General features: G+C 40.0%; 1 non-coding gene across 1 annotated transcript; it reads right to left on the bottom strand.

The window, feature by feature from the left end:
* Positions 1-18,437: 18,437 nt before the first annotated feature.
* On the bottom strand, positions 18,438-18,540 carry LOC115507929. The gene has a single exon (XR_003966849.1). It is a non-coding gene; the product is annotated as a U6 spliceosomal RNA (small nuclear RNA).
* Between the last annotated feature and the right edge of the window lie 32,870 nt (positions 18,541-51,410).

Here is a 51,410-nt window from a genome sequence, read left to right as displayed (position 1 = left end):
GCAATGTGCAGGCCTAGAAAGCTGAAGCAATGGTTTGAGTTCTAATAGTGCTTAAGAACCACTAGAGTGGTTAGGAGGACCATAAATAGAGTCAAGCATTTACCTACGCAAGCCTTTGGAATGGAAAGTAAAAGTTCTCTCTTTCTCTCTTTTTTTGAAATGGTATATACCCACATATGCATGTGTGTATACATACACAGTATATAAAATTATTTTTGGGTGATGATAGCTAACACTTACTGAGTGTGTACTTACTGTGTTCTAAGTACTTTGCATATATTAACTTATTTCATCTTTATCACAACACTGTGAGGTAGGTGTGATTATTATGGACATTTTTTTCAGATGAGGAAATTGAGGCACTGAGCAATTAAGTAACTTTCCCAAGTTCATACAGCTTATAACTGGTGGGTCTGGGCTTTGAAATTTGGTCTGGTTGACTTAATGTTTGCTGTTATTTGAGGTACTTGGCCATGTTTAACTCACTACTGTACTCACTAGGGCTAATGCCTTGCACTTAATAGGCATGTTATACTTTGAATAAATAAAGAACTGAAATGTTGGCTATAAAGTGCTTTCCAGTAAAGCCCGATTACTATTAAATATACAAATTGGGGAGCCTGGGTGGCTCAGTCCGTTAGACCTCCGACTTCAGCTCAGGTCATGATCTCATTGTTCTCGGGTTCCGAGCTCCACATCGGGCACCTGTACTGACAGTGTGGAGCCTGCTTGGGATCCTCTGTCTCCCACTCTCTGCCCCTCCACCGCTCTCTCTCTCACAAAATAAATAAACTTAAAAAAAAAAACATAAAAATTAAGTGTCATTTAATGTAGATGTACTTTGCTGTAAATCTTAATTCTATTCAAAACAATTTTGTGTGTGCATTCTTCAACGTTCTCTTACTCCTTTGGCTGGGCTCCTGACCTCTGTAAAAATTAGAGGAATCACTGAATGTAGTCCAGGAGCTGGCAAATGAATTAGTGGTATCTAGCTAGCCTCCTTCTGTATTTTGAAGTTGAAAAAACAATTCTTGTCCTGAGGTTTTAGGATTTAATAGCCCTGCGTGGATCCACTTCAGAAACCAGGTTTACCTTGTCATAAGAACTTAACACTTTTCTGAAGCAATATAAAATAGGGGAACGAATGCCTGAAAACCATAGGGCCCCTAATAGGGCCGACTTTTACGAAAGGTTGCGATTTGAAGAAACCACCCCGCCCTTCATCTCCCAGTTTTCCAACCCGTCATGGATCTGAGCCCGCAATTTTGGTTGAGTTAAATTGCAAGCACCCCAGAGGTGGGTAGCACACTGTTCACACTTATCCAGATCCACCAATGGGGCGAGAAGTGCAGACGGTGGGCGGGGTCGCTGGGAGGGGAGGAGAGGGGACCTAGGGCAGAAACCTTAGGGAGGGCAGGTGGGGGGCAACGGGGCGTTTAGTGATTTTGAGGAAGGTCTCTAGAGAAGTGCCCCGGCAAAGTAGACAGAAGGACCCCCCCCGAAACTGGCTTCCCAGGGCAGGGGCGGCTGCCCGGCGCCTGGGAGGAGCCCCGCGTCCCGTCGCGCACTGCCCCGGGCTGGCTGCGTGTGCGTCGGGAGTCGAGCCGCCCTGCGTACCAGGAAGTGACTCTCACTAGCGGCAGCCATTCAGGCCGTTGGCTGGCTTTTTCGTTCGCCGCCTCAGGTTCCTAAGAGGATTTATTGGTTACAAAGGTATGGGGGGGGGTACGTGGAGAGCTCAGAAAGCCCGATTGAACCCTCACTGTATAGAAAACTGCTTACTGAGCCAGTCTGCCCGCGGGACGGGGCATTGAGCAGGCAGGCATGGACACGGAAGGGACCTGCCTGTACGAGGTTGCGTGCAGCCCTGCGGCAGCCGGTGCTCTGACCTCAGCCCTCCCCTGGCCCTGCACCCCTCGCCCAAATTCAGTGACAGTCTTAATTACAGACAAGGTGGGTAGAACTTGCCCGAAGAAGAGGGGGAGGGAGGGGCTGGTGAAGCGGTTTGGTGGGGGAAGGACCTGATTGAATGTGGGTTGCCGTGAGGACTCAGCACTACACCCTTATGTCCATCTGGTTTATCCAAGAACCGTGTCTGGGACTAGGCCAACTGAAGGAAGAGTGAACAGAGAGTGTAAGCAGGACCCTTGTCTGTGGGTGAACATTTTGCTCCAAGAAGCTCCTTGACCCCACACGGATCAGACCTACCACAGATTGGAACCTCTCTGGGCATCTCAGGCAGGTTAGCTATCCTAGCCCTAGAAACGTAGTCTACCTTCCTATCTGGCAGCTCTGGACCCTGAGTTCCTTTCCGATTAATTCCTGAGGCAGAAACTGAGCAGTTTTCACATTTTTTTTTAAAACCCAAGCATTTATTTAAAACAAAAGGTATGAAAAGAAAAGTCTTTTGAGTGGACAAATGCCCCCTGTGACATCAAGAAACAAAGAAATATAATCCACTTTGGTATTATTCTGCCTTGAAAAATATATTTCACTAGAGGAATTACTAAATATGATGAAAGGCTCTTTACCAGGACAGATGACTGGTTGGCGATAGTAGGGTCCTATTTGAGACCATATCTGATGATTTGGAGGAAGAGACCTAGATGGACAAAGGCCCTCCTGCTGAGGGGTACAGGGCAAGTGGAGCACAGTCATGGTGGCATTCACCAGTGAGAGGACCTACACACTCAAAACAAATTCTGATTGTTGTGGGGTATGGATAGCTGTCTTCAATTCTCAGCTCTCCTATCCCTCCTCTGGCAATCCCTAAATGGGCCTGCAGCTTCCTTCATCCTTGTCTGTCATCTGGAGGGACCAGTACCACTCCCTTTTCCCTCTCAGTGCCCATTCTTTATTCTTTGTCTCTTACCTCTTCACTCATTTCCTCTCTCTGGCCTTTGTATTTCTTCATATCAAATACATACATTTGTGCCACTTTAGAAAAATGTTTATTGCAGGTTACACACTTTTGATAGTGTTAATAGGTGGTCCAAAGCAGGTCTTAAGCTCACCACACTCTAGCAGGCACTAATGCAGAATGTTATTAAAGTTCTTTTGTTTGTGTTTTGTTTTTTAAGTTTCCTACATAATTTTACTTATCCTAACAGCACTTGCATACTTTATTACATCCCACTAGTTTTGCAGGTCCAACACATGGAACCATGAAGAAGTCAAGTGATGTGCTTCATATCAGAGCCTAAGGAAGGGCAGTGACTCGTGTTGAATGCCTGCCATATTAGGCACAGCCCTGAGCACTTCATACATATGAGCTTGTTTGATTCTTAGCACAACCCTGAAAGATAGGTGTTACTAGTCCTGTTTTTATGAGTGGTGACACTGAGATTCCTAGTGCTTAAGTAACTTGCCCAAAGTCACATAGCTAGTGGGAGGCAGAGCTGAGGTTAGAATATGGCTCCAAAGCTCATGTTATTAATGACTTGCCTCTTCCTGGGAGTAAATTGGATGGAGGGTGCTATGCATTAACACCTGAACTTTGGTACAACTTAAATGTTTTTTTTAGAAATTTGAAATTCCCCCCAAATGCTTCCATGTTGTGACAGTTGCTTTCTTTAGTACTTTGTAAACACACAAAATGGTATATGGGCTAAATATTATAGCACCCATGTTGGCATCCTTTAAGTTACCTAGTGGTCATGGCATACTAACTTTACAGTAATAAGAGGAAGCCATGGAGGAATCTTTGTTAATAAATCTATTATTACATACATTGGAGATGTGTGTGGGTGTGTGTGTGTGTGTGTGTGTGTGTGTGTGTGTATTCCGAATTAGGTATGACTTACCATTGGGATGTAATCCAAGATAGAGGACAAGGGCAAAAAGGTAATTTCGCAGCTCATCATTGATGTGTCCAGCCAAGTCCATTCACATATTCTTGGTGCTCAAACAAGTTACACAGAAATGATCAGGCACCAAAAGGTAAATAGGCAAAACACTGAGTCATGTGTTAGAGGAAAATGGATTCCTTCTTCCTTCCAGAGTGAGGCTTTCACCTGTTCTAACTCTTACAGCTTATGCCTTATAGTTACCCCTACTTTAACTTCCCCGTACCCAGTCCCATACTGTCTTTAAACATCATGACACTTATAGTTAACACATACCGAGTTTTTGCCAGGTGCTAGATGCTGTGCTCAGAGTTTTACAAACATCATCTCTATTTAATCTTCTGCTGAGTACTTTTTATTAATTATCCCTTATTTAAATCTTATAACCATGATATGAGGTAGGAACAATTATTATCTCCATTTTACAGATAAAAAAAAGGAAGGTGATAGGGAATGATTAACTTGCCAAGTAACTAGTAAGTGGTGGAGCCAGGAGACCACCCAGGTCTGCCTCCCTCTAGGGTCTGCATGCCTAGGATCTGAAACCTTCATTTGTCCCTCCTGTCTGCCACTTACTATTGTCTTCTTTACCTTTCTTTGGCCTCAGACATACTGGGTATGTCAGTGCCTTACTTAAAGGCATCTCCCTTGGCCTCTAAGCCCTGTGTTGTCCTGGTTTTCCTGGGTCACCAGCATCTCTTCTTGTTCTCCAAATATTGCCTTTTTCCTAGGCGTAGTCATTGGACTTTTGCTCTTCTCTTCACTGAAAGCTATTTTTTTTAAAGAATCTTACAGCTTGTATTTTTTATAGACACTCACTCAAATCTCTAGCTCTGACTTCTCTCATGACTTGTAGTACTGCTTCTCTATTTACTTGTTAGATGTTTCCATTTGGACATTTTCCTTACAATTGCAAACACATGCCTCAAAAAGAACTTTTTTTAAAAAAAGTTTCTCTCTCTCAAAAAGAAATAAACATTAAAAAAAGTTTATTTATTTATTTTTGAGAGAGAGAAAGATAGAATCCCAAGCAGGATCCACACTGCCAGCACAGAGCCCTAAGTGGGCCTCAAACTGAGATCATGATCTGAGTCAAAATCAAGAGTCAGATGCTTTAACTGACTGAGCCACCCAGGTGCCCCATGAACTTGCTTTTTATTAACCTCCCCATTTCATCTTTATTTTTCTACATAAAGCCTCCCTCAACTCACTGTTGCCTTCACAATAAAGTCCATGTTTTATTCAGGCATTAAAGTTCTTCCAGATCTCACTTTGATGTAACTTTTCAGCTTCATTTCCTCTGTTCCCTAAAATGGACTATTGTTTTAGCCAGACTCATCTAGCTGTTGTCCTACAAACATCTGATTCACCTACCTGCCATCCTTTAAGACCTGATGCAAGGCTTATCTGCTCTGGGAAGTTTTTCTTGAGCATTTGTCAGGAACTAAGCATATTACATTATTTATTATCGTCGTTTCCTGCATCTGCACTTGATCTTCTCAATTAGGCTGTAACCTTTGTGACCCTTCTCATATCTTGTGTGGCACAGTGCCTTGCACATAGTCAGCACTTATTAAATATTAGTGGGATGATTGGTTTTTGGGTGGGAAGGTAGAAAATGGACAGGGATTAGCCATAGAAGTGTATCCAAGTATGTTGATCTCTTCCCTGGAGGACAAAGAATGTATTTTTCTCATCTTTTTATTTTGGGAACCTAAGCCAGTGCCCGGCATGCAGTAATTCAGTTCCTTTCAGCAGGCCTGTTTTTACCAAGTATTGACTCTGCCAGGCACTGTGCTGGGTGCTGAGTTTCCATAGGGTTTGTAAATGAATGAAGGGTTTTGGGAGTCGTGCTTCTGTTTCCCAACTTCTGTTTGTTCACCTTTCATGCAGGTGAATTTCAGTATTTTGGTGCTTGGCAGGGATTATGAGAAGAGTCCCAATGCATAGCCTAAGGTGTTTCTTCTCCAAGTTTGGTCTCATCTCCAAACGAGGACTGCTCCCTTGGTGTGCCATAAAACCTCCAGGTTGGTCACAGCTCTTTTGGGGCAGAGCATGTAAGGGAAACTTCATGCATATAATAGGCAAGAAGTGTCAAAGAGGACAGAAAAGGCACAAGAAACCAAGCCATCTTGGACCACTCGATGGTTCCTAGGAGGAAAGGTAAGGCCCAGGCTGATATCCTTTCCCTTTAGCAAGTGTGAATCTCTGGGCCTACTAAAATTCTGTATGCCTGATGTAACTAACATGGCATTGCAAGGATTCTAGGGGGCACCCAAGTTAGAATACCCAGGGCAGTCTTGAAGACATTGGAGGAACGTTGGTGGAAATGCTTTGTGATGGCAGAAAATATTCTCCTTGCCTCTAAGTGTGTTTTTCACAGAAATGAAATCTTAAACTGGGACCTTGTCCCTAAAAAGGTCCAGGGAAGGTATGCTGGAAATCAGGGATCCAGAGAAAGAATGTACAAATGAATAGTCCCATTGCAGCGATGAAAACACAAACATACCTCATTTTATACAACAAATATATTTTCTAAATCAAACTATATTTTAAAAGCATTAGGGAGGTGAGCTATTTAAAGGAACCCAACAGTGAAGCCTTTTGTAATATGATTAATTACCTCCTGATAAATCTGGATTTTTCTTATATTAACTTTGCCCATCTGTTCTGTTTTCTTAAGTAGACAGCACCAAAATGGGCTCTTCTCCCAGACTGTATCTCCCCAGGGACATGAGAGTTAGGTTTTCTGAATAAGTAAAATGCCAGAAAAAATGGTGGCAGAAAGTACTTATGCATAGTAGGAGCTCAGTACATATTTATATAATGAATGAAGTGCTTGAATCATTTTATTTAAGGCTGGCTGATGTTGTGACACCACTCTGGACGGCTGAGCTATGAGGAACAGCTCAAGGTTGGTACCCAGCTTAAGTCTTCACTTCTCCATTCCATCAGGATGAATGGTGCCAGACTTGTAGGAAACCTGACTGCACAGCTCTACCCAGATACCCAAGCAGGTGCTTAAAATCAATACCTGCACTTTCTAACACAGTAGCCACTAAGCTACATGTGGCTGTTTGATTTTAAATACAGTCAATTCTGCTATAATGCTTGTTTTAAAAATTGAAATTTGTTCAAGGGATTGATAGATCAGGGAACAATTTGAACATAATGCACATTTCACGTTGGCTTAGGAGTGATTTTGTCCACGAGAAATACCCGATGAAAGAAGGAAACTGCACCCGGCAGAACTGAGCTGCATAAGAATACCTAAAGTGAACATGCACACATACCTCAAACGTCTGCCGCGTACCATTGCGCACTGAGTGTGTTATGAACCACACTCAGCCACTTCTGCTGCTATATCTTTCTGTGTGTGACACATAACCCTCCTTTTACCACTTCATGATAACTCACAAGTGGACACTTCCACAAGCAAACTTCAGGTCTTTGTCGGGGTAAAGTGCCATCCTTATTGTGGTATGCATCTATACATTTCTCAACCATTTAAACGTGTAAAACTGTATTACTCTTTTTTGTTAGGCTCCTATCTTTTCTTTTTTTTAAGTTTATTTATTTTGAGAGAGAGAGAGAGAGTGCTGTGTGAGTGGGAGAGGGGCAGAGAGAGAGAGGGAGATGGAGAATCCCAAGCAGGCTCTGCACTGTTGACACAGAGCCCGATGCAGGGGTTCGAACTCATGAACTGTGAGATCATGACCTGAGCCAAAATCAAGAGTTGGATGATTAACCAATTGAGCCACCCAGGCACCCCAGTTCCTATCTTTTCTATATGCATTACTGATAAAGTTTTGGAATGTGTGTGCCTGACCCCATTTTTACCATGAGCCCTGTGTTTTTTTTTTTTTTTTTTTGAGTTTTAGTTCCAGTACAGTTAACATACATTATTAAATTAGTTTCAGGTGTACACTATAGTGATTCGACAATTCTGTATATTAGTGCTCATCAAGGCAAGGGTACTCTTTTGAAAATTTTTTACATTTGTTTATTTGTGTGAGAGAGAAACAGCATGCAGGCAGGGGAGGGGCAGAGAGAGAGGGAGACACAGAATCTGATGCAAGCTCCAGGCTCTGAGCTGTTGGCATGGAGCCCAATGCGGGGCTTGAACCCACGAATCCTGAGCTGAAGTCGGATGCTTAACCAGTTGAGCCACCCAGGTGCCCCAAGACAAGTGTACTTTTAATACCCTGTGATTTCTTTTGTGTAATTTGCATAGCATAGTGTAGAAATCCATATTATAGCAAAGGTAACTGTATAAGTTAATTAAAATTAAATAAGATTAAAAATTCAATTCTTCAGTCACATGAGCTTCACTTCACGTGCTCATTAGCCATGTGTGGCTTGGGGTTACCATATTATATAGAATATAATACCAATATAAAACATTTTCATTATCACAACAAGTTCTACTGGACAGCACCGACCTATAGCTTGAGTGTTCAGTCTGAAAGATCAGATAAAATGAAGAGCTTATACAAGAGCTCACTCTTGACCTTTCTCCCAATACCTTCTTAGGTCTGTTACTGTTCCATCATTATAGGTTCCTTATTTGCTCAGACCATGACACAAGAATCTGTGGGACAATCTTCTCTTATCCTGTTTGTTTTCCATTCTTTGAGGTGATATTGCATAAGACTTCTTGTTTCATTATATATATTCCTTTTAGATGAAATTTGAAGCTCAGAAGAAGATTTTACAGAGACTAGAGTCTTACCTCCAAATGCTCAATGGTGTCAATGTGACAACATCTATACCCAGACCTGAGGGGCTCTGTTGTCTTCTCCATCTATTATACCCTTTGTAAGCCACCACTTCCCTATCCTTTATCTACTAAGTCCCCTTATTAGCTATTAAGCTAATAATATCACCGGGCACTTATTGGGCATTTCCTGGGGACCAGGCCCTGTGCTAAGTGATTAGCACACATCACTGTCTAGTTTACTGTTTATAGTCACCCTGAGGGGTAGGCACTATTATTTTACAGACGAGAGATTAAATAATTTGCCCCAAGACACACATCTAGAAATTGCCAGAGCTGAAGTTCACACTCAGGTCTATTCAATGCAAAGCCTACTTTCTCAACCACTATAGTATTTTCTCCTTAGAAGGATTTCAGACTTTGGAAACCTAATGAGGCCTCAGAGAGGCAGAACTTAATTTATGGCAGAGGTTGGCAAACTATGGGCCTTAGGCCACATCTGTCCCACACCTGAGCTTTATTTTATAAATAAAGTTTTATTGGAACATAACTGAGCTCACTTGTTTATGAATTGTCTGTGGCTGCTTTTGCACTGCATGGCAGAGTTAAGTGATTGTGACAGGAACCACATGGCCTGCAAAACCTAAAATTATTATCTGGCTCTCTACTGAGAAAGCTTGCTGACCCATACGTCATGACAAGATTGAAACTCCTTTGCACTATGGAGTATCTGGAGTGTCTTGACCTCAGCTATGGACTTTCACATATGCCATACCTTCCAAGCAAGCATCATTTGTTTGCCCTCATGAGAGAACATTCTTACATCCCTTTTACTGCTGTGGTCTTCAGTTTCATTTGTCCTGTTGTGCCTCTCCTGCCCTGCCTTCTCCAGCCTGTCATCAATGGCTACTGAAACAAGTCCACCTTCTCTGTGAACTGAGGTCCAGATGGCAATCCAAAGACTGTGGGGCACTACTTGGGAATCTGGAGAGGTCAGTTGAAGACCATGACTAGTAGAAATAACAAACCAAGGGCTGAGAGGAGAGGGAAGGTTTAGGAACAGTGTCAGTGGGAGTGGAGAGGGGTGGAAAACATGGTGGCCTTAAAGGAGAAAGATGAATTTTTTGATGCAGAACGTGATCACAAAGTTAATTTTGGATTCCTTTTGGTGGGTAGTCATTGTAACATAGTGCTAGGAATCACAACCCTCACCCTTTTTTCCTTGAAAAGTCATATGCCTGAGCCCCATTTAGCACTTAGTAAATGTTAATGTTGCTGCTGCCCACACATTATCGTCATCATCATTTTATGCTACTTTCTGTACTGGGAGCAGTCTCCTTTTTATTAGAGTTGGCTTTTCTGTTTCATAGTCCTACATCCCTAAAAACTAGAGCTTTCTGTCATAAATCTGCCTTAAAATAATTGGTAGGGGTGAGTGGTAGTAAGGGAAATCACAATGGCATATTTCTGAGATTTAATCCCAGTACCCATTCCAAGATTCCATTCCTGAACTTTCCATTTACCCATTTTCAACAAATCCACTTGAAACACCATCATTTTATATTAGTCACACTGTTTAATACCCATATGCTTAAACTACAGTTCATTAGGGCAGGCACTTGGCTTTTCCCCCCTGTGTGTGCTGAATTAAATGAGTATATGACGTCAGTGTTCTATTATTCAGTAACAAAAACAAAACCCATTACCTTTTATTTCCCTGTTAAAATCTTAACACAAAGCAGACCTTGTCATACTGTGCATTTGTAGCATGTGAGAAAATATTGCAGACTAGCTCCATTAATAATAAGCTTCATAATGGCTAGACCAGGAAACAGGTTTTCTCTGAAAAATAGCCTTGAGCTTGAATAGGCACTTTGCTGCCTCAAATCTGTGTTTGCCTCTCTGAAGGAGGGAATTTAAATTGCCAGACATTTTCTTTTAAATAATCTTTTATCAAGAAAACAATGTAAATCAAATTATTTTTCTTTCTTTAGACAGAAACATCATCTGTGTGTGGTCTAACCATTTGAAAAACATCCCTGAGAAACACAATCAAGTGGCACATGTAATGAGGAACAAGGTCTGGTTGAAGATGACCTGAGGCATTGCAGTCTGTAATAGTAGTGTCCCTGACATTTTAATAATAGAGTGGCTACTGGTGCTACAGGGGAGGAGGGGCTCTGTTTTGTAAGCATACCTTGTAACACAGAAAGAGAACATTGCTAAGTGTTTCATTTCCAGAAGGGTGGAGAGCAAGACAGGGAACTGAATCCATTATTGCACATGTCAGGCATCCAAGGAATTTAATAGGAAGGAGGTATTAGGAGAGAGGTACTGATGAGAGCAGTATAACAAGTGGCGAGTGTCTGAAATATTTGGAAGACTAGTGTTTTTGGCAGAATAGAACTGAGAAATATCAAGAGAGATGTAAGTGATACGGCATCTACATCATAAGGTTGGCCTCTAAGACATTTTTATATCCTTTTCTTTCATGCACCTACTATTTATTGAGTGCCTCCTGTGTGTCCAGCACTGTGCTAGGTGCTGGGGATCCAATGATGACTCAAGCAGATATGGTACCTGCCCTTGTGGAACTTAAAAAAAAAAAAGTCAAAAGCCTTGCTCATAAGGACTGAATAGGACTCCCAGCTGACACTCTTGGTTCCCTTTTGCTTCTTACCAATGCCCACCCTCCTAATGATTCAGGTTTCTAACACTTGTGTGGTACCTTCTAATAGGACACATATTTTTTTCTAATTTATTCTAGAGGGAGAGAGCATGTGAATGGGAGAGAGGGGCAGAGGAGAGAAAGAGAGAATCTTTTTTTAAAAAAAATTTTTAACGTTCATTCACTTTTTGAGAGACAGAGACAGAGTGTGAACAGGGGAGGGGCAGAGAGAGAGGGAGAAACAGAATCTGAAAGCAGATTCCAGGCTCTGAGCTGTCAGCACAGAGCCTGACATGGGGCTCGAACTCAAGAACTGTTAGATCATGACCTGAGCCAAAGTCAGGCACTTAACCGTCTAAGCCCCAAGAAAGAGAGAATCTTAAGCAAGCTCCACGCTCGGTGTGGAACACAACATGGGGCTGGATCCCACGACCCTGGTGTCATGAGTCAAATAAAGGCCAGATGCCCATTGTAATAAAAGTAATATTGTATATATTATGGCACTAGGTTGTTCTCACTTTTTTTTATACCTTCATCTCTCTTTCTGTGTTAGTGGTAGTGACATTCCATTCCATTAAGACGATAGGATAACCCTAGTTTGTCCTGATTTGAGGTTTAAATATCTACTCTTGAATATTGAGTCAAAATATGGATTTTATGGGAGTGGACAGCCAGAGCACCAAGACCTAAGAAGCAGTCTTTAAATAAAATACTATCAAAGGGGCACCTGGGTGACTCAGGTGAACATCTGACTCCTGCTTTCAGTTCCAGTCATGATTGCACAGCTTTGTGGATTCAAGCCCCACCTTGGGCTCTGCACTGGCAGCATGGAGCCTGCTTGGGATTCTCTCTCTCCCTCTCTCTCTTTCTGCCCCTCCCCTACTTGTGCTGTCTCTCTCAAAATAAACACGCTTAAAATTTTTTTAAATCCTTTAAAGAAATAGAAGTACATAGTTTTCAAAGACAAATACTACTAACAGGTTAGTTAGGAAAAATGGTGCTCTTCTGCCCCACCCTTCCATGCTCTTGAATCTTGCTCCCCAGAAAGAACAGCAATTATTTTAGCTATTTCTTCTGGGGTTCGATATTTCCAAATAGTACATTATTCTCATGTATTTTGATTTATCGAAGTTACATATTATTTGTTGACTTCCAGTTATGGTGTATAAGAATTCTCTCTTATTTTGTCTTTCTTCCCAAATTACCCTTCTTCTTCTATGTTTATAGCACAATTCTTGGTTAAATAAATATTTAGTATTGACATTGTTATAGTTATGTAGATATTCACTCCTGAGCCAAGCACACATATATGATTGTATTTTCCTTTATTGTACAAATTTTCCTTTCATTTTATATTTTGAAGAACTGAAAACGTATAAAAGTAGAGAGTAGTATAATGAACCCTACATATCCATTACCCAGCTTCAACAATTATCAGTATGTGTACAATCTTATTTTATCTATACTCTCACCCACCTCACCTTCCACCAACATATTTGGATTAGTGTGAGGCAAATTCCAGATATTGTATCATATAAAATGTAAATACTTCAGTGTGAGTTCTAGAAGAAAGAACTCAGGGGTGTCTGGGTGGCTCAGTTGGTTAAGCATCTAATTTCGGCTCAGGTCATGACGACTTCGGATCTTGCGGTTCACGAGCTCAAGCCCCGCGTTGGGCTCTGTGCTGACAGCTCAAATCCTGGATTCTGCTTCCGATTCTGTGTCTCCTTCTCTCTATGCCCCTCCCCTGCTTATACTCTCTCTCTCTCAAAAATAAATATTAAAAAAAATAAAGAACTTAATTTTTTAAACATAACTTCATAACATTATTACACCTGGAAACAAATATTTAACCCATAATATAATCAAATATCCAATAAATGTTCAGATTTGACACCTATTTATCACATAAATGGTTTGAGTTTTACATTTGGTTTGTTCAAATCAGTATTCAAACAAGGTGTACACTTTGTATTTAATTAACATGTCTCTTTCTTCTCTTTTAATTTGTAAGTACCCTTCCTTCTTAATTTTTTTGTTCTTACAATTTATTTTTTGAAGAAACTGATTGGTTTTCCTGTGGAAATTCTCGTTCTGGATTTTGTAAGTTTATTTTGAGAGAGAGATAGAGACCAAGTAGGGGAGGGGCAGAGAGAGAGAGGGAGACAGAATCCCAAGCAGGCTCCATGCTGCCAGCACAGGGTCTGATACAGGGCTCGAACCTACTAATGTCAGATCATGACCTGAGCCAAAGTCAAGAGTCAGACGCTCAACCAACTGAACTGTACAATGCTCCTCTTGTGCTGGATTTTGCTTATTGAATTCTCATGATGTCATTTAATGTTCTTCCTCTATCGCCAGTATTTCCTGTAAACTGGTAGATCTAGAATGTTGATTCGATTCAGATTTAATTTGAGGTGAGAATATTTTTAATGCATATATGTCTGATAGGCCCTCTTGGTGATGTTAAGATTGAACAGTGGATTCAGTGTCATCAGCTCGATCCACTCATTGAAAAATTTCCTGTAGGGGCCTCTGAGTGGCTCAGTCAGTTAAACGTCCAACTCTGGATTTCGGCTCAGGTCATGATCTCAGGGTCATGGGATTGAACCCTGTGTTGGGCTCCACGCTGGTCGTGGAGCCTGCTTAAGATTCTCTCTCTTCCCTGACCCCACCTCTGCCTTTCCCCCACTCATGCTCTCTCGCTCTCTCGCTCTCTCTCTCTCTCTCCCCCTCAAAAAAAATTCTGTTAGCTTTTCACGTAATGGTTTTAGCAGCCATTGGTGATCATTGCCTAGTCTATCATGTTTTCTTCATTTATTAGTTGGAATTCTTCTAAAAATCACTTTTCCTTATTCCTTATCCTTATTTGGTTACCCTGATGTACTGATACAATCAATACAAGCTAAATCCTTGGTTCTTTCATCTTCTTCAAACGATGATTAGTTACATTTGTTTGTTTCAGTATCACTGTAAACTCATGGATATTTAACATACTTGATATGTTTTAGTCTACTGCATTTACTATTATTTTTTGATACTCAAGTTCCATTTTTAACCAATCAGAACCTCTCTACATTGTCTTAGATAAGAGCCTTAGGATGGCCCTGATAGTTGTGTATAGCTAAGATATTTCTAGCACATCTAATGTGTTTTCTGCTTGAGACTGGGAATCAGCCATTTCTTCAAGGAATCCTTGTCTCTTTTAGTGGGAAATGGTATTTGGAGGCTACAGTATGGGTGCTTAGGGGTGCTTATTTATACTGGATTGGTAATACTTCAAGGCCTTTCTACTGGGCAGAGCTAGGGAATATTTTTTAAAGAGAAAATATTAGTTCATAGTGATATATTCAAATCGAATTTGGAATGACAGAACTTTTACTTAAATCCTTTGATTTTTGTCTTTTGTCTTACAATGAAAATTTTAGTCCTGACAACATTAAAATAATTACTTATTTATTATCTTACTACATATATATATCTTATATGTATCCTAATGTATATATATATACACACACACACATATATGTATCCTACTATATATATATATATATATATAATAATTTCCAAACAAGAGTACCAATATTATTACCAACAAATGATAACTGAAAAGAGCTCAAGATGTATGTCCAGTTCTTTTTTTTTTAATTATCATGCCTCTTGAAATAGTACCTCTCTATGTTCTTTGTAGTTAAGCCACTAACTTGATACTTGATATATGGGTTCTTTTTAATTTTTTTTCATTTTGCTTGCTTTCAAATTTTAGGGCTTGTAGTTTTTTCATTTTGATTAAATTTTATTTTATATTTGTAAAATATTTACATGGTTGCAAAGTCAAATCTGCAAAATAAATGTATATTTAGAAAGGTCTAGCTTTCATCTCTACCCAGTTCCCCACCTCCTTCTATATGTAACAAATTTTGTTTTTGCTTATTTTTAAAAAATAAGCTTTTCTTGGCTCAAAGGTAGCTTAATATGGACTCTGTTCTGCACCTGTTTTTTTTTTCACATAATACTGCACTTCATCTTTTTTATTTTTTAGCAAGAGAGAGTGAGAGCACGTGGGGGAGAGGGGCAGAGAGAGACAGAGAATCTCAAGCAGGCTCTGCACTGAGGGAGGCTGATGCGGGGCTCCATCCCACAACCCTGGGATCGTGACCTGAGCCGAAACCAAGAGTCGGACACTCAGGTGACTGAGCGACCCAGGCATCCCTCTGTTTTGTGTGTGTGTGTGTGTGTGTGTGTGTGTGTGTGTGTGTATGTATATATGTGTGTATATATGTGTGTATATATAGTGTATGATGTGATGGATGTTTATAACTTTTTATTGACATGAATAATTACCTCATTTTTCCATTGGTTTAGTTTTTTATGAACCTGTTGCTAATTTTTTCTGCAAATGCTCTAAGAGCTCTGTCAAACATTCATCTATATTCTCCCTATGCTCAACAACTTGAGTTCAGTTTTTTCCCCGGAAGACATTTTTCTGAGAATCTTCCATCCTAGGCTCCTGAGGCCCTCTGCTGCTTTCCTGTCCTGTCTCCCAGAGCCCCTGTCTTCCTTTTTCTGGTTTATACCCCCTTTTGGATGGAATACGACCTCCATTAGCTTCCTGAGGAAGAGTGCCTAGGAGGTAAACTTCTAGAGCTTTTGCGTGTCTGTAAGTGTCTTTTCATTCCTGACACATGGCTTAAACTTTCTCTAGATTTCTGGATTTGTGTTTGAATAATTGGCCTTTATAAATTTGAAGACATGGTTTGATTGTCATCTGGCTGCCAGTGTTGTATGAGTCTAAATGCTACTTTAGGTCCTATAGGTAATTTCTCTTCTCTTTTTTTTTTCTAGAAACTTTTAGGGAATCTCTTTATCCCTGAAACTTCTTGACCATGTAGGCTTTTTTTTTTTCCCATTCATTGTGGTGGGTACATTTTAGGCCTTGTCAGTCAGGAAGCTAATACTTTCAGAAATTTTCCTGTATTATTTCCTCCTTCCCCTCATTTTCTATATTTTCTTTGTATCTCCTATTATTTGGATTTTGGACCTCGTGGATTGATTCCATAATGTGTTACTCATTCCTCTCCTATTTTCCATCGCTGCCTTTTTGTTTTCATTTATGTGAAATTTTCTTGATATAAATGACAACATCTTCATTGAAATTTTTTCTACCGTGCTACCTTTAATTTTCAAAAGGTTTTTCTTCTTCTCTGTTCCTTTAGTATAACATCTTGTTCTCTTTTTAGTAATATGATTAAGTGTGTGTGTGTATTTTTTCTGTTCTTTGAATTGTCTGTTTCCTTCAGGAATTTTTTTCCTGTTTTTGTCACTGTCTTTCACAATTGAGACTTCAATCAAACAGCTGGTGATACTTGGTTGACTATTCTGTTCATATTTAAGAGTGAGGCCTTGGGGCTCAGTCGGTTAAGCTTCTGATTCTTGATTTCAACTCAGGTCATGATCTCATGGTTCAGTTCCTGAGTTCGAGCCCCACATTGGCCTCTGTGCTGACAATGTGGAGCCTGCTTGGGATTCTGTCTTCCTCTCAAAATGTTCCTCCCCTGCTTGTGCTCTCTCTCTCTCTGAAAATAAATAAACTTTTTAAAAAATATTTATTTATTTTTGAGACAGAGAGAGACACTGTGAGTGGTGGAGGGGCAGAGAGAAAGGGAGACCCAGAATCCTGAGCAGCTCCACGCTCCAGGCTCCAGGCTCCAGGCTCTAGGCTCCAGGCTCCTAGCTGTGTGCACAGGACCCAATGCAGGGCTCAAACTCATGAAGCTCAGATCATGACCTGAGCCGAAGTGGGATGCTTAACCAACTGAGCCACCCAGGTGCCCCAATAAATAAACTTAAAAAAAATAGAGTGAGGCATTAAAAACCTGATTGGCAGTTCAGCTTGAGTGGGTTTGTTGATTCTTGGCTTTACTGCTAGTGATTGTGTTGGGGTGTCCCCCATATGTGTCTCAGGAGATCTTTACTTTGGGACTATTCAGTTTCTTGAGAGAATTATCTCCAAGTTTCTTGCCTGGCTGCTGGACTTTTAGAGTTGGAGCATCCCAGAGGAGTGGGATTCCCACCATGTAGAATGCATATCTGCATGGAATGTTCCTGGTTCCACCCCTCTACCACTACAACAGTGCCTGGTATCTCCAAACTAAGAGCTTTTGTGGGTTCATTTTCTTGGGGGAAAAAGATTTCCAGTCTCTTGCTACAGAAAAATGGATGTTCTTGGTAGGATGAAGATGTTTACCAGTTTTGTGTCTAGGCTTTCAATCAGACCCTCTTTTTAGCCTTGTGCCTTACTTGTATCTTCAGGTTTGAGTCTTGCCTGGGTTTTGTGGAGCAGATCAGCCTTGTATCTTATCAGGTCCCCCTTTATAGGCAATCCAGATGTAGTTTCTTTCATCTTGCTCTAGTTGTCACTTCAGCATGTTTTCCATCTTCTTGTCTTTTCTGTTTTGGTCTTGTCTTCTCTATCATTATCCTTGTTGTTCCTTTCATTTATTAATTCAACAAATACTATTGAGTACTTTCAAGTGCCAGACACTATTCTTGGTGCTTAGGATACAATAAGGAAGAAAATCTATCCCTTCCCTGTAGAACTTACATTTTAGAGAGATAGTTTTAAAAAAGCATAATAAAGTATATTGTACGTTATGTTATAAGGTGACAAGTGTGGCTATAATCTGAATGTTTGTGTCAACCCAAATTTTATATGTTGAAATCCTAACACCCAAGGTGATAGTATTAGGAGGTGAGGTCTTCAGGAGGTGATTAGGCCCTCATGATTAGGATTAGTGCCCTTGTGAAAGAGACCCCAGAGAGCTAGCTTGTCCCTTCTGCTATGTGAGGTTGCAGTGAAAAGATGGCTACCAGTGAGGAAACAGGTTCTCATAAGACACTGAATTTGCCAGCGTCTTGATCTTGGACTTCCCAACCGCCAGATCTGTGAGACATAAATTTCTCTTGTTTATAAGCCACTCAGTCTGTGGTATTTTTGTTCTAGCAGCTCAGCCAGAGTAAGATAAGTGCCACGGAAAAGTACAGCAGGATCAGGAGGATAAGAAATTCTCGGGTTGGGGGAAGCATAGGTTGTACTTTTTTTTTTGTTGTTCTAGAACTTAAAAATATTAACTAAGTTTATTTAGAGGTAAGGAGTTAAATCATGATTCTACAAGTAGCAAATTTTGTGTTTATCCTTTGAAATTATAAAAATATGGAGTGCTTCATGAATTTGTAGCATCCTTGCACAGGGGCCATGCTAAATCTCTGTATCGTTCCAATTTTGGTATATGTGCTGCTGAAGGGAGTACTGGCTGTAATTTTAAATAGGGTTAACCTAGGCTTCATGAAGAAGAAGGTATTTGAATAAAGCAGTGACTCTCAACGTGGGTGTGGGGGTTTGCCTTATGGAGGACATTTGGCAATGTCTAGAGACCTTTTCGGTTGTAATCACTAGGGGATGATTCAGCAGTGCTGCTGGCATCTACTGGGTGGAGGCCAGGGATGCTCTTAAGCACCCTACAATGCATGGGACAGCTCCCTACAACAAAGAATTATCTGGCCCAAAATATTAGTAGTGCTGAGGATGAGAAACCTTGCATTTAAAACTTAGAGGCAGTGAGGGTGTTGGATATGCAGAGGTCTGAGGGAGGAGCATTCTAGGAAAAGAGAAAAGTCATGGCAAAGTCCCTAAGATGGGAATGTGACAGGTTTTTTAGAGAAACTGAATGTAGGCCCAGAAGCACAATAGATCATGAGGTAAGATGAAGAGGGGCAACATTATGTAGTGACTTGGGGGTCATTGCAGGGACTTTGGCTTTTATTCTGAGCCAGTGGAGGTTTTGATGGCGAGGACATGTCATGATAGGATTTAACTTTCACAGACTCACTCTGGCTGTTGTGTATGGATTATTGGAGGGAAAGTGAGAGATGGTATGAGCAGTGGTAGGTAGCAGTGGAGATGAATGTATGTTGAAGCTAGAACAATAGGATTTCCTGAAGGGTCGAATGAAAAATGTAAGAGAAAGAGAGGAGTGAAAAATGGCTTCAGGTTGTTGGGGGGAGCAACTGGAATAAGGGAGTTACTGTCAACTGAGGTAGGAAAGACTGGTAGAGCAGATTGGGTGGGGAGAAGTTAGTAGTTCAGTTTTAGAATGGTGTGGTTGAAATCCGTATTAGACATCTGAGTGAATATGTTAAATAGTTGGTTGGATAGGTTAGAGGTTTAAGAGTAGGAATCCGGGTAATGTAAACATGTAGATGTTAATTTTTTTAATGTTTGTTTGTTTGTTTGTTTGTTTATTGAGGGAGAGAGAGAGAGAGAGCAAGCCAGGAGGGACATAGAGAGAGGGAGACAGAGAATCCTAAGCAGACTCTACATGCTGAGCACAGAGCCGAACATGGGGCTCAAACTCATGAACTGTGAGATAATGCCCTGAGTCAAAACCAGGAGTCGGATGGTTAACCGACTGAGCCACCTAAGTGCCCCCAACAGCCCCAGATTTTTAACCCATTCCAGCATCAACCGTAAATCCCTAATCTTATTTGAATACCATCTAAATCAAATGTGGATGAGAGTCAAGGTGTAATTCATCCTAAGGCAAAAATCTTATTCGGCTGTGAACCTGTGAAACCATACAAATTACCTGCTTCCAAAATACAATCTGTGGGACAGACAATAGGGTAGACATTCCTATTCCAGAAGGGAGAAATTGGAAAGAAAACAGATGTCCTAGATTCCAAGCACGTCTGAAACCTAGCAGGGCAAATTCCATTAGATTTTAAGGCTCAAGAATTATCCTCTTTGGGTTGATGCTCTGTTCTTTGGCCCACTGGTGTGTGTGGCAGGCTCACCCTTGAGGCCCCTGGACGTTGGCAGTCTGGCCCATTGAAACTGAGGATTCAGCCTTTTCCCCCTAGGGCCTCTTTCCTCTGGGCCTATAGTGGTGGCAGCAGCCCTGCTGACTCTGAATTGCCTTGAGGTAATTCTTCCCTCTTCTTGAAGGATAACACCTTTTGGCAGTCACATAGGTCTATTGTCCTGTCCTGTGGAATCCCAGAAGTATGAAAGCCTTCCTTCATTATGTCCTGTCTCTTTCCCCTTTAGTCTAAGCTGGCAGTGTTTCTGCTGATAGAACTCCATCTCTGTTCCTGGCTTCTGCTGAGTTGGTTGATTAGGATCCGTGAGTCACACCTGTGACCTCTTATTCAAAAGACTGTCCAGCCATAACCTTGGTGTTGCCTCCTGAACATGCTTTCACATTTTGTTATATGGATAGGCTGAGATTTTTCCAGATCTTCAAGTTATGGTTCCTTTTTGCCTAACAATTCCTTCTTCAATGTATCTTTCTCCTCTCACATTTTACTATGAGCAGCAAGCAGAAACCAGGCCCCACCTTCAACATCGCTTAGAAATCTCCTTAGCTAAATATGCATGTTCCGCACTTACAATTTTTACCTTCCACCCGACACTAGGACACAATTCATCCAAGTTCTTTTTTACTTTATATCAGTCAAATTCTGTCCAGTTTCCAATAGCATGCTCCTCATTTCTTTCTGAGATCTCACCACAATCATCTTTAATATCCGTATTCCTACCAAAAATCTCTGTAAGGCAATCTAGGCTTTATGTAGCATGCACCTCAAAACTCTCCCAGTCTTTGCCCATTCCCAGTTTTTTCCTTAAATTTTTAATATTTATTTATTTATTTGTCTTAAAATTTTTTTAACGTTTATTTATTTTTGAGACAGAGAGAGACAGAGCATGAATGGGGGAGGGTCAGAGAGAGAGGGAGACACAGAATCCAAAACAGGCTCCAGGCTCCAAGCTGTCAGCACAGAGCCTGACGCGGGGCTCACACTCATGGACCGCAAGATCATGACCCAAGCCGAAGTCGGATGCTCAACCGACTGAGCCACCCAGGTGCCCCTTTAATATTTATTTTTGAGAGAGAGAGAGAGAGACAGAGCATGAGCAGGTGAGGGGCAGAGAGAGAGGGAGACACAGAACCTGAAGTAGGCCCCAGGCTCTGAGGTGTCAGCACAGAGCCCCATACAGGACTCAAACTCACGAACCATGAGATCATGACCTGAGCCGAAGTTGGATGCTTAACCAATTGAGCCACCCAGGCACTCCTGCCCATTCCCAGTTTTAAAGCCACTTCTAGGGCCGCCTGCGTGGCTCAGTCAGTTGAGCATCTGACTCTCGTTTTCCGCTCAGTTTGTGATCCCAGGGTTGTGGGATTGAGCCCCGAATTGGGCTCCCCTGTTTAACATTCTGTCTTTCTCTCCCTCTGCCCCTTTCTCCTGCTAGCAATCTCTCTGTATATCTCTAAAATAAACAAAAAAATAAAGCCACTTCCATATTTTTATGTATCTGTTACAGCAACATCCCACTTCTTGGTAACCAAAATCTGTATCAGTGTGCTAGGGCTGCCATAACAAAATACCACAGACTGTGTGGCTTAAATAACAGAAATATATTTTCCCACAGTTCTGAAGGCTAGATATCCAAGTTCAAGATGTTGGCAAGTTTGGTTTCTTCCAAGGCCTCTCTCCTTGGCTTGTAGGTGGCCATCTCACTGTGTCTTCACATGATCTTTCCTCTGTGCATCCCTGATGTTTCTTTGTGTGTCCCAATATTCCCTTTCTTATGAGGACACATCAGTCAGGTTGTATTAGGGCCCACCCATCTGGTGGCTTCATTTTAATTTAATCACCTCTTTAAAGACCTTATCTCCAATATGGTGGCATTCTGAGGTACTACGGTAAGGTTTCAACATATGAATAGGGCTAGATGCAATTTAACCCATAGCAATCACTCAGCATGAATAATCAGCTGCAGAACTTGTTAGATTTGCCTGCATAATAATCCTGTTTTCTTCCTAGTACTATGAAGTATTCCTTCGACAGTCCCCAATTGAGCCCTGCTTTCTGTTTCATGAAGGTGGGTACTGGTGTGAGTTCATAGTTCACACCAGTAGCTGAGGACACAATGGCCATCATCACTTTCCATCCTCAGGAATTAAGACAGGTGGGACTCACAGAATTAATAAGGGGCAGCTTTTGTAGCAGCCCTTATTTTCACTATCCTCCAGTTGGTTTTGGAAGTTTCAGGGCAGATAGCAGAAACTACACATCCACTGAGTATTTGTGTGGGTTGGGAGGAGGGGTTGGAGGTGAGGATGAGGAGGTGGCAAGGATATTTTTAACCATGCTGCTCGCATAAGCAAACCACAGAGACTGAGGTGGGGTTACCAAGTTAATTATCATGTGAGGACTTCCAGGTATTTTCACAAGAACTTTGCCCATGGAAGTTGGTAGGTACTCTACTGACTCTAAAAGCCAATTCAATAGAGATGAGAATATAGTCAGAATTCCATAACTCAAATAATACTCTACACTTGTAATGCACTTAAGGCTTTCAAATGTTCCCACGTTAAAACATTCCTATACTTAACGTGATCATCTCAACCAATTTGTGAAGTAGGTAAGAGGAGAGGTATTGAAACCCTCATTTCAGATGAGCAAATGGAGGCATAGAGGTACCCAAGGTTAAAGAGCCAGTGAATAGCCAACCTAGGGCTTGAACCCATGTCATTGATTCCTGACCTTTTTGTAATTAAAAAAGTTTGAGTATAGTTGTCACACAGTTCCTAGCCTTTTATTTTTATGTATGTATGTATGCATTTTTTTTTATTTTTTTAATTTTTTTTTCAACGTTTATTTATTTTTTGGGACAGAGAGAGACAGAGCATGAACGGGGGAGGGGCAGAGAGAGAGGGAGACACAGAATCGGAAACAGGCTCCAGGCTCCGAGCCATCAGCCCAGAGCCTGATGCGGGGCTCGAACTCACGGACCGCGAGATCGTGACCTGGCTGAAGTCGGACGCTTAACCGACTGCGCCACCCAGGCGCCCCTGTATGCATTTATTTAAATAGATACAACTTTATTAATATCAAAGTAGATTGTGAAACAGGTATTACTAGAGTTAAAAAAGAAGACTTAATAAAGGTAGGAGGTTCAATGTAAAAGGAAAATAAAACAATTTAAAATTATGTCTATATAATAATATACATATTATATATTATAATTGTATTATGTTTAAAAAGCCTTTAATTCATTTATTTTAATTTTAATTCCAGTATAGTTAACATGCATTGTTAGATTAGTTTCAGGTGTACAATATAGTGAGTCAACACTTCCATACATCACCCTGTGCTTATCACAAGTGCACTCCTTAATCCCCATCACCTATTTAGTCCCCCACCCCCACCTAGCCTCTGGTAATCATCAGATTGTTCTCGATAGTTAAGAGTGTTTCTTGGTTTGTCTTTCTCTCTCTTTTTCCCCCTTTGCTTATTTGTTTCTTAAATGCCACATATGAGTGAAATCATTTGGTATTTGTCTTTCTCCAACTGACCTGTTTCACTTAGTGTTATACTCTCCAGCTCCATCCATGTTGTTGCAAATGGCAAGATTTTATTCTTTTTTATGGCTGAATAGTATTCCATTTTATATGTATATCATGTCTTCTTTATCCATTCAACTATCAGTGGATACTTGGGTTGCTTACAAAATTTGGCTCTTGTAAATGATGCTGCAATAAATATCAGGATGCATGTATCCCTCTGAATTAGTGTTCTTGTAATAAAAAACGGGCAGAAGACATGAACCAGACATTTCTCCAAAGACATACAGATGGCCTTCAGACACATGAAAAAATGCTCAACATCACTCATCGTCAGGGAAATGGAAATGAAAACCACAATGAGATATCACCTCACACCTATCAGAATGGCTAAAACAAATAATATAAGAAACAACACATGTTGGCAAGGATGCAGAGAAAGCAGAACCCTTTTGCACTGTTGGTGGGAATGCAAACTGGTGCAGCCACCGTGGGAAACAGTATGGAGGTACCTCAAAAAGTTAAAAATAGAACGACCCTGGGATCTAGTAATCACACTACTGGGTATTTACCCCCAAAATATAATTCTTGGCGTTTTAACTGTAGAGCTACAACATAGTTTATTGTGATTTATCCTTGTGAAGGGCTAAATTTTAAAAATTTTTTAATGCTTATTTATTTTTGACAGAGAGAGAGAGAGAGAGAGAGACAGAGCATGAACGGGGGAGGGTCAGAGAGAGAGAGGGAGACACAGAATCTGAAGCAGGCTCCAGGCTCTGAGCTGTCAGCACAGAGCCTGACACGGGGCTTGAACTCACAGACTGCGAGATCATGACCTGAGCCAAAGTCAGATGCTCAACTGACTGAACCACCCAGGCACCCCTGTGTCAAGCTAATGTTTAGGCTCTCTTCAGTGATGTAAGAATTTTAAAATGTTCTGAACTCAAAGGAGGAACTTAGTTACCATGATCATTCCCTTCCATGACCTCTTTCTTTTCTTTGAGGACTCACATCTTTGAGGTGGTGTTTCCGTGGGTGGTTGGGATATTTGCAGTGGAGATGTATGAAGAGAATTGAAAAATTATTGCTTCTTCATGATGGGGCAGAGGCTTAATTTAGTTCCTTATTTACAACAAGAATAACTCTCACACTTTCTTTAGAAAACTATGAAAAAGGCTCAAACTAGAGTAAGCACTGTGTCTATTATATAGGTTTTGTCAAAACCTGATAAGTAAAGCAGTGCTTCTCCTGAGATGTGAAAATAGTGTATTTTTTGTGATATAGAACATTGCTTTATGTTAAGTGTTATTTATAATAGGATTTGAGAAATGTGCCTTCTTGTCTGACTATTGCAGGGCTGATTACTGTAGGGCTTGGAGAGAAAATTTGTCAGAGAGGAGTCTTTGCTTGATTCCTGATTTTGTGGTCTGGACAGAAGGACCTTCTGTGTTCAGAAGGAGGCTGTAAAGAAGTTTTTCACCACCAGGCCAGGAGCAGTCTGTGACTTGACATCACCTTACTTCCAGGAAAGGTAAACCTGGGATAGCCAAACAGCAAGCAGGAGGCTGATGGCTTGCCATAGTCTGGGTTGTGGATTGCTGGGGCTGGGCTGCTCATTGTGGAGGAACTGAGCTAAGTAATACTAGCCCTTGTACACCAGCCAGGTGTACTGGCATGAGAACGCAGGCCAGATTCAGATGAGGGAGTGTCCGCATAGACCTCCTTCCCCTGAGAGGGAACTTCTACAGACTCCTCAGGGCCATGCCATGGGGCTGAGTCACTTGAGTGAGATGCTGTCCCCTGCCAACCACCAGAGATGGAATGGTCTGCCATCCCAAAATACGTTTTTCAAAAATTCTTTTCCAGCACCATGATGTGTTTCAGCCATCAGCAGTCCCCCTACCAGCTCCTGTTTGGGGATCCCCACCTCTTTGAAGATCTCTTGGGCTTAAAGATCCACATCTCTCCAGATGCCTTTTCCCAGATTAACACTGCTGGTGCTGAGGTGCTGTATCTGATAGTGGGGGAGCTGAGTGGAGTGAACTCTAACACCATCCTCCTTGATATCTGCTGTGGAACTGGCAAGTGACAGCCCAGGGCAGAATCTACATGCTTCTTAGTTTCCAAACCCTATCTGCCTGGCACCCAGGGCCCAGGTGGGGAGGTGGTGGTAGTGGTGCAGGCATAATGCCAGTGGTTCAAAATCCTAAAATACCCTCCACTTATCCTCTTACTTCCTCAGGTGTGATTGGTCTCTCTTTGGCTCAGTATACCTCCCAGGTCCTTGGGATGGAGTTGGTGGAGCAGGCAGTAGAGCATGCCAGGTGGACTGCAGCCTTCAGTGGTACACTGCTCACAGTCTGGAGAGAAATTAAGAGCTGCAGTGTTTCTGTGCTGTGTAAAGGGTTATGTGGGAAAAGGGCATCTGCTAGATCTGTGACCTGCGCAGAGTGAAAGGAGGGTGTCCTGGAGTGGTTGGAATTGGGTCCTGATGGTTTTTCTGAAAGAGGTCCCAATAGCTAATCTCCCCCTGCCTTTTTTTTCATCAAGGTGATGAACAAGCCTCGATGATAGGAAGAGAACTTGACAAAACTTTGGATAATATAGAAGAGCCTTCTTGACATTAAACTCATGAGGCATCATAATATGTGATAGGTTTCAAATAATTTTTGGCAACAGAACCTTTTAGTTGAACAAAATCGTATGCCAAACTACAGTATAGAACACAGATCCCTTTGTTCCCTGTACCCTACCTGCAAACGACTCCTGAGGCTCTGTGAATATCTCTAATAGAGAAGAAAGAGCACTTGAGTAAAAGTCAAGGTTTTCTTCTTGGTAGAAGTACTTATGTGCTATGTGTCACTAAGTTTTAAAATAACTTAAGATGAAAGGCCTACTGAGGAAAGGAAGGAAGGAAAAGTGCTTTGGCAAAAACAAGGCAAGTCCAAAAGCATTTCTTTCACTGTTATTCAGAGGTATATCAGATCCAAAGGGAAGATGGCAGAGCCCTGGCTCCTGTACATTTCTGTAAAGCTGAAGCCCCCCACTTCCTTTAATGCTGGGCTTGAGTTTTGAATTCTGTCACGTGGGCCTCTCTTCTGCAGGCATCACCAACTGTGAATTCCACACTGGTCAAGCAGAGAATATTTTGCCACAGTTACTAAAGTCAAAGGAAGATGGGCAGTTCATTGTTGCTGTGGTGAACTCAGCCCAAGTGGGACTGCGTAAGGATGGATAGCTTTCCTGTTACAGAACTAGTTGGGTATTCTCATGATGTCCACCATTTTTAGTCCCTTATTCCCATACTATGCTAAGGGTGCTCCCAGCGGGCTGGCTCTGATCCTATTTCTCTATTCCCAAGAAATCCTAGGTGCTGGCCAGTTGGTAGTTTCTGATAACCCAGACCATGATAGGTTAATCATATTAATAGCAATGTGTTTCTTCCTTCAGATTACTACGTGGTTCAAGGCATTCAAAACTGCAGGGCTATCTGCATACCGATTTTTGTTTCCTGTAAGCCCCATGGTGAAACCACAAGGAACATCATTGAGTGAGTCTTGACTTCCCTTTTTATTTTCTCCCGATGATAAAAGTAATTCATACTTGCTATACAGATTTAGAAAACATAGAGTAATATAATATGTAACATATATAAAGTAATATAATATATAAAGTAATTCATACTATACAGACTTACAAAACACAGAGTAATATAATATAAAGAAACAGAAAAAAGTCATTATACTATCATCAACAGTCAGTTATAGGGCCAGGTCTTGGGTAAGGCAAGTAAAGCAACTCGCTTAGGGCAAGTTTAGTAACACAAAATTTAGTAAGATGGTGCACAAAATCTCAGTCATTAAGGTACATTTTTAATGCAGTATTTTCAGAAATCAAAATTAGTCCAAGTAATCTATGATGAAAAACATATTAAGTTTTTTTTAAAAAAAAAAAAACAAGATCTACTCCTGTGCTTGCTAAACCCTGCCTCAGTGACCTTACTCTAATCCTAGTCCTGGTTCCAATGAAACCTTATTTATCAAAGCAGGCATCCAGGCTGAGGGTTGTTTCCAATTTGATTTTCCAAAATATTGCATTAACGTATTTTTGTCTTGATTACTGAGTTTTTTGGCACCCTCTTAAATTTTTCACCCAGAGTAAATGCCTCTTGCTTCACTCCAGTCCTGGTACTGGTCAATTATTTTGATTTTTCAAATGTTTTCTTCCTTCTCTCTCTCTCCCTCTCCCTCCCTCTCCTTTTTACATAAGGAAAACAATTTCTAATATTCAAACAACATAGGTGGGTATGAAGTATAGATGATATACCTGGATGGAACAAGTGAGAGTTAAAAATAAATGAATAGAGCTTTCAAGTCAATGAGCTGGAAAAAGAGTAATAAACCTAAAGGAAACTGAAGGGAAAAATCAATAATGCTGAATAGAATCCAGAAATTAATGAACCTATAGACATGACAAATAAACAAGAAAGTGTTATTGGAAGAAGAAAATAAAACAGATAAATCTAATCAAGAATATGAAAGAATAAAACATGAAAATATAAAGTCTTAAAAGAGAAAAAGAGCATAACTACAGATATGAAGAATTTTTTTAGGTTTATTCATTTATTTTGAGAGAGACAAAGTGCGAGTTGGGGGAGGGGCAAAGAGAGAGGGAGAATCCCAAAGAGGCTTCACGTGATCAGTGCATAGAGCCTAATGTGGGGCTCAAACTCACAAAACTGTGAGATCATGACCTGAGTCAAAATCAAGAGTCAGACCCTTAACTGACTGAGCCACCCAGGTGCCCCAAGTTTTTTAAAATTATAAGAAAATACTTTGTACAACTCACAATATATTTGAAAACCTAGATGGGCAATTTTCTGGGGAAATGCAAATGGATAATACTAATTTTAAGTAAACCTAAACAGACCAGTAACCATGGAAAAGAATCAAGAAAGTTGTCAAAGAGCTTCTTCTCCCCAAAATAAAAGCAGGAGACCGATAAATTTTCACAATCTTATTTCCTTGTCTATTCTTGCACATTTACCTCTTCCAATTGTCCTTTATTTTAATTTTATTATACTGTTTAAAAATGTTTTTGAGGGGCACTTGGGTGTCTCAGTGGGGAAAAGATGGGCTGTTCAGTAACTGATGGTGGACAACTGGGTAGCCAGGGTGAAAAACAGAGTTGGATCCATATCTCACACTTTATACCAGGATAAATTACAAAGCAGTCAGAGATTTAACTGTAAAAAGGGGAAACCATAAATGTACCCCAGGAAATCATAAAATTTCTTTATAATCTTGGAATGTAGAAACCCTTTCTAACTATGAAAATTTAGAAGCCATGTAATAAAAGGTTAAGTTTGCCTACATAAAAAGTAACTTCTCCCTTTGTTACACCATACACAGAAATAAATTCAAAATGGGTCATAGGAGTAAAACATAGGAGTAAATTTTTGTGACCTTCAGTTAGGCAAAACTTTCTTAGATATGACATTAAAAACCCAAGCAACAACAACAAAATATATACATATACATACACACACACACACACACACATATATATATATATCAAATATGTGTGTGTATATAACTGGACATCATCAAAGTTAAAAATCTTTTGTGCTGTAAATGATACCATCAAGAAAATGAAAAGACAACCCATAGAATGAGGGTAAATATTTGCAAATAATTTATCTGATAAGGGACTGATACCCAAACACCAGACACAAAAGGCCACATCTTGTATGATTCCATTTATAGGCAATGTCCAGAGTAGGCAGATCTCAAGAGACAGAAAGTAGATTTGTGGTTGCCTAGGGCTGAAGGTCAGAGGATTGTAGAGAAGTAGAGACTGAGGGCCAAAGAGTGTGTGGTACCTTCTTGGGTCAATGAAAATATTCCAAAATTGATTGTTGTGATAGATGCACAACTTTGTGAATATACTAAAAACCACTGAACCTGGGGCACCCAGTCGGTTAAGCATCCTATTCTTGATTTTGGCTCAGTTAATGATGTCATGTTGATGAGATTGAGGTCCATGTCAGGCTTTGTGCAGGGTGTGGAGCCTGCTTGAGATTCTTTCTCTTCCTCTTCCTCTTTTCCTCCCCTATTTGCACATGCACTCTCTCTCTCCTAAAAATAAAAATAAAATTAAAAACCCCTGAAAAAAGAAATAAAAAATCACTGAACTGTATAAATGGGTAAGCTTTATGGTATGTGAATTACATCTTGATAAAATAGTTAAAAATAAATAACTTGCATGATAAAAAGCACCAAAATCAAAGATGGGAGATGACATACAAACTGGAAAAAAATTTGTAGTTCATATCATAGACAAAGAGTTTTTTCCTTAAGTTATAACAAACTCCTAGATATTGATAAGAAAAAAAAATGAACAGCACTGAAGAAAAATGGACAGAAGACATGAAAAGAAAATTTAATGTGTTTATGAACCATGAAAGGATGCTCAGTCTCTTCTATTGTAATGGAAATACAAATTAAATGTACCTTGAGATACCACTTTTTACATCTCAGATTGGCAGAAGTTCAAAAGTTTGATACTACACTGTTAGCAATACTATGAACTCTAAAAAATTACTGGTCAGAGTATAAATTGGTACTATCCCTGGAGAGGGAAATTTAGCAATATAGATTATAAATGTATATATACCCTTTAAGTCAGTAATTCCATTCCTGAGTCTTTATCCTGCAAATACACTGACACATATGTAAAATAGTTATTTATTGCAATATTATAACAGCAAACAATGAAATATCTTAAACGTCCATCAGTGGGAAACTAGTTAAACTATCTATGCTATATCCGTACAATGGAATACTGTGCTGCCATAAAAAGGAATGCAGATGTTCTCCATGTGCAGATATGGAAAGATTTCTAAGGCATGTTATTTTAAAAAACAGCTTTATTGAGATATAATTCACATATAAAATTGGTCTATTTAAAGTGCACAATTCTGTGGTTTTTACTATGTTCTCAGACTTGTACAGCCATCACCACTATTTCCAGAACTTTGTCATCACTTCAAAAAGAAACCCTGCACCTCTTCCCTGTTACTCCCCAGTTTTCCCCAACCCCCTGGCCCTAGGCAACCACTAATCTACTTTCTGTCTTTATGGATTTGTCTGTTCTGCAAAGTTCATACAAATGGAGTCATACCACATGTGGTTCGTTGAAAGTGGCATCTTTTGCTTATCATAATGTTTGCAAGGTTCATCCATGTTGCAGCATGCATCAGTATTTCACTCCTTTTTATGACTGAATAATATTTCACCTCATGGATGTATCGTATTTTATATATTCATGCATCAGTTGATGGACATGTGAGTTGTTTCTGCTTTTTGCCTTTTATGAATAATGCTGCTGTGAACATTCATGTGCACATTTTTGTATGGACATACGCTTTCATTTCTCTTGGGTATCTAAGATACCTAGGAGTGGAATTGGTGGGTCATGTGTAACTCTATGTTAACCTTCTGAGGAACTGCCAGCCTGTTTTCCAAAAAGCTGCCCTACTTTATATTTCTACCAGAGGTTGTATGAGGGTTCCAACTTTTTGATATCCTCACCAACTCTTGTTACTGTCTGTCTTTTTTTATTATTTTCATCCTAATGGGTGAAAAGTGGTATCTCCTTGTGGTTTTGATTTGCATTTTCCCAGTGGCTAATGATATTGAGCAGTTTTTCATGTGCTTATTGTCCATTTGTATATCTTCTTTGGAGAAATATCTATTCAGATCCTGTGCCCATTTTTAATAAGATTGTCTTTTTATCATTGAGTTTTAAGATGTCTTTATATATTCTAGATACAAGTCCTTTATCAGATACGTGATTTGCCAAAATTGTCTCCCATTCTGTGGGTTCTTTGTTCACTTTCTTTTTTTTTTTTTTCAACGTTTATTTATTTTTGGGACAGAGAGAGACAGAGTATGAACGGGGGAGGGGCAGAGAGAGAGGGAGACACAGAATCAGAAACAGGCTCCAGGCTCTGAGCCATCAGCCCAGAGCCTGACGCCGGGCTCGAACTCACGGACCGCGAGATCGTGACCTGGCTGAAGTCGGACGCTTAACCGACTGCGCCACCAGGCGCCCCTGTTCACTTTCTTGATGGTGTCCTTGGAAGCACAAAAGTATTAATTTTGAATATGTCCAGACTTTTTTCTTTTGTGGCTTGTGATTTTGGTTCTAAGGTATGTTACTAAGTGGGAATAGGGAGGTATGCAGAATTGTTTATGTAATAGTAAACTGTCTTTGGAAAAAAGGACAAAATATGAGAATATAGATTTATATTTGCTTGTATAGGCGTAAAGAAACTGGTAAATTATATAAGAAAATGATAATGACAGCTATCTATAGTGGGAGAGAACTGCAGAGATAGGTCCACAGTTGGGAAGGAAACTTCACCGAATACTTTTTTATGTTATTTCATTGTTGAATAAAATGAAAATATTTATTATGTAAGACAATATATTTAAGAATGCAGTGATTAAGAGTAAACCTAGGATTCTGCTAAACACTCTTACTGAGTAAAATAAACATGGCCTCAAAAAGTCAAGAAAAATTTATTTTGAAAAGACAGTATGTGCGTATGGTAGGAGAATTCAAATAATACAAAAGAGTATGGAGGGGATAATGAGTCTCTTTCTTGCTCCTGACCCCTAGTCCTTCAGATGTCACCACTCTTACCAGTTTCTTGTGTAGCCTATCAGAGATATTCTGTGATGGTACAAGTGTGTGTGTGTGTGTGTGTGTGTGTGTGTACACATACATGTATGTATATATACTATCCCTCTTTTTTTTTAACAAATAGAAACAGACTAAAACACTGTTCTGCACCAGGCTTTTCGCTTAACAGTAGATTTTGGAGATTGTTCTACAATAATGTATAATGTGCATCAATACTTATAGGTCTACTTAATTTTTTAAATAGGTAATATAGTTTTAACTTACATAAATGTCATTTAGCCAGTTCCTTGCTCCTGAATTTTAAGGTTGTTTCTACTCTATTGTTACCACAATGCTGCAGTGAATATCCTTGTACCTATACCTTTGCACATGTGTGCAGTGTATAGGCATATGTGATGAATAAGTGTAGGTGATAGTATATATAGTAGATAAATTCCTGTTGTCAAGTTACTGGGTTAGAGGATATATGCTTTTGGGGCATCAGTGTGGCTCAGTCGGTTAAGCATCTGACTCTTGATTTCAGCTCAGGTGAAGATCTCATGGTTTGAGAGGTTGAGCCCCCTGTGTTGGACTCTGCGCTGACAGATTCCCTCTCTCTCTGCCCCTCCCCTGTTCTTGCTCTATCTCTCTCTCTCTCTCTAAATAAACATCTTTTTAAAAAGGATATATGTTTTTAACGTTTTCAGGTATTTTCTAACAGCTCTAAAATCAACTTATCAAAAATATTTTTTTGGGACTGTGATTGGAAGTACACTGAACTTACTAATTTAGGGAAAAATTGAAATTTTTACAGTGTTTTTTTAAAAATATTTTTTAACATTTATTCACTTTTGAGAGACAGAACAGAGTGTGAGCTGGGGAGGGTCAGACAGACAGGGAGACAGAATCCAAAGCTGAGCTGTCAGCACAGAGCCTGACACGGGGCTCGAACTCACTGACCACAAGCTCATGACCTGAGCCGAAGTCAGACGCCCAACCAAGTGAGCCAACCAGGCGCCCTTACAGTATTTTTTATGTCCAAGTATGTGGTATGTCTCTTCCATTATTGTAGTCTTATGTAATTTTGTAAAGGGGTGTGTGTGTGTGTGTGTGTGTGTGTGTGTGTGTGTGTATTACGACATGGGTCTTTCTTCTTAAGGTTAATATAAGACATTGTAAACCTTTATTGGTATTATGTATGGGACCTTTTTAATTACTTTTTCTAAAGTTCATTTATTTATTTTGAGAGAGAGAGAGAGCATGAGCAGGAGAGGGGCAGAGACAGAGGGAGAGAGAATTCCAAGCAGGCTCTACACTAGTGGTGCAGAGCCTGACACAGGGCTCGAACTCACGAACTGTGAGATCATGACCTGAACTGAAACAAGAGTCAGACGCTTAACTGACTGAGCCACCCAGGTGCCCCATCATTACTTTTTCTAACTGGTTATTGCCAACCTATGTCCAGCTACCTTATTTTTTATTAGTTTTATTTGTTTTCTTGTTGATTCTCTTGCATTTTCTTGATAGCTGGCAATATGATCACCATATCAAAATAGTTTTATCTCTCTCCTTCTAATATGTTTTCTTTCTTATTACATCGGATAAGAAAATGTTCCATTATAGAAGCAATAGTGAATATCTTGTCTTGTTCCTAATTTCAATGAGACAGTGCTGTTTAAACTATTCAGAGTCAAAGTCTGGGATTGTGATGCCTCCTGCTTTGGTCTTCTTCAAAATTACTTTGGCTATTTGGGGTCTTTTGTGGTTCCATACAAATTTTAGGATTGCTTGTTCTAGCTTCAAGAAGAATGCTGGTGCAATTTTGATTGGGATTGCATTGAATGTGTAGATAGCTTTGGGTAGTATTGACATTTTAACAATGTCACATTTATTCTTCCAATCCATGAGCACGGAATGTTTTTCCATTTCTTTGTATCTTCTTCAATTTCCTTGATAAGCTTTCTATAGTTTTCAGCATACAGATCTTTTACATCTTTGGTTAGGTTTATTCCTAGGTATTTTATGCTTCTTGGTGCAATTGTGAATGGGATCAGTTTCTTTATTTGTCTTTCTGTTGCTTCATTATTAGTGTATAAGAATGCAACTGATTTCTGTACATTGATTTTGTTTCCTCTATGACCTAGCAATAGCACTGCTAGGAATTTACCCAAGGGATACAGGAGTGCTGATACATAGGGGCACTTGTACCCCAATGTTTATAGCAGCACTTTCAAAAATAGCCAAATTATGGAAAGAGCCTAAATGTCCATCAACTGATGAATGGATAAAGAAATTATGGTTTATATACACAATGGAATACTACATGGCAATGAGAAAGAATGAAATCTGGCCTTGTGTAGCAACGTGGATGGAACTGGAGAGTGTTATGCCAAGTGAAATAAGTCATAGAGAGAAAGACAGATACCATGTGTTTTCACTCTTATGGGGATCCTGAGAGACTTAACAGAAGACCATGGGGGAGGGGAAGGAAAAAAAATGTTAGAGAGGGAGGGAGCCAAACCATAAGAGAACTTAAAAACTGAGAACAAACTGAGGGTTGATGGGGGCTGGGAGGGAAGGGAGGGTGGGTGATGGGTATTGAGGAGGGCACCTGTTGGAATGAGCACTGGGTGTTGTATGGAAACCATCTTGACGATAAATTTCATATTTTAAAAAAGAAGAACTATTCAGAGTCAGCCAGGGAAACAAGAGCTCTTCTGTTTTGTCAGTTTGAGAGTAAATTGGTATAACCTTTTGTAGAACAGTTTAGAGATACATATCTTAGGGTCTTACAAACATACAGGCCCTTCAACTCAGCAATTGTACTAAATAACTAAAAATGTGTGCAAAGATATAACTATTAAGGATATTCATGGAGGGACTTTTTGAAATAGCAAAAAGTTAGAAACAGCTTACATTTCCAGTAGCAAGAGATTAGATAAAGTGTGTTACACATATTTAATGGAATACCATATAGCCAATAAATGTGAGGTAGCCTTACATATAGTGGAGAGATGGACATGATTAACTGAAGAAACTGGTTGTAAAGCAGTATGTACAATATGTACAATGTGACTCCATTTTAAGAAACCAGTTTAAATATACATATTTAGAAAGATATAACCCGAAAAGTCAGCAGTGATTATCCTTTGTGATTTTAGTGGTGAATTTTTGTGCTTATTTTTGCTTGACTGCCTTTGAAATAAGGGAAAAAGGTAATCTACTTTGAAAAATTTCAATAGAATAATTTAATTCAATAATATGTATTAATTAATTTCCTGTCATATGAATCATACAGAAAAGTATATGGCTTGGGCTGCTTGCTCTATTCACTATTGAACCCCTACTCTGTGTCACAAACTGGGAACACAGAGATAAACAATAAGCACTTTTTGCCTCGTTTCTACCCTTGAAATGATTATACTCCACTGAGGAAGATGGTTAAAAAAAAATCCCAGGTAATTACATTAAATATAATAAATGTTATTGTAGAGAGAAACACAGGGAGCTGTTGGAACACAGGGAAGGGCTTATATTTGTTTAAATGTTTATTTTTGAGAGAAACAGACACAGCACCAGTGGGGGTGGGGCAGAGAGAGGGAAACACAGAATCTGAAGTAGACTCCAGGCTCCATGCTGTCAGCATAGAGCCCAACGCGGAGCCGAACTCACAAACCGTGAGTGAGATCATGACCTGAGCTGAAGTAGGATGCTAAACTGACTGAGCCACCCAGGCGCCCTGGGAAGGGCTTACATTTTTAAAAAAATGGTGTTCCTATAGTTTCTCCTTGGTTTCTAGGAACTGATAATTATCTGTTTCTACAGGATGTGTTGTCCTCCAGACTCTGCTAAGAAGCCCCTCGGTGAGCCTTTTGTCCTCAGAAAAGCTGTGCCTGTGGATCTGTTCCCTCACACCCTGCACTGTGAGCTGGTGCTCCTCTTCACTTGATAAGCAGCCTCCTATGAGACTGCAGGCTCTTTGTTAAGGCTGAAGTTTCAGTAACTTCCAGGTTTGGCATATTGCTACATTGCAGACCCTGAGAGCATTATTGGAGAAACCAGTCTTTGGATAATGATCAGGAAGAGTGTTACAGGTGACTCTTGAACGACACGGGTTAGGGCCACTGACCCCCCCCCCCACAGTTGAAAATCTGCATCTAACTTTTGATTCCTCAAAAATTTAACTATGAAGAGCCTACCTTTGACTGGAAGCCTTACCGATAACAGAACCAGTAAATTAACACATATGTTGTATGTTATATGTTATATGTATTACATACAGTATTTGTACTATGAAGTAAGCTAGAGAAAATAAAATGTTATTAAGAAGAGAAAATACATTTACTGTATGGTATTTACTGAAAGAAAAAACCCGTGTGTAAGTCCATCTGTGTAGTTCAAACCAGTGTTGATCAGGGGTCAACCATATCTGATGCAGATTTATAACCTTAGCTTTCAGAGTCCCTTGCTTTCATGTGTGTTTGCCTGGTGTAGCCACTCCTTGGCCCTGAATCTAGATTGTTCCTTTTGCAGTCAGCCTGTCATGGCTCCCTTGGTCGTCGTTTGGTCTTCTCTCCTCTGTTTGTAGTGTGGTGATAACTGAGCTTTTCACTACAGCTGGTAATAATATCAAATTGACTTGGGTCTCTATTTTTGCAGAGATTTTGTTAGATAATGTTCTGCATTTATGAACTAGTCAAGGATTAGAACTAGAAACAAATCTAGCTTTTTTAAAAAGCAGAGGAAGCTATAATGTCATTGCAGGGTAACTTTATGATCTCAGGGCTTTATTCCTTTGGGTTTTCTAGGCTGTGAAGTTCTAGAATACCCTTTAAAAATGTGGTTACCCTGGGAGCAATAGCACCAATGATCTCTCATCTATGGAGAGAGAATTGGTTATAGTAGACACCTTATGGGAAAGAAGATCTTCAAAGAAGAGACCAAATACCTGTAATTGTGCTATGTAGTATGGACACAGAAAGTTCTAGAATCCCCTAATGATCCAGTACATACTATAATAAACTGGATATTGAAACTGGCTTCTCTAGTCCATGATTTATTCAACTCTGGAGTTGTTCTTGGTTACTTGTCCAACAATTTAGATCGTGTTTTGAATCTTTTTAACAGCCTAAGTATGTGTACAAAAATCTGATTTACAAAATGATATTGGGTCAACTACTATTTTTAATTCTCAATCCTAAGTAACTTCTAGAGAAGCCTCCTCAGAAAAGTGTGGCTATTAAAGTTACTATATACATATCCATTTTAAGAAATACTAGAAGGAAATAATGTAAAGTGATTGAAAACAGTGTTGACTTACGGCAGTTAGATAAGTTTTATTTTCATTTCCCTATTTTTCATTTTATGTAATGGGAAAATGACTTTTATTTCTCCTCTTTTGTTCCCCATAATGTAAATGGCAATACTATCTATTAGTTACCTAAGCCAGAAACCAGAGTTATCTTTCTCATTCTCATACCCAACTGCCTGCAAGGGGGATTCCACCTGGATATCTTCTTGATACACCAAACTCAACATATCGAATGCTGCATGCTTCACATCTTTCCCCCAAACTTGTTCTTGCTCCTATATTCCCAATTTTGATGAATATACCAATCTACACACTCAATCCAAAAGCTTTAGAATTCTGAGTCCTTCTTCTCCTGTACCTCCTGTTCCCATCTAACCAAGTCTCCATCTCTGTAGGTCACCACATTATTGCTCAAAAGGCCATCTTCTTAACTGATGCTGCTGTATCCATTCTTGACCCCATGCATTCCATTCTCTACAGCCATAGTGAATTTTCCAAAATGTCAATCTCATTGTGGTTTCCCAGTGCTTAAAATCGGTAATTAACTTCTTATTGCTTTTAAAAAATCCAAAATTCTTGGGGCACCTGGGTGGTGGCTCAGGTGGTTAAGCGTCTGACTTTGGCTCAGGTCATGATCTCACTGTCTGTGAGTTCAAGCCCTGCGTTAGGCTCTGTGCTGACAGCTCAGAGCCTGAAGCCTATTTCAGATTCTGTGTCTCCCTCTCTCTCTCTCTGCTGCTGCCCCTGCTCATGCTCTGTCTCTCTCTCTTTCTCTAAAATAAACATTAAGGGGCGCCTGGGTGGCTCAGCCGGTTAAGCGGCCGACTTCGGCTCAGGTCATGATCTCACGGTCCGTGAGTTCAAGCCCCGCGTCGGGCTCTGTGCTGACAGCTCAGAGCCTGGAGCCTGTTTCAGATTCTGTGTCTCCCCCTCTCTGACCCTCCCCCGTTCATGCTCTGTCTCGCTCTGTCTCAAAAATAAATAAACGTTAAAAAAATTTTTTTAAATAAACATTTTTTTTGAAGTTTAAAATTCTTTTTTTTTAATATATGAAATTTATTGTCAAATTGGTTTCCATACAACACCCAGTGCTCATCCCAAAAGGTGTCCTCCTCAATACCCATCACCCACCCTCCCCTCCCTCCCACCCCCCATCAACCCTCAGTTTGTTCTCAGTTTTTAACAGTCTCTTATGCTTTGGCTCTCTCCCACTCTAACCTCTTTTTTTTTTTCCTTCCCCTCCCCCATGGGTTTCTGTTAAGTTTCTCAGGATCCACATAAGACTGAAACCATATGGTATCTGTCTTTCTCTGTATGGCTTATTTCACTTAGCATCACACTCTCCAGTTCCATCCACGTTGCTACAAAAGGCCATATTTCATTTTTTCTCATTGCCACGTAGTATTCCATTGTGTATATAAACCACAATTTCTTTATCCATTCATCAGTTGATGGACATTTAGGCTCTTTCCATAATTTGGCTATTGTTGAGAGTGCTGCTATAAACATTGGGGTACAAGTGCCCCTATGCATCAGTACTCCTGTATCCCTTGGATAAATTCCTAGCAGTGCTATTGCCGGGTCATAGGGTAGGTCTATTTTTAATTTTCTGAGGAACCTCCACACTGCTTTCCAGAGCGGCTGCACCAATTTGCATTCCCACCAACAGTGCAAGAGGGTTTCCGTTTCTCCACATCCTCTCCAGCATCTATAGTCTCCTGATTTGTTCATTTTGGCCACTCTGACTGGCGTGAGGTGATATCTGAGTGTGCTTTTGATTTGTATTTCCCTGATAAGGAGTGACGTTGAGCATCTTTTCATGTGCCTGTTGGCCATCCGGATGTCTTCTTTAGAGAAGTGTCTATTCATGTTTTCTGCCCATTTCTTCACTGGGTTATTTGTTTTTCGGGTGTGGAGTTTGGTGAGCTCTTTATAGATTTTGGATACTAGCCCTTTGTCCGATATGTCATTTGCAAATATCTTTTCCCATTCTGTTGGTTGCCTTTTAGTTTTGTTGATTGTTTCCTTTGCTGTGCAGAAGCTTTTTATCTTCATAAGGTCCCAGTAATTCACTTTTGCTTTTAATTCCCTTGCCTTTGGGGATGTGTCGAGTAAGAGATTGCTACGGCTGAGATCAGAGAGGTCTTTTCCTGCTTTCTCCTCTAAGGTTTTGATGGTTTCCTGTCTCACATTCAGGTCCTTTATCCATTTTGAGTTTATTTTTGTGAATGGTGTGAGAAAGTGGTCTAGTTTCATTCTTCTGCATGTTGCTGTCCAGTTCTCCCAGCACCATTTGTTAAAGAGACTGTCTTTTTTCCATTGGATGTTCTTTCCTGCTTTGTCAAAGATGAGTTGGCCATACGTTTGTGGGTCTAGTTCTGGGGTTTCTATTCTCTTCCATTGGTCTATGTGTCTGTTTTTGTGCCAATACCATGCTGTCTTGAGGATGACAGCTTTGTAGTAGAGGCTAAAGTCTGGGATTGTGATGCCTCCTGCTTTGGTCTTCTTCTTCAAAATTCCTTTGGCTATTCGGGGCCTTTTGTGGTTCCATATGAATTTTAGGATTGCTTGTTCTAGTTTCGAGAAGAATGCTGGTGCAATTTTGACTGGGATTGCATTGAATGTGTAGATAGCTTTGGGTAGTATTGACATTTTGACAATATTTATTCTTCCAACCCATGAGCAGGGAATGTCTTTCCATTTCTTTAAATCTTCTTCAATTACCTTCATAAGTTTTCTATAGTTTTCAGCATACAGATCTTTTACATCTTTGGTTAGATTTATTCCTAGGTATTTTATGCTTCTTGGTGCAATTGTGAATGGGATCAGTTTCTTTCTTTGTCTTTCTGTTGCTTCATTGTTAGTGTATAAGAATGCAACTGATTTCTGTACATTGATTTTGTATCCTGCAACTTTGCTGAATTCATGTATCAGTTCTAGCAGACTTTTGGTGGAGTCTATCGGATTTTCCACGTATAATATCATGTCATCTGCAAAAAGCGAAAGCTTGACTTCCTCTTTGCCAATTTTGATGCCTTTGATTTCCTTTTGTTGTGTGATTGCTGATGCTAGAACTTCCAGCACTATGTTAAACAACAGTGGTGAGAGTGGGCATCCCTGTCGTGTTCCTGATCTCAGGGAAAAAGCTCTCAGTTTTTCCCCGTTGAGGATGATGTTAGCTGTGGGCTTTTCATAAATGGCTTTTATGATGTTTAAGTATGTTCCTTCTATCCCGACTTTCTCAAGGGTTTTTATTAAGAAAGGGTGCTGGTTTTGTCAAAGGCCTTTTCTGCATTGATTGACAGGATCATATGGTTCTTCTCTTTTTTTTTTTGTTAATGTGATGTATCGCGTTGATAGATTTGCGAATGTTGAACCAGCCCTGCATCCCAGGAATGAATTCCACTTAGTCTGAAGTTTAAAATTCTTGATGTAGCTTCAAAGCCCCTTCATAATCTGGGCAGCGCATTTGTCTATACATATTGAATTCCTTCCCCTGAAAAAGAAAAATGTCTTCCATTCTGGTCCTTTTATACTGTTTCCTCAGTTTGTAAGGTGCTTTTTATTACGTCTCCTGGCTAATTCTACTTCTCTTTCTGTTTCTTAGATATTCCACAAGGAATATCTAATGAATATCTAATGAATAAATACAGAATTGGCCAGGGATAATCAGCTTCCTGATAATTTTGTTGGTGTTATTATCTTGTGAGGTGATCTTAGAATCATGCTTCTGTCATTTTTATTATGAAAACTTTCAAATATACAAGAAATTTGAAAGAATAGTACAACGAACACCAGTATATTTACCAAGATTCAACAAAGTTAACATTTTGCCATATTTGCTTTATCTCTGTGTATATTTGTTCTTTGATAAACTATTTGAAAGTAAGTTGTAGACATCATGACACTTCACTTTAAATACCTCAACATACATCTTCTAAGCATAAAGATGTTTTTCCACATAAGTATATGATACATAATACCATAAGTACTGCTAAAAGCAATTAACAGCTCCTCACTGATCTTCACTAATATTTTTTAATATCTAATCCAGTGCTTCCTGAAGTATGGTTTGCAGACTGCTTGATGGTTTACAGGGAGATAAGGAACTTGCACCACAGTGGATCAGTGCACAACATACTTCACTGAGAAAGTTTTGTCACAGAACAATGTCAGCTGAATAAAACAATGGGCTTAGTGACATAGTTCATTTACATCTATTGGATGGCTGAGTAGCAGTGTTCTGTATTCACATTTCCCCAGCTGTCTCCTAAGTGTCTTTTATGGCCAGTTCATATGTTGCATTTGGATGTGGTGTTTCTTTGAATCTAGAACAGTCTCTCCATTTTTTTTAATGGCCCTACCTTTTAGAGACCCACATTAGGAATCTGGCTGGTTGTAGTGTCACCAACCATCCTGGATTGCCTGAGACTCTCCTGGTTTTAGCAGTGATCCTGTATCCTGGGATAGGATGTTCTCTGTTTCCTTATGGTGGTGTTTGGGTCCTCCTTCCAGCTCTGAATTTCCTGTAAATGAGAAGTTCTTGGGTCGAAAGTCTTGGTTAGATTGAAATTAAACCATTTTTGACAAGAATGCTTCATAAGTAATGTCATGTACTGTATGTCACATCTTATTTGGAGGCATGCAATGTCAGTTGTCCACTCTTAGTAAAGGTGATCAGTTAGGTCGTGGCCCTCAGAATGCTCCATGTAATTTTCTCTTTATAATTAACTAGAAATCTGTGGGGTGTTTCTTTGGTACCATATGATTGTCCTGTTCCCCAGTAACATCTCAACCAAAAATTTTAAAATCTATTGATTACTGTTTCCTGACTCAGTAATTCATTTTTCTAATTTTTAAAATGTATTCTCTGACTTGGTGATTTAATTGGGGGCTGGAAGATGTTGAGAAACTCTGGGTGTGGGGACCAGCAACATGTTTTAACATGTTCCCCAGGTGATTCTGATGCTCACTCAATTTGTGAGCCAGTGGTTTCGAGCCACTGTTCCTCAGCCTTGGTTGCGCATTGGAATCATCTGGGGATTATTTATTTATTTATTTATTTATTTATTTATTTATTTATTTATTTAATGTGTTTATCAAATTTGGAGAGAGAGGGAGAGACAGACAGACAAGAATATGAGCAGGGGAGGGGCAGATAGAGAGGGAGACACAGAATCCAAGGCAGGCTCCAGGCTCTGAGCTGTCAGCACAGAGCCTGATAAGGGGCTCAAACTTGCGGCCTACAAGATATGACCTGAGCCACCCAGGCCCCCACCTGGGGACCTTTTAAAACAAAGGTTCCTGTGTGTCACTCCCTCAGAGATTCCGATTTAATTCATTTTGGGTGTGGCCCTAACATCATTATTTTAAAAACTCCCTAGAGGGCTCTAATGTGCAAGTAAGGATGAAAACCCGGTCTGGGGTTTTTGTCTCCAAGCCCAGTGTTTGGCTTGATGAGTGAACGTGCACATTAAATTGCAGATAAAAAACTAGCTGTGTAATACATAGGCCAAATAGCTTGCTTTTTTTGCTTCCTCCTTGTCTAGACCCATCCAGGGTCTCTAAGCACTGATTTGCAGTCCTTTGAAAAGATTTTCATCCCTTGAAAGCATTCTCCTTCCCGTGGTTTCAACAGTTATTCTGGTGGGTGTGGTAGAGAGTGGGGCTGAGATACCATCAGTTGCTAGTAACCCTAGCCAAGCCGTAAAATTAACCTTCATATAGGGCAAGAAAAAAGCTCATTTTATTATTAATGTATGACAGTTGTTTTAAGGGTTTTTTCTCAGCCTGCCTCTTATCTGTCTTCCAGAACTGGCTTCTGTTTTTAATGTTTTTATTTATTTTTGAGAGAGAGGGAAAGAGAGAGAGAGAAAGTGCAAGCAGGGGAGGGGCAGAGAGAGAGGGAGACACAGAATCCAAGGCAGGCTGTAGGCTCTGAGCTGTCAGCACAGAGCCTGATGTGGGGTCAAACTCACAAACCATGAGATCATGCCCTGAGCCCAGTTTTGATGTTTAACTCACTGAGCCACCCAGGTTCCCCCAGAACTGGCTTCTTCTTGTTAGGCTTGTCTTAGGGTTGCTGAACCTATGAATGAAATTTTGACATTGCCCTTATTGCAGGTGTGGAGTTTTATCTACTGCAGTGGTTCCCAGTCTTAGCTTCACGATGGACCTCCCGGTTCCTGGGGCTTGGGCCCTACCCCCAGATATTCTAATTTACTTGATCCGGGGTGTGGCTCAAGCATCTGGAGTTTTAAAAGATCCTTCAAGGTGATTCTAGTGTGCAGTCAGGGTTATGATCCTCCAATTAGGGCTGTGGTTCCCAAACTTGTCTGCATAAGAAAATTCCCCAGGGATATTTTAAAGGTTCCAAAATCCATGCCACACCCCAGACTAATTAAATCATCACAGCCTCTGGGATGGGACGCACACATTGGTAATTTTGAAGTTTCCCCCAGTAATTCCAATGTGCAGCCAGTTTTGAGAACCACAGGGTTAGGGTATTTGATGGTTTGGGGGTTGGAAGGGAGAAAAGAATGATTGTCATTTGCTGAGATGTAAGTCTTCCAACCCTTCACCTTCAAAATCACATTGCCAATTTATAATTTACAGGATCATCATTGTCATTTTTCTGAGAGATGTATTTCAAAGTGGCATGGCCATAAAATGCAGTCATGAACCAATTGAAGCTCCCTTAGAACTTACCAATTAATTCAAGTCCAAAAGGACAATTGAAATGGAATATAATTGCTACAAAAGGCCATATTTCATTTTTTCTCATTGCCACATAGTATTCCATTGTGTATATAAACCACAATTTCTTTTTTTTTAATTTTTTTTTTCAACGTTTTTATTTATTTTTGGGACAGAGAGAGACAGAGCATGAACGGGCGAGGGGCAGAGAGAGAGGGAAACACAGAATCGGAAACAGGCTCCAGGCTCTGAGCCATCAGCCCAGAGCCCGACGCGGGGCTCGAACTCACGGACCGCGAGATCGTGACCTGGCTGAAGTCGGTCGCTTAACCGACTGCGCCACCCAGGCGCCCCAAAACCACAATTTCTTTATCCATTCATCAGTTGATGGACATTTAGGATCTTTCCATAATTTAGCTATTGTTGAGAGTGCTGCTATGAACATTGGGGTACAAGTGCCCCTATGCATCAGTACTCCTGTATCCCTTGGATAAATTCCTAGCAGTGCTATTGCTGGGTCATAGGGTAGGTCTATTTTTAATTTTCTGAGGAACCTCCACACTGCTTTCCAGAGTGGCTGCACCAATTTGCATTCCCACCAACAGTGCAAGAGGGTTCCCGTTTCTCCACATCCTCTCCAGCATCTATAGTCTCCTGATTTGTTCATATGGTTTCACTCTTATGTGGATCCTGAGAAACTTAACAGGAACCCATGGGGGAGGGGAAGGAACAAAAAAAAAAGAGGTTAGAGTGGGAGAGAGCCAAAGCATAAGAGACTGTTAAAAACTGAGAACAAACTGAGGGTTGATGGGGGGTGGGAGGGAGGGGAGGGTGGGTGATGGGTATTGAAGAGGGCACCTTTTGGGATGAGCACTGGGTGTTGTATGGAAACCAATTTGACAATAAATTTCATATATAAAATAAAAAAATAAAAAATAAAAGCCAAAAAAAAAAACAATTTACTAAATAGAAAAAAAAAAAAGAAATGGAATATAATTATGTCCCAGACTTAAAAATTTTCCATCAGCTGATTTGATTCTGTCATTGTATGTATTTCCACATTATGTTTCCCATTGTTTCTTCTCAAAGGAGACTAAGTGGGGTGTCAATGCTGACATCTAGCCCAGATCCATACAGTAGAGGAGCATGTCAATATCAATTCCATTCCTAATTGTTTGGGATCCTCAGAGGACATGGAGGATGAGAGGTGTTTGCTCTGAGGACCTAAAAAAGGAATTTATTTTTAAATAAATGTATTTATTTTATTTTTAAAATAAAAAAATATTTTTAAAATATAAAAGGAATTTATATTTAAAAGTGTTGGCATTTACTACTTGTATTTTACTGAGCACCTTTATTTGTAACCAATACAAGGAATACCTGCAAAGAGAGGGTTGTATATCTATACTCAGCTGTTTAATAGTTTTCTCCTCCACCTAGACTGTGAGCCTTGAGGGCATAAGAGCTATAGTGTGTTCACTGTTGTATCTCTGTTTAGCACCCAGTCCAGTGTCTGAAATTTACAGGTGCTCAGAGTGGCGATATAGTATACTAGCCAAGAGGACAGCTTTGGAATCAGTCTGACCTGGCCTTGAATCCTGACTCCCATCACTTCCATGCTGTGTGACCTTGGGTGAGTTGCTTATCCTCTCCAACCCTCTGTTTCCTGCCCCTCTCCCTGTAAAATAAGGGTAATAATAGCATAATAACTTACTTCATGGGATTGTTGTGACCCATTCAGCAAAACAGTATTTGTATAGCACCTTGCACATTGAGTGGCACATAGTTTGTGTGCATTAAGGTGGGAGTTATTCTTAGTAATACCAGTGAGAGTATTCTTAATAATCCCATTATTTTTTGAAGGAATAAATGGATGGCATAGCCTGCTTTCCCTTCCCTCTCTTGAGATTAACAGGCAAAAATAACCTAATCAGTTTGTTTTCTGTAGGATTTCAATACTTAATTTCAGGCAAATAAAACCAAGCACGCATTGGAAAGAGTGTCTTCCCTGTTGGTATTGGTGTTTCTCAGCATTTATATTATAGTCAAATATTGCAACTTCTAGTAAAAAGTTTACAGTTTGGAGAAAAAAATGAAGCAAAGAAAACAGATAAGGCCATCCCTTTCATTTTGTCACCCTCAAAATATTGTTTGCTAAAATAACCCACTTGTCAAATCCCTTTGTACTTCTGTGAGAAGTGCTAACGTTAAGACATGTTTTCTGAAAATAACTGTGATGAGGTGTCATGAATTAAGGGCTTTGGTGCAGAACTGATAAAGTTCCTTTATGGGTAGAATAGCTCAGGATCATAAATTGCCCAGAACCTCTACTGGCCCACCCTTTCCACCTCCTAAAAGGAAACTTGTTTCTAGGAATATATTTTTTTTCTTAAACTAAATGTACTATAAATGCTGCATAGTATCCTAAATTGGATTCTGAACAGAAAAAGGATATTAGTGGAAAACCTGGCAGAATCTGAATAAAGTCTGTAGTTTAGTAAATTGTACCATTGTTAGTGTCATAGTTTTGATCAATGAATTAGAGTTATGTGAGGTGTTAATGTTAGAGGAGCCTGGATAAAGTGTATATGGGAACTCTGTTTACAACACTTCCACACATCTAAAATTACTTCAAAACAATTTTTTAAAAACTCTAAATGTAGTCTTTTAAAAACAAGACATACTGATTGAAAACTAATTCTAGAAAAACCAGGTCTGGGCAGGTGTTGAGGCCAGGACTCCAGGGATAGAATAGTGCTCACCTAGATACCCAGATATGTGCTCAAGCACTACCTGTGATAAGGTGACAAAGGGCATGAGTAGCATGTAGCAATTCTTTTATAATAAGGAATTTTTGGCAGCCTATCAAAAAGCAGTTCCTTTCTTTCAGTATAAGCTAGCCTAATTCAAAACACAGCAGCCTGGCCTAAAAGAGGTCCAAATATAAATGCTGCAATCAAAAGACATAGGGTGTCATAATGGATACAAAACAGATCCGTCTACATACTGCCTACATGAGACTCATTTTAGACCTAAGTGAGATGGGTGAGGGGCGCCTGGGTGGTGCAGACGGTTAAGCGTCCGACTTCAGCCAGGTCACGATCTCGCGGTCCGTGAGTTCGAGCCCCGCATCAGGCTCTGGGCTGATGGCTCAGAGCCTGGAGCCTGTTTCCGATTCTGTGTCTCCCTCTCTCTCTGCCCCTCCCCCGTTCATGCTCTGTCTCTCTCTGTCCCAAAAATAAAATAAACGTTGAAAAAAAAATTAAAAAAATAAAAATAAAAAAAGAAAGTGAGATGGGTGAAGTGGGTGTCAAAGAGTAGCGATACTTATATTGGAAAATCTAGACTTTAAAACAAAGACTGTAACGAGATAAAGAAGGGCACTATATTGTAATAAAGGGGACAATCCAATAAGAAGACATAACAGTTGTAAATATTTATACATCCAACATGAAAGCACCCAGATATGTAAAACTGTCATTGATGGACATAAAAGAACTAATTGATTATAATACAACAACAGTAGGGGACTTTAACACCCCACTTACATCAATGCACAGGTCATCTTAACAGAAAATCAACAAGGAAACAAGGGCTTTTAATGACACACTGGCCCAGATGGACTTAGCAGATATATTCAGAACATTGCATCTTAAAAGAGCAGAATACATATCCTTTTCAGGTGCACATGGGACATTCTCCAGAATACATTAAATATTAGGTCACAAATCAGGCCTCAGCAAATAAAAAAAGATTGAAGTCATACCACACAACTTTTCTGACCACAACACTGTGAAACTAGAAGTCAACTACAAGAAAACATTTTGAAAGACCACAAACATGGACGTTAAATAACATGCTACTAAACAATGAATGGGTCAACCAAGAAATCAAAGAAGAAATTTAAAAAATACATGGAACCAAATGAAGATGAAAACACAATGGTTCAAAACCTTTGGGATACAGCAAAAATGGTCCTAAGAGGAAGTATATAGCAATACAGGCCTACTCAAAAATCAAGAAAAATTGGGGTGCCTGGGTGGCTCAGTTGGTTAAGTGGCCAACTTCGGCCCAGGTCATGATCTCGCGGTCTGTGAGTTCGAGCCCCGCGTCGGGCTCTGTGCTGACAGCTCAGAGCCTGGAGCCTGTTTAAGATTCTGTGTCTCCCTCTCTCTGACCCTCCCCAGTTCATGCTCTGTCTCTCCCTGTCTCAAAAATAAATAAACATTAAACAAAAAAATTTAAAAAAAATCAAGAAAAATCTCAAACAACCTAACATTATACCTAAAGGGGCTAGAAAAAGAACAACAGATGAAGCCTAAAGCTAGCAGAAGGAAGGAAGTAATAAAAATTAGAGTAGAAATAAATGACATAAAACTAAAAAAAAAAAAATCCAGTAGAACAGATCAAGAAACCAGGAGCTGGTTCTTTGAAAAAATTGATAACCCCCTAGCCAGACTTACCAAAGAGGAAAGTGAAAGGACCCAAACGGAATCACAAATGAGAGAGGAGAAATAACAACCAACACCACAAAAACATAAGAGAATATTATGAAAAAGTGTACGTCAACAAATTAGACAACCTGGAAGAAATGGATAAATTCCTAGAAACATGAACTACCAAAACTGAAACAGGAGGAAATAGAAAATTTGAACAGATTGATGACCTGCAGAGAAATTGAATCAGTTATTTAAAAAACTCCCAACAAACAAAATTCCAGGGCCAATGGCTTCACAGGTGAATTCTATCAAACATTTTAAAGAAGAGTTGTTACCTGTTCCTCTCAAACTATTCCAAAAGGTAGAGATGGAAGAAAAGCTTCCCAACTCATTCTGAGATCAGTATTACCCTGATACCAAAACCAGATAGAGACTCCCCTAAAAAAGAGAACTACAGGCCAATATCCCTGATGAACATGGATGCAGAAATTCTCAATAACATACCAGCAAACCAAATCCAACAATACATTTAAAAAGTCATTCACCATTATCAAGTGGGATTTATTCCTCGGTTGCAAGGTGGTTCAGTATTCACAAATCAATCCACGTGATACACCACATTAATAAAGGATAAGAACTATATGATCATTTCAATAGCTGCAGAAAAAACATTTGACAAAGTACAGTTTCCATTCATGATGAAAACCATGAAAAAAGTAGGTTTAGAGGGAACATACCTCAGCATAATAAAGACCATATATGAAAAACCCACAGCTAATATCCTTCTTAATGGGGAAAAACTGAGAGCTTTTCCTCTACAGTCAGGAAGAAGACAGAGATGTCCGCCCTCACTACTGTTATTTAACATAGTACTGGAGGTCCTAGCCACAGCAATCAGACAACAAAAAGAAAAGGCATCCAAATCACCAAGGAAGTAGCAAAACTTCCATTATTTGCAGATGACATGATATTCTGTATAGAAAACCCTAAAGAAACCCCACAAAAAATTTGGCTAGAACTGATCAACAAATTCAGCAGTCACAGGATACAAAATCAATGTACAGAAATTTGTTGCTTTTCTAAACACCAATAATGAAGCAGCAAAAAGAAAAATTAAGGAATCAATCCCATTTATAGTTGCAACAAATACAATAAGATACCTAGCCAAAGAAGCAAAAGACCTATACTCTGTGAAATATAAAACACCGATGAAAGAAATTGAAGATGACACAAACAAATGGAAACACATTCCATGTATTGAATAGCATGGTAATTCTTAGGACTGGGCTCATTTTTCCAAGCAGATATAAAAGGCTTGCTGTCTCTTAGCACCAGAGTTCTATTTTAGTTCCTGGAAGTGGCGACTAGCATGAGCGTGGGATTGCGTGGGATTCTTGAGTCATCATCACACAGCACAGTTTGAGTGCTTTGTTAACATCACTCTGCCCACCACCTGACAGCAGAACCTCCTGGGCTCGCTGGACCTGAGCCAGGCACTTCATAGGCATAGGGATGGAAGTACAAGCCCCCTGACTCCCACAATCCCCAGCTGATACTATTTCTGTGCCAACAGCAGGAAGTTCTTGCTGATTTTTCACTCACCTGGGATAACACCACCTGTGTTTTGCACAGAGATTGATATGAGAGAAAAGGCAAGGAGAGTAGGAGGATGGATTGTTATAGCTAAAGAAATAAGGCATAGGCCAAGGGTGCCATGGCTACAGTTGTTTTAGCAATACCTGTGAAAATAAAGTAGGATGCAGAGATGATTTCCATTCCTGGAAAGCTGGCAATAACTCTCATTCTCCACACCCCTTCCTGTCAGAAATCCCACCTCTGCATATTGAATTCTCTAGTCAGAAAACCAAGGCCTGTCTTGCAAGACAAAATGAAGAAGTACTCAGAGCCACATGGGCTTGTTGAATGATGGACCAGGGTCTTTTTGCTCATAAAGTGCTATGGCAGGAGCTAAGCTTTAAAAGTCCTGGAGGAGGGAGGCTAAGACCTTGACAATGAAAGAAGAGAAACTCCAAGGCAACCATTTGCCTGAAAGTAAATTTGCCCCACCTAGGGTCAAGAAAGTATCCTTAATCTAGATCTCCGGGCTGCTGTGCTGAGATATGGATTTGTAAGACCTTTTTGGCAGATTTAGGATTTTCAAAGACAAGAATATGGGAGGCAGTGGTTGGCAGTGGTTAGAGTTACCTTAAATTCTCCATGCTCTTTTTACATTAGAATCCAAGACCTCTCTCTTTGGGTTGTTCTTTACAGAAAAGAGGATACCTCTCCCAGAAGGAGGGCATAGCTGTCTAATGATCTAAGCCCCTCCCCTAATCATAATAATAGTAGCTTGGATTTAATGAGCTACTTATTATATGTCAGGCACTATGGTAAGCATTTTTTTTTAATATATGAAATTTATTGTCAGATTGGTTTCCATACAACACCCAGTTGGTAAGCATTTTTATATGGACTTTCCCCTTTGATCCTGACAACAACCCTGTGAGGTAGGTGTCCTTATTCCTGTCTTCACTGGGGGAAATTGCCAGGGTTACCCAGCTTGATATGGGATTTGGGAAGTACAGTAACAGCCTGCTGCAACAAAATTAAGGTTCATTTGACAAGTAAATAGAGGT

The sequence above is a fragment of the Lynx canadensis genome, chromosome X, assembly GCF_007474595.2.
Source record: "Lynx canadensis isolate LIC74 chromosome X, mLynCan4.pri.v2, whole genome shotgun sequence".
In the NCBI taxonomy this organism is placed as follows: Eukaryota; Metazoa; Chordata; class Mammalia; order Carnivora; family Felidae; genus Lynx; species Lynx canadensis.
Note: the sequence above shows the minus strand (reverse complement) of the source record. Positions and strands in the feature narration are given on the sequence as shown.